The following is a 72,089-nucleotide window of genomic DNA, read 5'->3' as shown; positions in this document are numbered from 1 at the left end:
GATCCGTAATTGTCACGAATAGTGGTACAAGTAGCAATTAGGTTAATATCTTTCTGGGTCAATTGTTCGTGACAGCCTTTGACCAATGTATTGACATGGTTTAACCTAAAGGGAATCGATGGAACAAGGTTCAATAATTGCAGCTATCTCAATTATTGTTGTTTTGGTTTAACTGTTTTCACAAATCTTAATGCTCTCACTGTTTAACATGGAACGCTATCGTACCCAGTTGAGTGGTGATAAGTGTTGATCGAATGCTGGGTTTGGTCAACTGAATTAGGAAAACACAAGGTTTATTATGGCTATCCTAATAAATCTAAGGTTAAATGCTTGAATTGCGAGAATACTGAAGTGTACCTAGGATCGATGGCCAATCGATTCAACCCGAACCCTTGAACCAGAATTCGGTAAGACTGATTTTCTCTTGTTTGTTTAGTTTGTTATTCTTTTATTTTTAGTAATTAAATTTTCCCACACAATTAGTTTATCCATTCGGCTAAGAGATTATTGATTTGCTCCCTGTGGGATTCGACCTAGTACCACTTTTACTACAAATGTTTTATTGTGGGACTAGTATTAATTTTGATGGCTTCGACAAACCCGTCAAAATTTTGGCACCGTTGCCGGGGAGCAACGTTAATTTCTTAGCTATTGCCTTCTTTTGTTAACCTTCTTGTTTATGACTCATGCTTCTCAACGAGGTGAACTTCAGTACAACCCCGAAATTGAGAGGACCACCCGTCGTTTAAGGAAGGAGGCAAAGCAAAGGAAGGATCGTTCACCTAAAATGGTGAACTCAGATTTCAATCTACCCACTTGTGATTTTCCCATATTCGAAGAAGTAGAAAGAATGGATGACAGAGAGAGGACATTAAGGGAGTTGGCTGCACCAATTATGAACCAACAACCCTTATGCATCACGTACCCCACTCTTGAGGTAGCCTTTGAACTCAAATCTGGTTTGATTCAATTATTGCCTCTGTTTCATGGTTTCCCAGGTGAGGGCCCTCACAAACATCTAAAGGAATTTCATGTCGTCTGTTCAAGAATGAAACCCCACGGTATGACCGAGGACCAGGTAAAACTCATAGCCTTTCCATTTACTTTAAGAGATAAAGCAAAGGATTGGTTGTATATTCTTCCTCTTGGTTCAGTACACACATGGAATGAAATGAATAGGATATTTTTAGATAAATATTTTCCTGCGTCCCGGGCTGCAAATATAAGAAAAGAAATATGTGGAGTTCGGCAGTTTGGTGGTGAAACATTATATGAATATTGGGAAAGGTTTAAGCAACTTGTTGCTAGTTGTTCCCACCACCAAATTCCTGAACAATTGTTAATCCAATACTTCTATGAAGGGCTGCAGCCCATGGATAGAAGTATGGTCGATGCAACCAGTGGAGGAGCCTTGGTGAACAAGACACCCAAAGCGGCCAGGGAGTTAATCTCCAACATGGCCGAAAATTCACAGCAGTTCGGTGCAAGGACAGACGGTACCATTAGACGGGTTAATGAGGTAAGCCATGCAAATTTAGAAAACCAGATTTCTTATTTAACTGCTTTGGTTAAGCAGCTCGCGGCAGGACAGTTACAAACAGCCAGGGTGTGTGGTATCTGTTCGACCCCTGGTCATCCTACGGACATGTGTCCATCATTACAGAATGGATCGATGCAGCAAGTAAATGCCGTAGGAGGATTCCCGGGGCAGCCCCAATGAAAGTATGATCCCTACTCCAATTATTACAATCCGGGGTGGAGAGATCATCCAAATCTAAGCTACGGGAACCAAGGAGGACAGCAGAAATATCAGCCCCATTTTTTCTGTCGACAGCCCCAGTTTTCAACATCCATCATAGCGCAAGGCCAACCCCCGAATTCAGGTACGTCACTAGAAGATATAGTTAAGGCACTACCTACTAATACTCAGCAATTTCAGCAGGAAACAAGAGCCAGCATTCAGAATTTGGGGAATCAAATCAGCCAACTTGCCACTTCCATTAGCAATTTGGAGGTGCAGAGCTCCGGGAAACTACCATCACAAATGGTAGTCAACCCCAAGGAGAATGTAAGTGCAGTGGTGCTGAGAAGCGAGAAGGAACTGCAGCTAGAACCTACCTCACCAAGGAAGGCGGATAAAAGACAAGAAGAAGAGGAGATACAGGACTCAAACGAAAGCCCCATTAAGGTAGGAGTTGGAGAGAACGTTTCAGCCGTAATCAAGAGGACCTTACTAGAAAAACATGCTGATCCAAGTATGTTCACCCTATCTTGTGCGATTGGCAATAAGCAAATCGAGCATGCCATGCTAGACTTAGGTGCATCTATCAATGTCATGCCATACTCGATTCACTATGCTTTGAGATTAGGTCCTCTAAGGGAAACTAAAGCTGTTATCCAATTAGCTGATCGTTCTAACGCCTACCTAGAAGGGATTGTTGAGAATGTAATGGTGCAGGTTAACGATTTAATTTTCCTAGCTGATTTTTACATTCTGAAGATGGAGGAGAACACGATCGAAGGTTCAGCCCCACTTCTATTAGGCAGGCCATTCATGAAAATGGCCAAGACCAAAATAGATGTGGATGAGGGTACCCTGTCCGTCGAATGTGACGGAGAGACTGTTAAATTTAATATTTTTGAACCTATGAAGTACCCAATTGAAGACCATTCGATCTATTCGGTTGACACTTTTGACCCAACTGTGCAGGAAATTTTTGAAAAAGATATGAATGAGGAACTAGAATCGAGTGCACAATTGGATATGAAGGCCCCTATTCCAGATTTGAACCCAACCATGATGGATGGAAGGGGAGCACACCGGAAGCTGCAACCACGAGAGTTAGGGTAGCAAGGGAGAACGTCGAGCATAACGACGTTAAACAATTGCGTTTGTGGGAGGCAACCCATTGTGTTTAGTTAATTTTGTTATTTTGTTTGGTTTTGATTTTTGTGTTTAGCAAGAACCTCACAAGGCGAACAGGGAATTACTACCAAATCCTTTTACTTTATGCATAATCACATACATTGGGGACAATGTATAACTTAAGTGTGGGGGGATTAGGGAAATCTGATGGAAATTTGGGATACCTTACCTTCTTGAAATTTCTGCTCCCGGAAACTTATCCTTGAACAATTTCAACTTATCAGGAATCATGTGCTTAGGCTGAATAGATAAGATAGGATGCAAGCATGACTAACTGAATCTTTCTTGGCTGCATATAGTACCTCATGATTTTCCTTGTGATGGCAATTTCCCAGAATTATGCGCCTCCAACTTGCTAATGGAAGTAGCAAGTTGGCTGATTTGGTTTCCCAAGTTCTGGATGCTGGCTCTTGTTTCTTGTTGAAATTGCTGAGTGTTAGTAGCTAGAGCCTTAATGATTTCATCTAATGACATACCTGAACTTGAGGGTTGGCCTTGCGCTGTGATAGGTGTTGAAATTGGGGCATGTCTATTGAAAGCTTGGGGCTGATATCTCTGTGGTCCTCCTTGGTTTCCGTAGCTCAGATTTGGATGATCCCTCCACCCCGGATTGTAGTAATTGGAATTGGGATCATACTTGCATTGAGGCTGTCCGGGAAATCCTCCTACGACACTAACTTGCTGCATCGAGCCATCCTGCAATGATGGACACATATCCGTAGGATGCCCAGGAATCGAACAAACACCACATACCCTAGTTGTTTGCAATTGCCTTGCAGCCAATTGTCTAACCAAAGCTGTATGATCAAAAATTTGATTTTCTAAAAAAACAGGACTTACCTCATTAACACGCCTAGTAGTGCCATTTGCTCCAAACTGTTGTGAATTTTCGGCCATGCTGGAAATCAATTACCTAGCCGCTTCGGGTGTTTTATTTACCATGGCTCCTCCACTAGCTGGATCTACCATACTTCTGAAAGAATGGTAGGATCCATCTAATGGACACCACAAAGGTTGCGGAATGGGTGGGCGAGTTTCAAAAATTTTCCTACCTTCTCCCAACTAGGAATCACATTCCCTAAATTTAGAATACAATATTCAAGGGTCCTACTTGAACCATAATCAAACCAGATCTATACCAAAAGACAAATGGGAGGAATATACCTGATCCGGAGAAACACTATCTCCCAAAGTTGGTGTTCACGCCCAAAGAATGCTCCAAGATCCGTTCCTGCTGAAGATGACACAACTGTGGATGGAACAGAACCAGCAGGGTGCGTCCTACACACTGGATCCTTCGCAAGTATCCTCTGGAAGCACTAAACACTGAATCTATTTCAGTCTTTCTTGCAAGACTGATGTCAAGAACAGATTTCTTGACTTTCTTTTCTGCAAAGATCTAATCTTGCAAAGGAGATGGCGGCGACAGGAGGAGAACTCTAAAGGCCAAAAGGTTGAACTGCCTTTTTTCTTTTTCTGGAGTATGAGATCTGATCTCAATTCGCAGGAACCTTTCTTGCGATTTTTCTTGATTCAAAAACTATTGTATTTCTCTCCTTTTTTGTTAGGGTTTCTCCTCCTTTCTTCTTAATTAAGAAACCTCCTAATTAGGAGTTATCCCAATCCAAATCAGTATTTGGATAGGGGATAATCTTAATCCTATCTGCAGATAAAGTTAGCTTACTCCTGATCTTATTATGAGGTTACCAGATTCAAATCTAATTTGAATTTGTTCTCCAAGATGGATAAGACTAAAGGTCCAATCCTTTTACTAACATTAATCTCAGATTCGCCCCAAGGATGGGTGATCATATCAGCCCACCTCGAAATGGGCTTTTGGCCCATTAAGTGTTCAGTGTCTAATTACTTTCCAATCTACTACCCAGTTGGGCTTCTTTGTATGGCGTGGGACCCAAGCATTGATCTACACACCAGCCACATGGGTTCGGCCCAGCCTTTAATACAAGGCCCAGCCGAATTCACTGAAAAACTCAATGAACCCCTTGAGTCCATCATATGGACCCTATGGGCCCAACACTTACATTAAGTGGTCCCTGGGCCAAGCCATCTTATAAAAACACAGGGACTATGGGCAGGTGCAAGATTAGCTCATCAGGTATTATCCTCAATGGTCTTACACTTAACCTCTCAGCCCTTAATGATCAAGCACTTTCCGACAAGAGAGGACCTCTCCCTCGGCTACAAGGAACAGTGCCGCACTCTCCTCTCACATGGATCCCGGGAATTAAAACCATTTGCAAACAATTTGAAACCGTACATATATATATATATAAATATATTAATTTTGCAAAACAAAATTCCAACGATTGAAATCAACTGCCGGAAGTTTGGTTTTCATCAGAGAGAGTGTATTCCCGATCATTACCCTTTGTCCGACAAAGTGGCTGATTCTGTCACTATGATCACCCACTCAGATGAATTCTCAAACTGCCCCAACATACCCAGGTTTTGATCCCCGCTAAGGATCTCACTGATTGGCATATCAAAGGCAGCCTGATCCAACACCTAGTGAAGTGTCATAATCGAGTCTAGGGGTCAGGTGTAACTTTCCAGTTTTGCCCATCTATCTCCAAGGTCCAGGGCAAGACTGGAAATCTGGTCCGGTTCAAGGATTCAAGTAATCCCATACTGCATGTGCCTCGGGTCTTACCCTGATGGCTGAGACAGGCCATCCCAACACTTGGTGGCACACCAGTATCAGCCTTGGCAGGATAAATCTCCCCAGACTTATCCAACGGCTGTGAACATTTAAAACTAACACGAGTCTCTATAAATGTCCAGTTTTAGGGTTTTACACAGAATTAAACCAAACAACATGAATCAAACATGCACTTTATTTATTTCCACTAAATAACAAAAGTACATCAAATCAGATTGAAGCTAAGGGCATACAAAAACTATCTAACAACTTCTATCCATAGGTTGGAGTCCTTAATAGAAGTATTGGATCAAGAGTTGTTCGGGTATTTGGTGGTGTGGACAGCTAGCAACAAGTTGTTTAAATCTTTCCCAATATTCGTATAGTGTCTCACCACGAAACTGCCAAACTCCACAGATTTCTTTCCTAATGTTTGTAGCTCGGGATGCAGGAAAATATTTATCTAAAAATATTCTGTTCATCTCATCCCATGTACATATCGAACCGGGAGGAAGAATATATAACCAATCCTTTTCTTTATCTCGTAAAGTAAATGGAAAAGCTATTAATTTTACCTGGTCCTCGGTCATACCCTGTGGTTTCATGCTTGAACAGACAACATGGAATTCCTTGAGATGTTTATGAGGGTCCTCACCTGGAAAGCCATGAAAAATAGGAAGTAATTGAATCAAACCAAATTTTAGTTCGAAGGCTACCTCAAGAGTGGGATATATTATGCATATGGGCTATTGGTTCATGATCAGTGCAGCTAACTCCCTTAGTGTTCTCTCTCTATCAGCCATCCTTTCTTCCTCTTCGAAGATGGGTTGATCACAAGTTGGTAGGTCGAATTCATAATTCACCCTTTTAGGTGAATGGCCCTTCCTTTGCTTCGCCTCCTCCCTTAAACGACGGGTAGTCTTCTCAATTTCGGGGTTGTACTCTAGTTCACCTTGTTGAGAAGCACGAGTCATAAAACAGAAGAGGTTAACACAATAGAAGGTAATAAGCTAAGAAATTAAAATAGTTCCCCGGCAACGGCACCAAAATTCTGACGGGTTGTTGAAGCCCTCAAAATTAATGCTAGTCCCACAATAATTTTTTTGTAGTAATAGTGGTACTAGGTCGAATCCCATAGGGAGCTAGGGAATAATTTCTTAGCCGAATGCGCAATATAATAGAGTGGGAAAATTAAATAATTAAAAATTCTAAAAGAGCAAGAAAACAATAGCAATATCAAACAAGAGAAGTCAGTCTTACCGAATTCTGATTCAAGGGTTCGGATAGATCAATTGGTCATCGATCATAGGTAGACCTTGGCAGTCTTGCAATTCAAGCATTTAACCTTAGATTTATTATGATAGCCATAATAAACCTTGTTTTTTCCTAAATCAACTGACCAAACCCATCATTCGATCAACACTTATCACTAATCGACTAGGTACGATAGAGCTCCATATCAATTAGTGATAGCATTAAGCTTTGTGAAAACAGTTAAACCAAAATAACAATAATTGAGATAGCTACAATTATCGAATCTTGTTCCATCGATTCCCTTTAGGTTAAAACATGTCAATACATTGGTCAAATCAATATTAACCTAATTGCTACTTGTACCATTATTCGTGACAATTACAGATCACCGAACCATGGATAGCAGTAGGAAAATCAATATTAATTAATTTGTCAAACTAATTAACATTAACATCCATTGAGAATATGCACAAGAACCAATGAATACTTGAATTAAAAAGCAAGAACTTGAATTAAATACAGAACCTCACAATGACACAATCGAACCTCCCCCCTTGAACCAGAAAGGAAAGCTTAGTTGCTCATGAATTTTGAAACCTCCATGCTCTGCTTCTCAGTAGGCCGAATTGATCTTCTTGGTAGCTTGAGTTGCTGATGCTTGCTTGATGAATTCTTTGATGATTGAGTGATGCCTAAAGCTGGTCCACCCCCCTCTTTAGTCCTGATCTGTTTTGAACTAATCCTATCCTATCTCTTATCTAATGATCTAGTCTCAATCTTCTTATCTCTCTAGGATTACATTCAAAACTTTAGATCTGATAAGACTCTCTCTCAGGAGATTACATTCGAAATTGGGACTCTTGGCTCTTGGATTCGAGTTGGGCTGCTTTAAAAACTTGGGCTGTTACAAGGCTCTTCTGCGAGTTGGGCTTCAGCTGTGAAATGGGCCTGGCTGCGAACTTGCTCCGACTTCGGGCCCAGTTTCGTATTTGATGCGGACCAAATCTGTCAAAACCCAAAACATAAAAGTTGTGGGCCTTTCTTTCATCTTTCTGATTCCTCTTGAATTATCCAAATCAGAGTCTGGAATTTAGAGTTATGCCCAGATTACTGAATAGTGCCGAAACTGTGCAAAATCATCCGATTTGCCTTGGTTTCTTCCAATTGCCTTCTTGCTTGCCCTAAATCGAAATACAAGAGTAACGAGTCCAATTAAGTGCTAAAAGAATGAAAAAGAGTGAACAATTGGGGATAAAAATAGGGTACTTTTTAGTCTCATCACCAAGCTCCAGTCCTCTTCTTCTTCTTCTTGCGTTCCAGGCTCGGAATATGAACGATGTTGACTCGTTGTCGAGTTTTGTTGGCCACCTACATCTTCCTACACTGCACTGCATTTTCAAGTTAAATAATTTCGGTTTAAACCAAAATATCCGAAATAACCAAAAAAAATTCAGTTCAGTTTATTTGGTTTTCACATATTTTGGTTCGGTTTGGTCTATTATATAATTAAATTGGTTTTTCAAATTTCGGTTTTGATCCGAAAAAATCAAAAAAACATTGAATGCTGGAGTAAGTTCATGAACTACATGTGATAGTCCACAAAATTCAATCCCTTGATATCATCCTTCTTGAATCTTTCCAAGTGGGAGAAATTATTGCCAAACTACCACCCTCTTGGAAGGATTACAGGAAGAAGCTTCTGTATAAAGCTGAAGAACTTACATTGGAGAAAATTCAGCAACACCTTCGTATTGAAGAAGAGTCTCGAATTAGAAGACTAATCCTACATTACAAGTAAAGAAGAAGGATGAGAACTTCAAGAAGAGAAACAATAAGAAGGGATCCTGCTATGTTTGTGGAAAGAAGGGGCATGATGCCCGAGTTTTCCGAACATCGGAAAGGTGGAACCAAGTCTGCAAACATGGTGGAAAACAATCTGGTGGCTATTATTACTGAAATAAATATGGTATAATCGTCTTCTGGATGGTGGTTTGATTCAGGCGCCAAAGTCCATGTTTGCAAGGACAAGTCCTTGTTCAAGACATATGAAGAAGTGACTGATGGCCAGGAGGTATAGATGGGAAACCAAACATGTGCCACAGTTGGTAAAAGAGGTAGTGCGGAATTGAACTTCACCTCCAAAAAGATACTAAATCTCCTGAATGTTCTCCATGTTCCTGGCATTGGAAAGAACTTGGTCTCAATAAACCTTGTCTATAAGAGGGGATTCAAAGTTGTTTTTGAACTTGACAAATTAATCCTATCTAAGAGTGAGATGTTTATTGTAAAAGGGATATGGTTGTAATGGTATGTTCAAATTAAATATTAATGAAGGAAAAGTTTTTGCTTACTTTGTTGATTCTTTCTCCTTATGGCATTATAGATTAGCACACTTGAATTTTAAACCCATAAAGAACATGAGCAAACTTGGTATAATTGCTTATAGTAATGAATCAACTGAAAAATGTGAGATATGTGTAAAATCTAAAATGGCTAAGAAACCTTTCCCTAGTGTTGAGAGAAATTCTCAACTTTTAGAACTAATTCATTTTGGCATCTGTGAACTCAATGATGTATTAACTAGTGGAGGTAAGAGATACTTCATAACATTTATAGATGACTTTTTTAGATACACCTATGTCTACCTTATGAGAACTAAGGATGAAGCCTTTGACATGTTTAAATTGTACAACACTGAAGTTGAAAATCAACTAGAAAAGAAAATTAAAATCCTTAGAAGTGATAGGGGTGCTAAATACTTTAAAAATGAGTTTAACTCCTTCTGTGAAGAATTTGGAATAATACATCAGTATTCTGCTCCCTATACCCCCCAAAAGAATGGCTTGGGCGAAAGGAAAAATAAAACACTTACAAAAATGATAAACAACATGTTGTTAAAAGCTTATGCACCCTTAAACTTGTAGGGGCAAGCACTCCTAACAGCCTGCCATTTACATAACAGAATTGTTTCTAGAGTTAATAACAAATGCCCATATGAATTATGGATAGTAAGAAAGTCTAATTTAGCATATCTAAAAGTGTGGGGGTGCATTGCATATTATAGAGTTTCAGATCCTAAAAGAACCAAGTTAGGACTTAGAGCTTCTCCTCCAAAGTTTCACTGACCCCATTCTCTAACAGATCCAACATCTATAGAGCCACTTTTCAGCATCAAAGGCTCAACCAACAATGTTGATACTCTAAAACTACAAGAAATATGATTTCTAGCAACAACTTTGAGGGGACAGATATACGATTGCCGCTAGAAATATTGGCCTTTTAGCGGTAGTCTATTAAAACTGCCACTAAAGAAGAACCGACTGCATGGGTGGGGTTTTTTCTCATGCCTATTCCTCTTCACATTTTTCTTCTCACCCTCTCTATCCCTCCTCCCCTAGTCGCCTCGATCCCTCAATTGCCATCTCTATCTCTCTCCTCCCTCAGTCACCTATATCCCTAAGTCACCCTCTCTTCCTCTTTCCTATCTCAATCGTCTCTCTCTTAGTATCTTCTTTGTGTCTCTCTTCTCTCAGTCACTCTCAATTGCCCTCTCCATTTCTCTCCTCTCTTAATCAAACATTGCACAACCACCACTGTCTCTCTCCTTCAGCTTCACACCATCGGGAGGCATCCAAGCACAGGTAAATCTCAATCTCAACCTCTCTCTTTCTCTCTCAATTCAATCTCACAATTTTTTAATTTTCTCTTTGTTCTCCACCAGACAACACTAACCGGTGATGGCGACCATAGATAAATCAGAACTCGGATTGATTTAGCATTTTACCAGTGTTGGCATTTTAAAGGAAATAATTAGAGGCTAACCAATTTCGATACTATTGTCTTTAATCTGTGTCTCTATTTCATAATTAGGTCACATAATATGTTTGAGATAGTTTTACTGCAGAATGACATTGTACATGTATCTATTCGTAAATGGTGATTTGTGAAGGATCTTGGGGAATTAATTTATAACTTCCAAATTTGATACTCTGAATTCTCATAGATGTAGAACCATACTCTAAATTCTCATAGATGCTCTGAATATTAAAAAAAGGCACGTGTCCATGTTATTGAGGTGGAGAATGAGAATTAAATTTCTTTTTCTTCTTTTAGGCCAATCCAAAATAGCCCATAAGTACAGAAATTTCAAAATGGGTACGTGGCCAAGTGAAGGATTTAATAGAATTAGAGATGTGCTCTCTGCAATGCCTTGCATGTGTCCATATAAGTTGGTATTTGATGGAGCACAATCCGGCTGCTCCCAGCTGGAGGTGATCTGGCTTCTAGCAACGACGGGCTTGATGAATCTGCAAGAGATGAACCAGAGGACCCGGGGTAGCTTACCCGACGAGGTCGCTCTGATGCTTAAGTTAGCACTTGGTTGCAAGCTGAAAATAATCTTAGATTGTAAGAGAGCTAGAGAGCAGAGATTACGCCTCTCACCCCCAGGGGGTGGAGCCTTTATATACTGGAGTCCCTGTGGGTTTCTTGGAGTAATTCTGGGATTATCGTTGCAACAGGATCCATTTTCGTGTTAATTTGGGGATAACGCTACCAACTAGTAAGGCTGACCATTTTCGTAAGACGCGGAGTATGGTGACGAGATCCTCGAGGTTGCCATGCAGTGGTCGGTCAGCATTGCCTGAGCTCGTGCTCTTTAGACTTGGCCCATGATGAATCGATAGTGGCTCTTGCTCACATCATTGCCATGGTGTCCCTTATGGTCATTGAATGACTCCTCTCTTCGTGGTGGGCCCCGCAACCCTGAAAATGGGATGCGTATGGAAACCCTAGCTGATTTGGGCCACCAGAAATCTGACTTTATGAAATTCAGTGGGAGCCACTTTGGTATGACCTAAATTAACTAGGGCATAAAATTTTGTTCCCTCTAGCAAATATGGGTCCGTGTGATAGGGAGATTCATGTGATGAACTCTCTAAAGGCCTTCCGTCATTAGCACGATGATGGGTCCTTCAGTAATGAGGAAACGCACCATAAAATTGGGCTATCCAATTGCTGTTGAGTCTGTCACAGTGTTTCATAAGATGATAGGGGCATCATAGACCGATGTGGGAGGGGCTTCACCAAAAAATGGGAACTCTCTCACGGTACCTTGGCGTAACCTGAATATGATGGGTGAGCACTCACTAGATAGAAAGGTTTACCTGAAAATGGCTCTGAACCTTGTCTGACAGAGGCCAAAGGAAAACTCATACGATGAGTGGATGTGATCCTTCACAGAAAGGTGGTAGGGTTATGCAGCTGAAACAGTTGGCTCCATGCATCCTATGTGATTTCCAACATTTGCAGAGACATTTCACCATCTTCGTCACTGAGATCGAAGGGAAATCTCAGAGATGAACAAATGGAAATGAAACATAGACTAAAAATCACATCTATGTAGGCAACATGAATCAAACTAAGGTTGTGGACTAACGCTTTGTTGTTTTATCAGAAAATGGCAAACAGTCAATTTGCAATACTCCTAGACGACAATAAGCTTAAGGGCCCAAAATATGCCGACTGGTACAGAAACCTTATGATGGTCCAAACTTCTGAGAAGTTAGATAAGGTAGTTAAAAATCCTGCCCCGAAGCGTCCGGGTGATAGGGCTTCTGAGGCCCGAAGGAGGGAATTCCAAGATTGGGAGGATAAAAACTCCCTAGCCCGCTGCTATGTCATTGCCTCCCTGGACAATCCAATACAGAGGCAGTTCGATCAGATCGAACTAGCCAAGGACATATTGGATAATTTAAAGACGATGTACGAAGAGCAGAATCATTCTACTCGGCAGAAGGTCTTGAAGTTGTTCATGACCGCACAGATGTCCAAGGGGCAGAAAGTTTATGACCATTGTCTTCAGATGATGGGCTACATTAACGAACTCGAGGCTCTTGGATCCGGGCTAGATCTTGCCATGCAAGTGGATGCCATCCTTAATTCTCTGCCTCCTTCCTTTAATCCATTCATAATGAACTACAATATGAACAAGCTGAATGTCAGCATCCAGGAACTCAGCAATATGTTGCAGAGGGCCAAAGATTTGATCAAAAAGGATGAGCCTGTAGCGATGCTTGTTGAAGCTAGCAAATTGGGCAAGAAAAAGAGGAAGGCAAAGAAGCTCCAGAAGAAAGCTACCAAACCTAAGAACCAGAAGAGAAACAAGGCTTCCGATGCTTGTCACTTCTGCAAGCAGGCCGACCACTAGAAGAGGAACTGTCCCGCCTACCTGGAATCTAGGAAAGGTAACTTCGAAACTTGTGTCATAGAGACTAATTTGTTAGTCACTTCTGTGTCCTGGTGTGTTGACTCTGGACTTCAACTCATGCATGTAATTTAGTGCAGGGGTTCAAAGTTAGCAGAAGGCTGAGTGAAGGGGAAGTGACGCTTTTCTTGGGAACGACTGCAAGTGTTGCAGCTGCGGTAATAGGAACTGTAGAATTAGTTTTTAGAGAAGGAATTCTTCTACTTAAGGATTGTCTTTATGTACAGAACTTAAGAAGAAATTTGATTTCTGCTTCTAAACTGTGTGCTAATGGATATACTGTTTATTTTAGTAATATGATTACTATTAAACGGAACAATAAATTCATTGCATGCGGGGAACTGGAGAACGGTCTCTATGTACTACGTCCTTCTCTAGAAAATAACTTAATCAAAACTACGTTGGTCGAAAACCCCAAGAAAACAACTCATGATATAGTTAGTCCCACGTGCTTGTGGCATTACCGACTTGGCCATATCGGTATTGACCGAATCACAAGGCTGGTAAAGGATTGTCCTTTGGATTTTCTAACCGTAGAAGATCTTCCAACTTGTGAGCCTTGCCTCCAAGGCAAGATGACAAAACGACCATATAACGGTAAGCCTGAAAGATGTACAGACAGACTTGACCTTATACATACTGATGTATGTGGTCCCCTGAGTGTTAGGACTCGTAACCAGCACGTGTACTACAATACATTTACCGATGATTATTCTCGGTATGGTTACGTGTACCTAATGAGACATAAGTCCGAATCCTTTGAAAGGTTCAAAGAGTTCAGACAAGAAGTCGATAAACAGTTAGGGAGAGAAATTAAGGCCATTCGATCAAATCGAGGTGGCGAGTATCTCTCAGACGAATTCAGGGACTACTTGAAGGTCAATGGGATAGTGTCACATTTAGCTACTCCTGCTACACCACAACTTAACGGTGTTTCAGAGAGGAGGAAAAGGACCTTGTTAGACATGGTCCGTTTACTTCACATACACTCGAAATTACCCACATCCTTTTCAGGATATGCATTAGAGACTGCTATCTACGTGTTGAATCGGGTTCCAACCAAATCGGTTCCGAAAACTCCATTTGAACTCTGGACCAGAAAGAAACCAAGTGTTAGACACTTGAAGATTTGGGGTTGTCCTGCGCTCATTAAAAAAATGAGTGTGGACAAATTGGAATCCAATACCAGTCGTTGCCTATTTGTGGGTTACCCAAAGGATCCAGTGGGTTATCTTTTCTATGACCCAAGTCAGCAGAAAGTGTTCTGCAGTCGAAATGCCCAGTTCTTAGAGACCGATTACATCATGGACACCCATTTTCAAGAAATAGTTCTTGATGAGGAGAGCTCAGGAGTAGTGGGAGATGTCCTACAAGTTCCAGGTAGTGACCAGCCTAGAAGATCCACTTAGGCATCCAGGCCACCAGTCCGTTATGGTTATGACCAGGAAATTTACCTGGTGGAAACCTTGACTAGTGAGGAGGATCCCATGACTTACACGGAAGCTATGTTGGACATAGATTCCCAGAAGTGGGTGGAGGCCATGAGAGCTGAGATGGACTCGATGGGGACCAATGGAGTCTGAACTCTAGTAGATCTGCCCTCCGGGGTAAAAGCAATTGGTTGCAAATGGATCTATAGGAGGAAGAAGAGCCCTGGTGGCAAGATCAAGACTTACAAAGCTCGTTTTGTGGCGAAAAGGTATACTCAGAAAGAAGGCATCGACAATGAGGAAACTTTTTCTCTCGTGACCATGCTTAAATCCATTAGGATCCTGCTAGCTGTAGCAGCATACCATGACTACGAGATTTGGCAAATGGATGTCAAAACCGTGTTCCTGAATGGAGATCTTAGTGAAGATATCTACATGCAGTAGCCACAAGGCTTCATTGTTGCTGGTCAGCAACACAAGGTATGTAAACTTAATAGATCCATATATGGACTTAAGCAGGCTTCTAAGAGTTGGAACATCCGTTTTGACTCAGTCGTCAAATCGTTTGACTTTGAGCAGAATTCGGATGAGCCCTATGTTTACAAGAAGTCCAGTGGGGATAAAGTTGCCTTCTTGGTGTTGTATGTGGACGATATCCTACTCATTGGGAATGATGTATGAATGTTGACTTCGGTCAAAGTGTGGCTTTCGAAGTAATTCTCCATGAAAGATCTTAGAGAAGCCTCCCATATATTGGGTCTTTGACTCTATAGAGATAGATCGAAGCGAATAATTGGATTATCCCAGGCTTCTTACATTGACAAAATTGTCAAAAGGTACAGCATGGAGAACTCCGAGAAAAAAAACGTTCCTTTTAAGCATAGAGTCACTCTCTCCAAGAAGATGTCTCCCAAGACTTCTAAGGAGATTGAGGGCATGAATGGCATTCCCTATGCCTCAGTCGTACAAATCATCATATATGCCATGCTGTGCACTCGTCCTGGCATTGCTTAGGCAGTGAGTGTGGTATGCAGATTCCTGGCCAACCCAAGGCAGGAGCATTGGACTGCTGTGAAGAACATACTCAAATACCTCGAAGGACAAAAGAGTTTTGTCTGGTATTCGATGGTAGTTCACTACAAGTTCTAGGGTATACTGATGTCGATTTCCAGTCGGATCCAGATGATAGAAAATCTACATCTGGGCATGTTTTCACGATAGGATCGTGTGTTGTTGGCTGGAAAAGCAGCAAATAGGGGTCAACGGCACACTCCATAACCAAAGCAGAGTACATTTACGCAAGTGAAGCTGCTAAGGAAGCTGTGTGGATGAAGAAGTTCGTTCACGAATTAGGAATGGTTCTGTCCAACACATCACCCATCCCGTTGTTGTGTGACAACAATGGAGCGATCGCCCAGGCTAAGGAGCCTCGGGCCTAGTCGAAGTCAAAGCACATCGAGAGGAAGTACCATGTACTATGGGAGATCATTGGTAGAGGGGATGTCCTGATTCAAAAGGTAGCATTAGCGGATAATGTGGCAGACTCATTAACTAAGCCACTCACACGAAAGGTGTTTGAGAAACATGTGGAAAGTATGGGACTTTGGCTTGTACTAGATTGGACCTAAGTGCAAGTGCGATCTATGAGATAGTTTTGTATGCCCTTAGCTCCAATCAGTTTTGATGTACTTTTGACATTTAGTGTAAATAAATAAAGTACATGTTTGATTCATGTTGTGTGGTATGTTTCTGTGTAAGACCCTTAAACTGGACACTTAATGAGACTCGTGTTAGTTTAGAATGTTCACAACCGTTGGATAAGACTGGGGAGATTTATCCTACCAAGGTTGGCACTGGTATGCTACCAAATGTTGGGGTGGCTTGTCTCAGCTGCCAGGGTGAGACCCAAGGCACATGCAGTATAGGATTACTTGAATCTTTGAACTGGACAAGATTTCCAGTATTGCCCTGGACCTTAGAGATTGATGGGAAAAACTAAAAAGTTACACCTAACCCTTAGACTCGACTATGATACTGCACTAGGTGTCGAATTGGGCAGTCTTTGATATGCCAATCAGTGAGATCCTTAGCGGGGGTCAAAACCTGGGTATGTCGGGACAGTCTGAGAATTCATCTGAGTGGGTGATCATAGTGACAGGATCATCCCCTTTGTCAAACAAAGGTAATGATCGGGGATGCACTCTCTCTGATGGAAACCAAACTGCCGGCAGTTGAGTTCAATCGCTGGAATTTTGTTTTGCAAATTTTATATATATGATATATATATACATATACGGTTTCAAAATGTTTGCAAATGGTTTTAATTCCTGGGATCCATGTGAGTAGAGAGTGCAACATTGTTCTTTGCAACCGAAGGAGAGGTCCTCTCTTGTCAGGCAGTGTTTGATCATTATGGGCTGAGAGGTTAAGTGTAAGGCCATTTAGGGTTACACCTGATGGGCTAATCTTGCATCTGTCTATAGTCCCTGGGTTTTTATAAGATGGCTTGGCTCAATGACCACTTAGTGTAAGTGTTGGGCCCATAGAGTCCATGCGATTGGCTCAAGGGGTTCACTAGGCTTTCCAGTGAATTCGGCTAGGCCTTGTAACAAAGGTTGGGCCGAACCTATGTGGCTAATGTGTAGATCAATGCTTGGGTCCCACAACATACAAAGAAGCCCAATTGGGAAGCAATTTGGAAACTTATTGAGCACTGATTACTTATTGAGCTTAAAGCCCATTTCGAACTGGGATGATATGATCACCCACTTAAGGGGGCGGATCTGAGATTAAGGTTAGCTAAAAGGATTATGGTTTTAACCCTATCCACTCTTGGAAACCAAATTCAAATATGATTTGAATCTAGTAACCTCCTAATAAGATCAGGAGTAGGCTAACCTAATATGCAGATAAGATTAAGATTATCCCCTATCCAAATACAAATTTGGATTGGTATAACTCCTAAGAGGATTAGGAGGTTTTTTAGTCACTAAGAAAAGAGAAAAACCCTAATAAAGAATTACAAGAATTCGAACCAGGGTTTAAGCAGTGACTACTTCTGCAATCTGAGATACGATCTCACCTTCCCTAGAGTGAAATCAGCATTCACGCCACTTTCATCTCTAGGGTTCTCCTCTAGTCGCCACCACCTTACTGCATAGTTTGAATCTCTTTGAAGGGACGATCAAGAAATCAGTTCTTGATATCAGTCTTTATTGAAAGACTGATTTGGTTCGGTGTTCTAAGCCTCCAACAGATTCTTGTGAAGAGTTTGGTTCGTAGGATGAACACTATTGGTTCTGCTCCATCGTCGTTGTGTCATCTTCAGCGAGAGTGGATCTTGGATATTTCTTTGGGCGTGAACACTGACGTTGGGAGATCTTGATTCTCTATATCACGTATAACCCTTCCCTTTGTTCTTGGTTCAATTCTGATTTGGTTTGGTTTGAGTAGATCCTTGAATATTGTACTCTAAATTTAGGGAATACGATTCCCAGTTGGAAGAAAGGTAGGAAATTTTTTAAATTCGCCCACCCATTCCGCAACCTTTTTGGCGTCCATATGATGGATTCAACCATTCTTTCACCTTGTTGATTGGATGAGCCGTCTACATGGAGGATTCAGGGCTCCTCGTCCCAGGTTGGCCTTGCTCTAACTGGGACCGGTGCCACACTGGATGAAGCTTCCTCTCTATGATCGAGCTCTGTCAATTCGAGGACTGCGGTGCTGAAGGTGTATTCTGCAACGAAGTTGGCCAAGGCTTGGGCCTTAATCACCATCCGAGGCTTGTACCAGATGTCTTATTCGCTAAGTTCTTTGGCCCACTTTGTCAGTCTGCTAGATACCTTGGGCTTGAGTAAGATTTGCCTTAGAGGTTTGTTGGTGAGGATGACGACTGTGTGGGCTTGGAAGTACGAACTGCGATGACCAGCGTACGCCAGTTTCTCGATCTCTGGGTACCTTGTTTCTACATCCTGCAAAACTTTACTAACATAGTAGATAAGCCGTTGGACCCGATCTACTTCCTTTATTAGTACCGAGTTGACCACCTCATCACTCGCGGAGAGGTACATCTTCAAAACATCTGGTCGGGTTAGAACCGGGATGCTGGCTAAGTACCTTTTTAGCTGGTCAAAGGCGAGCTGGCATTCTTCGATCCATTTAAAATCCTTACTTTTCTTAATCGCCTTGAAAAAAGGCAGGTAGCGATCTGCCAATTTGGACATGAAGCGGCTTAGAGCAGCTATACGACCATTTATCTTCTGAACCTCCTTCAATTTACGGGGCGGTCTCATATCCAGGATGGCCTTTATATTTTTGGGGTTGGCTTTGATGCCACATCAATTAACCATGTAAGATAGGAACTTACCCAAGGTGACACCAAAGACACACTTGTTAGGATTTAGTTTCATATTGTACTTACGCAGAATTTCAAAAACACATTGTAAGTAACTTATTAAATAGTTTGAAAACTGGGTCTTAATGACCATATCGTCTACATAACATTCAACTTTATTGCCAATCAACGGCTCAAACAGTCTGTTTACAAGTCTTTGGAAGGTTGCCCCGGCATTTTTTAGCCCAAAGGGCATGACCTTGTAACAGTATAGTCCTAATTCGGTTATGAACGCTGTTTTTTCCTCGTCGATAGGGTCCATCCGGATCTGGTTGTATCCTGAATAAGCATCTAGGAAACTCAACAACTCGTGCCCTGAGGTCACATCCACTAGACAGTTGATCTTAGGGAGTGGGAAACAATCTTTTGAGCAAGCTCGATTCAGGTCGATATAATCGACACACATGCGCCATTTACCGCTGGACTTTTTCACCAAAACTGGGTTGGTCACCCGACTTGGGTAATGGACCTCCCTGATAAAATTGGCTGCAAGGAGTTTCCCAACCTTCTCGTCGATTATCCTCCAGCGCTCCAGGGCGAGGTTGCGTTTCTTCTATTTAACGGGCCTGACAAAAGGATCGGTATTTAACTTGTGAGTTATTATCTTTGCATCTATACCGGACATTTCTGTCGTAGACCATGCAAATATATCCAAATTCTTAATTAAAAAGCTTACCATTTGTGAGGGAAGAGGTTCCTTGACCGATGCACCAATCTAGAGAGTTCTGGCTGGATCTTCTATTGAAACAGGGACGTGGACCATCCCTTCCATTGGTGTAGCCCGCTCCTCGGTGTACCCTGTCGGTCGCTCTACCTCAATGTCACCCGCTAGCTTGGCTTTCCCTTTGAGGGTGGCAACGTAGCATTTGCAGAACTCAAGCTGGTCGCCTCGCACTACCCCTACTCCGAAGTCCGTAGGGAACTTCATAGCCAAGTAGTAGGTGGATACCACTGCGCGAAAAGCGTGGGTGATAGGCCAACCTATTATGGCATTGTACGGGGAGGGATTTGCGACTACCAGGAAAGTGTGCTAGAATCTTGATATACTAGGCCAGGTGCCGACCTCCATAGGTACTGAAATTCGCCCTAGGGGCCTAACTTCTTCTCCGCTGAAGCCTACCAGAGGAATACTTGTCAACTTGAGATCACCTTCCTAGAGCTGGAGCTTGTCGAATGCGTCTTTAAATAGAATGTCCGTTGAACTGCTGGAATCGACTAGGACTGTTATACAGTTTTGTATGCCCTTAGCTTCAATCAGAATGATGTACATTATGAGTTTAATGTAAATGAATAAAAATACATATTTGATTCATGTTCCCTTGGTATGTTTCTGTGTAATACCATTAAACTGGACACTTAATGAGACTCGTGCTAGGTTAGAATGTTCACAGCCAGTGGGTCGGTCTGGGGAGACCTATCATGATAAGGCTGACACTGATGTGCCACCAAGTCGGTTGGGGTGGCCTATCTCAGCTGCAAGGGTGAGACCCTAGGCACATGTAGTGTAGGATCAATTGAACCTTTGAACCGGACCAGATTTCCAATGTTGCCCTGGACCTTGGAGATTAATGGGCAAAACTGGAAAGTTACACCTGACCCCTAGACTCGATTATTATACAGCACTGGGTGTCGGATTGGGCTGTCTTTGATGTACCAATCAGTGAGATCCTTAGCGGGGGTCAAAACCTGGGAATGTTGTGACAGTCTGAGAATTCATCTGAGTGGGTGATCATAGTGATAGGATCAGCCCCTTTGTCGGACAAAGGTAATGATCGGGGATGCACTCTCACTGATGGAAACCAAGATTGCCGGCAACCGATTTCAATCGTTGAGATTTCTTTTTTGCAAGGTAGGTTTTATATGAGATATAAAAGTATATATATTATGGTTTCTAAAATGTTTGCAAATGGTTTTAATTCTCGGGATCCATATAAGCAGAGAGTGCAACACTGTTCCTGAAGGGATGAGAGATCCATCCCATGGACGCCCAAAGATTGCGGAATAAAGGGCGAATTTCAAAAAAAAATTTTTCTCTCCCTTCAACTGGGAATCATATTCCCTATTTAGAAAATCATATTTTCAAGGATCATTCTTGAACCATAAACTGAACCAGATCTGAACCAAAAGGAGTAGGAGAGAATTATACCTGATACGGAGAAGTAGAATCTCCCAACGAAGGTGTTTACGCCCAAAGAAGGATCCAAAAACTACTCCCACTGAAGATGGCGCAGTGCAGCTGGAGCAGAATCAACAGTGTTCTTCTCCAAGAACTCTATCCTTCGCAAGAATCAGCAAGATGGTACGTGAGCACAGTTTCCTTTCAATCCTTTCTCAAAGAACTGATGTCAAGATCCAATCTTGACTTCTCCCACAACTGGAGATCGAACTGGCAAACAGGGCAACAAGAACAGGGAGGCGGCAAGAGAGTATTCGCTGGGAGCAGAATTCTCTCTTCTTGATTTTCAGCACTAGAGAAAACCTGTTATGTATCTTTAAAGGCTGCCACCCCCTTCTTCTTTTATAATCTTAAAGGAATCAGCTCCTAATCAGATTAAGAGTTGCTAATCCAATTCATATTTGCGTTAGAAGTCCCTTTAAGTGATGAGGGATAATCCTTATCTTATCTGGAGATTAGATCAGCCATCTCCTAATCTAATTAGGAGGTTTCCAGATCTAAATCTCATTTAGATCTTGGACTCTCTAAGTGGATAGGGTCTAAGCCCAATCCTATTAGCTGATTCACTTCAGAATTTGCCCCTTTATTAACAAAATAAACAGCCCAGTTCGAAATGGGCTTTAGGCCCATTAAGCTTATGTGCTCATTTAACCTTCTTAACTGCTGCCCAGTTGGGCTTCCTTGTATGGCGCGGGACCCAAGCATTGATCTACACATCAGTCACATGGGTTCGGCCCAGCCTTTGTTACAAGGCGTGGCTGAATACAGTGTTAAAGACAGTGCACCCCCTGAAACCCATCAAATGGGCTCTATGGGCCCAACACTTACCCTAAGAGGTCCCTGGGCCAAGCCACCTTGTAACACCCAGGGACTATGGGCAGATGCAAGATTAGCCCATCAGGTATTATCCTCAATGGTCTTACACTTAACCTCTCAGCCCATAATGATCATACACTGTCCGACAAGAGAGGACTTCTCCCTCGGCTGCAAGGAACAGTGTTGCACTCTCCACTTTTATGGATCCCAGGAATTAAAACATTTTGCAAACATTTTAGAAACCATAATATATATATACTTTTATATCTCATATAAAATATACTTTGCAAAACAAATCTCAATGGTTGAAATCGGCTGCCGGCAGTCTTGGTTTCCATCAGTGAGAGTGCATCCCCGATCATTACCTTCGTCCGACAAAGGGGCTGATCCTTTCACTATGATCACCCACTCAGATGAATTTTCGGATTGTCCCAACATACCTATGTTTTGACCCTTGCTAAGGATCTCACTGATTGGTATATCAAAGACAGCCCAATCCGACACCTAGTGCAGTATCATAATCGAGTCTAGGGGTCGGGTGTAAATTTCCAATTTTGCCCATCAATCTCCAAGGTCCAGGGGAATACTGGAATTCTGGTCCAGTTCATAGATTCAATTAATCCTACACTGTATGTGCCTAGGGTCTCACCCTGGCAGCTGAGACGGGCCACCCCAACCGACTTGGTGGCACCACAGTGTCAGCCTTGTCAGGATAGGTCTCCCAAGACCGACCCACTGGCTGTGAACACTCTAAACAAACACGAGTCTCATTAAGTGTCCAGTTTAAGGGTGTTACACAGAAACATACCAAGGGAACATGAATCAAATATGCATCTTTATTCATTTACAATAAGCTCATAAAGTACATCATTCTGATTGAAGCTAAGGGCATACAAAACTGTCTAACAGTTCCTTGCAGCCGAGGGAGAGGTCCTCTTTTGTCGAGCAGTGTATGATCATTATGGGTTGAGAGGTTGAGTGTAAGACCATTGAGGATAATACCTGATGGGCTAATCTTGCATCTGCCCATAGTCCCTGGGTGTTACAAGGTGGCTTGGCCCAGGGACAACTTAGGGTAAGTGTTGGGCCCATAGAGCCCATTTGATGGGTTTCAGGGGGTGCACTGTCCATAACAGTGTATTCGGCCAAGCCTTGTAACAAAGGCTGGGCCAAACTCATGTGGCTGATGTGTAGATCAATGCTTGAGTCCCATGCCATACAAGGAAGCCCAACTGGGCAGTAAATAGGAAGACTAAGTGAGCACTTAACCTTAATGGGCCTAAAGCCCATTTCGAACTGGGCTATTTAATTAGTTAAATATGGGGTGAATTCTGAGATGGATTAGCAGTTAGGATAGGGTTAAGACCCTATCCACTCAGAGAGTCCAGATCTGAATGTGATTCAGATCTAGAAACCTCCTAATGAGATTAGGAGAAGGTTGGTCTAATCTGATGATAAGATAAGGGTTTATCCTTATCACCTAAAGGGATGTCTGATCCAAATATGATTTGGATAAGCAACTCCTAATTGGATTAGGAGTTGATCCTTTAGAGTTACAAAAGAAGGAAGGGGTGACAACCTTTAGAAGACACATATTCACATCCTCTTTAGTGCTGAAAATCACAAAAGAAAGATTCAAGCAACCTGCAGAATTCTTTCTTGCCGCCTCCTTCTTCTTGCCGCCTACCTTGCCAGTTCGATCTTCTGTTGTGGGAGAAGTCAAGATTTGATCTTGATATCAGTTCTTTGTGAAAGGACTGATAGGAAGTTGTGCTCACGTGCCATCCTACTGTTTCTTGCGAAGGAATAGGTTCTTGGAAAAGAACACTACTGATTCTGCTCCATCCTGCACTACGCCATCTTCAGTGGGAGAAGTCTTTGGATCCTTCCTTGGGTGTCAACACCTCCATTGGGAGATATTGCTTCTCCATATCAAGTATAATTCTCTCCTACTTTTTTTGTTCAGATCTGGTTCAGTTTATGGTCCAAGATTGATCCTTGAAAATATGATTTTCTAATTAGGGAATTTGATTCCCAGTTGAATGGGAGAGAAATTTTTTTTTTGAAATTCGCCCACCTTATTCCGCAAGATTTGGGTGTCCATACGATGGATCTCTCATCCCTTCAAGGACACACTTCACCTCGAAGTCATTGACCCTCATCTTTATAACTAGTGCATCATCATGGTGGTACTAGACCCTGCATGCATCGTCTTCTATGAAGAATATTGGGTCTTCGAGCTTAAGTCGCTTTGGTGGAATCTATTCTTCTTGTTCCAATTCGCGAACCGAGGCCTTCCTTGCTGCTGAGGTGCATCCTGCAACTATGGATCCACCAGTAATCATGTTGATCATTCCGCAGATCGGTCTATCCTCGGGCAACTGCTTTTGCGGCTGCTCATTATGTCAGCTACTGGACTAAAGAGCATTTCTCCTTTGCTCCCCCTGTCGATCTGTCTGGTTCTTATTATCTTTTTGTACAAAATTTTTAAGTATCCGCGACGGATGATTTCTTCTATCTCATCGCAGAGGTTTCTACAATTTTCGGTACTGTGACTGTGGTCTCTATGGAAATGACAGTATACACTTTATTCCTTGTGGCTGGGTCTCCCTTCATCCGAGGTGGCCACTTTACATAAGGGGCATCTTTGATCGTCATGAGGATTTTTCCCCGCTTCGCATTGAGGGGTGTGAAGTTCGTCCTTTCAACCAGGGGAGTTCGGGAACGCTAACCTGTCTTGTTCCCTCCCCTGGTTGGGGACTTGCTTTTTCTCCTTTTACTACCACCATTGATCGAACTGTTGCCTTTCCTTTTTCTTTTCTTCGCCGGGGCTTCAGTCTTTTGATTCATTTCCTCTTTGGTCCCGATGAACTGGTCGGCGAGCTTGAGGAATTCGGTGATGTCTTTAGGTTTGTTTGCCACCACGTGTCACTTGAATTTCCTATGGGTGATACCCTTCTTCGCTGCCGCGAATCTTACAACGGGATCTAAGTCTGGGATTAGCAAACAGGTGTCGTTTAAGCATTTGATGTAGCTTCGAATCGACTCTCTTTCCCTCTGGACTATGTTGAGGAGGCTTTCTTGTGACCTCGGACACTTCTTGCTGGTGATGAAGTGCGAGGTGAACATTTGCACGAACTGCGCCCAACTCTTAATTGTCCCGAGCGCGAGGTTTCTATACCATGTGCGTGCTACCCCTTTGAAGGTCGTAGAGAAGGCAACCCACATGCAAAATTCGTCAGCCCCAGCGAGGTGCATCCGAGACTGGAAAGAGTCTACATGATCATTTGGGTCAAACGACCCGTCATACTTGTCCAGCGGAAGCACTTTGAAGTCCTTCGGCATCGGAGTGGCCAGGAGCTCGGAGGACAAAGGAGATGGCACAGAGAGGAGGGTAGTGGTTTTTGTGACTTCCAAGCTCACCTCCGCCTTGCCTTTAGGCTGCCCAGGTCGGCTAGGTCCCGCAAGCTGGCTTTGAGCTACTGCTCGATGTTCCTTAGAACATCGCCTTCGATGCTTCTTAACTGGCTCCGCATTGGAACTGCTGAATTCCGTGCTGTTAGGCATTGTCTTGGCTTAAAGTGATTCGGAATGCTGATGCTGGCTACTATGGACAGAAGGGCCTCGTCTAGAGTCCGCGGCCAGGACCTCGAACCAGTTCCTTGTAAGCGAACCTTCTAGTTGCAAGGGCCGGGGTGGACTAACTCTGGTGGGCCGAGTATCTCCCAACCTGTTCACTTGCTGCGAGGCGGGAGGAGCAACTTGCATTTTCCCTCCTGCTGTGGGACAAGACCTGGGAAGTCTCTCCCCGGCGAGGAGGATGATTGTTCTGACGGCGAGACTTGTTTTGTGGTGTGATCAGACACTGAGGTGGAGCTGGCTGTTGATCCTGCTGCAGCGGTTGATGAGAGTAGAATTTATCATATTTTTATCCCAAATTATTCTGTCTTTTATACTAAATTAGCATCTAATTGGACTCATATCTCTTGTATTTTGGTCCAGGTTATGAAAGAAGTCATCAAGAGCGAAGAAAGGCAAATCGGATGATTTTTCACAGTTTTGACATCGTTCAGTTATCTGGGCCTAATTCGCGTCTCCAAACTCCGAATGATCTGATTCAAGATCCACTAGAAAGATAAGAGAAAAATCCACAACTTTCATGTTTTGGGATTTCGCAGATTCAGCCTGCATCGAAGTCAAATCCGAGCCCAAAGTCGGGGCAATTTCGTAGAAAGGCCCAATCCGCTGCTGAAGACCAACTCGCAGTAAAGCATGGCCGAAGCCCAATTCGCAGAGGAGTCTATTACGAATCCAAGAACAAGAAACTAAGAAGAATCCTTCTAGATCTAAATTCTTGATGTAATCTTAGAGTGAAAAAGTGATTGAGTTCAAGAGATAAAGAGATAGGATTAGAATTAAGATAGGACTTTCTATTTCTTGTAAAGATCAACTTCAAGAGAAAGTAGGAAACCACCCTCTCCTCTTTAATCTATAAGAAGGAGGGGGCGGACCAGCTTGAGGATCATTTGATCACTGAATCAGTCAATTTCTGATTTGAATCAAGAAGCAAGGAGCAATCAGTCAAGAAGGGTTCAAGAAAGGTTCAAGAATTCAAGAAATTTCAAGAAGAAGGTGGCGGCAAGAAGAGGAGATCTCAGCACCATGGGCGAATTCAAGAGTTCTTTCTTCCCCTTTGTTTGCTTTAATTCTTCCATCATGAACTGATTTGTTTTCTTGCTAGGGCTATGGAAAGCCTAACTATATTAATGAATATATTTTTATCCAAGATTGTGATTTCCATATAGTCTATGAATTATTGTGCTTATTGCAATTAAGAGCTTGGCCACCTCTTAATTGATTTGGGTTATGTGAATGAATTGAGAGAGGAATTCACATAATTGATAGAATAATCCATAGTGTGAATTGAATGGTATATAGAGATATATATACATGATTCATCTGAATTTAATAGTTTTCTTGGACTTAATGCACTTCCATCCTGAGAGCTCTACTCGAGAGATCGAAGGGTTACCTGATGGGCGTAGGTTTAGTATATCTCGAGAGAGAATATTAAATAAATTTGGGAAAATCTCAGCTTATGAGAATGACAATTAGTCTTGGTTAATCGAACCCATCAATATTCATTACATTGGTTAGGTGGATCAAAGGTCCTAGCGATTTCATCATTTGCATATTCGATTAGTGATCACCCTTGTTTTTATTTTCTTTGTTCTAGTTTAATTTTTAGTAGTTCTTGCTCAATCCTAAATTTTGATTGTCCAAATAATTAGGGAAAATTGTGATTTTAATATTATTTTGTTAAATCCCCATGGGAACGATATTTTTTATACTACTTGATAGCTAGTGCACTTGCTAGGGTTATATATTTATAACTATCAGCGGTGGGAACTGCTGCTGGTAGATGTGGTGCAGAACCTGCTGCTGGTAATGTTGAAATTGTTGGACCTATTGCATTTGGGATTGGATATCCTGCACGCAGTGTACCAGGTCATCCAGTTGGCTCTGTCTGAATGCAGGGGGAACCACAGAGGGTTTAGCAATGGTTACGCCCACCACAGGAGGGAGTGGGGCGTTTACTGGAGCTATGACTCAAGGTACGTTCAATGTTGGAACCCCATTTGCAGTGAGAGGCATGGTGAACTGACTGATGCACAGGGCCAGGACCTGAGGCTGCCCCCCGGGGACGTTCATTTCACCGTTCTTCCCAGCATTGCAAGAGGATGCCATGGAATTAGAGCTTGAGGTTTTTGAGTGGAAAAAGGTCTTTTAGTAGCGTTCACACAAACGACGCCAAATGTTGGAGCACAGTCTGGCTGCTCCTAGCTGGAGGTGATTTGGCTTCCAGCAACGACGGGCTTGATGAATCTGCAAGAGATGAACCAGAGGACCCGGGGTAGCTTACCCGGCGAGGTCGCTCCGATGCTTAAGTTAGCACTTGGTTGCGAGCTGAAAATAATCTTATATTGTAAGAGAGCTAGAGAGCAGAGATTACGCCTCTCTCACCCCCAAGGGCTAGAGCCTTTATATTCTGGAGTCCCTGCAAGTTCCGTGGAGTAGTTCCTGGATTATCACTGCAACAGGATCTGTTTCTGTGTTAATTTGGGGATAACGCTACCAACCGGTAAGGCTGACCATTTCCGCCTGAATCGGGGAGTGGGTAGATAATATTAGCCATTACAAGGTATGATCCCGTAAGACGCGGAGTATGGTGACGAGATCCTCGGGCCTGCCATGCAGTGGTCGGTCAGCATTACCTAAGCTCGTGCTCCTTAGATCCGACCTGATATGAGTGCCGAAGTGCCTTGGGACCGAGGTGGTCCTGATGTGACCTTGCACTGAGGTAGACTTGTCCCGTTGTAGACTTGTTCCGATGTGGTCTTGTCTCGAGGTAAACTTGTCCTGAGGTAGACTTGTCCTGAGGTGATCTTGTCCCGAGGTAGACTCGTGCCGAGGTAGACTTGTCCCGAGGTAGACTCATCCCTAGGTAGACTTGTCCCGAGGTGGTCTTGCCCTGAGGTAGACTTGTCCTGAGGTGGTCTTGTCCCGAGATGGTCTAGTTATTTGAGCTCGATCCATTATGGACTTAGCATATCAAGCTGAGCTATTGTCCTATTAGTCAGATCGTGTCCACGTGTCCCCCTATTAGTAGGTCGGGCCAACTCACATTACATATAGAAAACAACACAAAAAGCCCTTGACATGTACTTGTGTACAAAAAATGGTGATTGTTAGACTGCATCTCTTATCCTACTTGCAAGAGTATGATTAAAAAATTTGAATTCCTCTAGTCAACAATGACTAGTCTTTCTGAGCTTTCTTAGTGCACCTGTGCGGTTTGCTCAACATTATTTTTACAAATAAAGTGCACATATTAAAATTACCTTTCTCCTTCTTTCTTCAATAGAGATAATCCAAAAAAATTAACCAGATAAACTAATACCTGAACCATCCAATATACAAATTTTGAAGTGATATAGGGCTGCAAATATATCAGATTGAATCAGATAAACTAATACCCAAATCAGGTATCAAGAAATGGAATTGTAATCAATTATGGGGTTAAGCTCTTGAAAAAATGGCATAAATTTTGAACTCAGATCCAAACACTACAAGAAATCCCTAAAACTGCCGCTAGAGATTTTACCGGTAGTTGGCAAAGTGCCGCTAAAAATGGTGTCCCTATAAGTTATAGCTGCCGATATAAATGCAAAACTGCCGCTAAAAATCGCAACTACCGTTAATACTGATGCAATTGCCGCTAAAACTAATTTAGCTGCCGCTATAAGTTTAGCATACGACTGCCGCTAAAAGTATATATATATATATATATATATTTTCAAACAACCTTTTTTTTCTAACTTTTTTTGAATTACCTGCATGTGTTCTCTACATTCATTTAAACTGAAATAAAATACAAAAAAATAAAAAACACCAATTACAATAAAATTTAAACAACCATTCTCCATTCAAAATGTTTGAATCACAAATACAATTTACTTCATAACATTATTGTACAATTATAGGAAATGGCCCATTGCTTCTGAAAGATTCAAAATCTTTGATCCTCCTGCTAAACTAACCAAAGTTCACTTGTCCATGTCTAAAGCTTGTCCACACTTACAGATCTTTGGTATAGAGCCAGATCCTCTCTGTTGAACTCCCGAAGGCCATGCTCGTTTTTCGTGAAGTGAAGGGGGAAAGTTTGGCGAATACCATTGACCAATTTACCTGTCTTCAAATTCTAAAATTATATGGGACCCATGGTAAGTTTAATTTTCTCGGGTATGGGCTCCCTGGGTAAACGCAAAAAAGGAAAATCTCAAAATTGTCCCCCTCACAACATATAAGGTTGAGAGCGTCTCTTCGACCTTTTTCCCAGAAATCACCTCTCGGCTCTGTGTTTCTCCTCTCACCTCTTGGCTCTGCGTTTCTCCTCTTCCACTCAATCATCTCGCTGCCGTTGGTTCTTAAGTTACTGCTCTGCTTGATCTATTCCACGGCTCCGTCATTGATTCTCCTCCATTGCTGCTGCTTCATCCTCCTCCACTCTGTTGTCAACACCATTGAGCTGCTGCTGCTTCGCTTGTCGTCTCTGCTCACTGTTTTTTTCTCCATTGAAACGATAAGAATCACTGTTCCTCTTCCTGTTGATCAGTTGTTCCAATTTCATCTAACCAGATGTTTTTTCCTCCATTAATTTTTCGGTTTACGATTTAAAATTTCCATCCAGATGTTGTGCAGGCAGAAACTCTGAGAATGAGAATCAATAATCGTAATGTGCCATTCGATGCTATATAAATAGAGTTTTTACCTCGAGATAACTTGGATGCTTTCTCTAACCATAATCGATCAGGAACCAAATAAAGTTCAAAAATACGGACATGACCATTTCTCTGAAAAATTTTGGCCTCTTCATCAGACGATTTAGGATCTACTGACCACAAAATATTGATATTCAGATTTATCTAACCGCACATTGCGAATATCGGTAATCCTTTACATTACTAAGATGTCTAATGTGCAGTTGTGTGAACATAACCAGCAATGTGTTGTAGTCAGTGTTCCGACTTCAAACTACATAATACAGCCTTGTAAACTGTTGTTTAACCTGATTATGTGACCATTCTCAAATAGTGTAATACCTGTTTTTTCAATAAATTTAAGACATTACATCAACTAATTTTTATTTAAACAATGATGTATTCTTATTTCATTGGGGTTGCATGCAACCAATGCTGCAGTAGAATGTGTTAGACAGTTTTGTATGCCCTTAGCTTCAATCAGAATGATGTACATTATGAGTTTAATGTAAATGAATAAATATACATATTTTATTCATGTTCCCTTGGTTTGTTTCTATACAATACCCTTAAACTGGACGCTTAATGAGACTCGTGTTAGTTTAGAATGTTCATAGCCAGTGGGTCGGTCTGGGGAGACCTATCCGGATAAGCCTGACACTGATGTGCCACCAAATCGGTTGGGGTGGCCTGTCTCAGTTTCCAGTGTGAGACTCTAGGCACATGCAGTGTAGGATCAATTGAAACTTTGAATCGGACCAGATTTCCAGTGTTGCCCTGGACCTTGGAGATTAATGGGCAAAACTAAAAACTTACACCCGACCCCTAGACTCGATTATGATACTGCACTAGGTGTCAGATTGGGCTGTCTTTGATGTACCAATCAGTGAGATCCTTAGCGGGGGTCAAAACCTGGGTATGTTGGGACAGTCTGAAAATTCATCTGAGTGGGTGATCATAGTGACAGGATCAGCCCCTTTGTCGGACAAAGGTAATGATCGGGGATGCACTCTCACTGATGGAAACCAAGATTGCCGGCAGCCGATTTCAATCGTTGAGATTTATTTTTTGCATGTTTTATATGAGATATAAAAGTATATATATTATGGTTTCTAAAATGTTTGCAAAATGTTTTAATTCCCGGGATCCATATAAGTAGAGAGTGCAACACTGTTCCTTGAAGCCGAGGGAGAGGTCCTCTCTTGTCGAGCAGTGTATGATCATTATGGGCTGAGAGGTTGAGTGTAAGACCATTGAGGATAATACCTGATGAGCTAATCTTGCATCTGCCCACAGTCCCTAGGTGTTACAAGGTGGCTTGGCCCAGGGACCACTTAGGGTAAGTGTTGGGCCCATAAAGCCCATTTGATGGGTTTCAGGGGGTGCACTATCGATAACAGTGTATTCGGCCACGCCTTGTAACAAAGGCTGGGCCGAACCCATGTGGCTGATGTGTAGATCAATGCTTGGGTCCCACGCCATACAAGGAAGCCCAACTGGGCTACAAATAGGAAGACTAAGTGAGCACTTAACCTTAATGGGCATAAAGCCCATTTCGAACTGGGCTATTTAATTAGTTAAATATGGGGCAAATTCTGAGATGGATTAGCAGATAGGATAGGGTCTTAACCCTATCCACTCAGAGAGTCCAAATCTGAATGTGATTCAGATCTAGAAACCTTCTAATAAGATTAGGAGAAGGCTGGTCTAATCTGGAGATAAGATAAGGGTTTATCCTTATCACCTAAAGGGATGTCTGATCCAAATATGATTTGGATCAGCAACTCCTAATTGGATTAGGAGCTGATCCTTTAGAGTTACAAAAGAAGGAAGGGGCGGCAGCCTTTAGAAGACACATATTCACATCCTCTTTAGTGCTGAAAATCACAAAAGAAAGATTCAAGCAACCTGCATAATTCTTTCTTGCCGCCTCCTTCTTCTTGCCACCTACCTTGCCAGTTCGATCTCCTATTGTGGGAGAAGTCAAGATTTGATCTTGATATCAGTTCTTTGTGAAAGGACTGATAGGAAGCTGTGCTCACGTGCCATCCTACTGTTTCTTGTGAAGGAATAGGTTCTTGGAGAAGAACACTGTTGATTCTACTCCATCCTGCATTGCGCCATCTTCAGTGGGAGCAGTCTTTGAATCCTTCCTTGGGCGTGAACACCTCCATTGGGAGGTATTGCTTCTCCGTATCAGGTATAATTCTCTCCTACTATTTTTGTTCAGATCTAGTTCTGTTTATGGTCCAAAATTGATCTTTGAAAATATGATTTTCTAAATAGGGAATTCGATTCCCAGTTAAAAGGGAGAGAAAATTTATTTGAAATTCGCCCACCTTATTCCGCAAGATTTGGGCATCCATACGATGGATCTCTCATCCCTTCAGAATGTTCACTAGTTTTAAATTCTAAACACTAGAGAATCTGATTTTTTTTGTTTGATCACCGGAGTATGCATATTTTATAAGGTTCCTGGATCCTTCGACTACAAAAAAGTTGTGTGAATATATTCCTTTTTTTTAGATTTTGAAAGAAGGGAAAGTTGGTCAATAAGATTTTAGTTTCCATTGAATTTCTGTTTTTTTTAATGCAATATTTTTATTTTTAATAAATTTCTCTATTTTTTTCCAAGGTTCTATTTTTTGTCTGAAACATATTTTGTGATTTTTTATCAATTCCTTTATTTTCTACAATTTCCGCTATTTTTTTGTCTGAAATATTTTTTTTGGCTCAAACATACATTCTTTTTATTTCATCAATTTCTGTACTCTTTGCAATTTTTGCTATTTCAGGCTGAAATATACATGTATTATTTTTTATTAATTTCTGTATCTTTCTGTAATTGTATACCAGGCTATAATCTTGGAGTGAATGCCGTCTTGTTCCAGTCCTTTTCACATAAATTTTTATTAATGAAAATGCTGCTACTTATAAGGAAAATATAAAAATATCATAAATCTCATCCTAGAAATTCAAAAAGAAAGTCAATGTGTTGATTTTGTTACTGCTAAAAGTTTGAAGAAATTTCTATAGATGAAAACTGGGTGAATTAGAATATTAGTTAGAAATTGTGTATTTTCTCTTGCCTGGAAAGCATCGAGGGATAGGCTTCTTATTTGGAAGAGAAAACAGTAAAAACTCTAAAAGAACCATGATTCATGTTCAGAGAGAATTGAGGGGGAAGCAGAGTTCTATACCACCTATAGTGTAAAGAACGTGTTAGTTGATTAAGTTTGAGACGGTTCTATTTAGACAGGAACCTCAATTTTTTAAATGAGTTGAAGAGAATTTTGGAGTTTGGCTTTTGAAATCTATTATGGGAGATAGGGAGGGATCCAATGGCTTCTTACCAGTTATCCTTTATTTTCCTGGTTGTCTGTATTACTTACAAGTTACAAATTATAACAGGGAGGTCACATTAATAACCCCATTACCCCATACACTACTATCTTATATGATATATGGTTCCAACACCAAACAACAATATTGATTATATGGGTGTTGAGGGGTAAAAAGTATTTCTTTATTTACTTTCTTTGTTTCAAGACTTTTGTTTAAAGGAGTTTGAAAATGTTCTTGACCGTCAAGTCAACAGCCTTGGTCTTACTTCTGAACAAGAAGTAGGGGAAGTAGTCTTTGAAGCTAGGAAGGCAATTGAGGATAACACTGGTCAGGCTCTTGGGGTAAAGGACACTTCAAAACCTTTTGAAGGCATTAAAGAAAGGGATGATTTGGGTTCAGATTGTTTGCTTCTAGAGAAGGAGGTGGAAATTGACAAAACTTACATTGTTCAGAGAAGGGAAGACTTGGGATAGGTGGACCTGATTAAAATCTTGGGGTTACAAACATAACATACAAATTTATGAGGTTCTAGTACCTAGGGAGCCTTTTGAAATGGGATTTGTATGACCCTGTAGGCACTGTTCTCTTCAATGTTGTTGCTAATCAAGTTCCTTTATCTTCTTATGGTGTGATCCTTGCCGAAGTAGCAGAATTGATCATCAAACTTGTCTGCATTTTCAAGTCTTAATTTTATTTAGAGGGTGTTTGCCAATATAGGTGATTTTGTTTTTCAAAAAAAAAAAAAGAATTGTTTGTACTAATGTGATAGTTGTTTTTGTTTTGAAAATAGAATCATACATATTGGTGAACACGCCCTTAGACAATCAAAAGCTTTGCTGTGTCACCAGAACTCTAGATTCTACTCACACTTTTAGCAGAAGTTAGTGTAATCATAGCTTTCATGTACAGAACTTGAAAATGCCTGTTGTTTCAACTGGATTGTCCTGTGTCACCAGAACTCTAATGGTCTGTTGCATAATCCATTTTTTCAGTTCTGCTCAATTTTTTGCTACTTGCACTAGAAGAAGAGACTGGAAGGCCATTCTCAATGGGAAGGGGTTGTTACTCATTATATGAATCCCCTTGGTTTTCAGATTGATCTTTAGGGTTCTCGCCTTATTTTTATTGTTGAAAATATTGCAAGTCAAGCAGAATCATAGCCACTCTTTTAATTATATATGATGACTCATCTGCTCTTTTGTATGTATGTTGAAACAGAAATGACCTTTGGGCACTTGGATGCACCTTGTATCAGGTGCTTTCGGGAATTTCTCCCTTCAAAGATGCAAGTGAATGGCTCATTTTTCAAAGAATCATAGCTAGAGATATCAGATTTCCAGACTACTTTGCTGAAGCTAAAGACCTTATTGATAAGTTATTAGTAAGTTAAAAGCACTTGCAGGTTAGATTTAGTTTAGTTTGAGTTGTTAAGACACACTTTATGTTTGTCCGAAATACTACTTATCTTCTCTATCTTTTGTTCTTTTTGGATCGTAACAACATCATTCATATTGAGCGTTGCTTTGCCCGCCCACTTTCTCTCTCACACACACACGCACATAGCTCTAGATGCCATATTTGTTCAATCTATTGTTTGCAATTTAGACTTAAAGAGTAGTGGCAGAAGTTCCTTTCCATCTTTAGTTTTATTGCAATTCAGACTTGAAGGATGAGCAACATTGCTTGGAATTTTTTTTTTCTTATTTACCAATTAGTGGTGGGCTCTGGTGGGTGTCGAATCCAACAAAGATAAAAGTCTTGCTCGAAATAAATACTTTTGTATATAGCGAGCGATGAGCAAAGTCGTATCCATAGGGATTGGGTTGATTTATTTCTAAGAAAATCAGTAAAACGAAATAGGGGGTTGTTGTAAAGATAAGGAAAATAAAATAAAATAAGGATTAAATCAATAGGAGGCAGCTTCTGGTTGAAGGGATAAGTTCAGCTTTGGTTCTTACAATTGATCATCGATGCAATGATGAATTCATGTGCTTATGAGTAAATTGATTATAGCTATTAACAAGCTCTAATAGCCAATCTCTCCTTGAATTTTCGGCAACCAAAACAAGCTCTTTGATTACCTTTCTTATTGATAGAAAACCTTAAACAAGCTCTTAGGATTAATCTGTCAATAGCATTAAGAGTTAGAGAGAGCCAATTCTGATCGATGAACACGCAAGCTCGGTTCATCTAAATCAGATTATATACTTTCATAACATGAATCGAAAACTTGTCCATAATCGATTTATGTTATTCGCTACAAAGATTAAATCTAACAAACATATACGAATTTGATGATCTAATCGGCAATAGATTATTTCATCGATTGAACAATTGATCCTTTTTGCTCAATCAATAAAAATAATCATCATAGGAAATTACAGAAAATATATAAATACTCAAGAAACAATGAATTGAAATAAAACCAATTAGATCTCACAATTTTTGTAGAACCAAAGCTTCCTTAACCTTCAACCAGAAAATAAAAGCTTAATCGCACTTCATGGAGAGATCGCAGCTTCCAGACAAGAAGTATGTATTTTGCTTCCCAAGGATGACGTCCTAGCTATTTTATCCCTCCTTATATAGCCCTAGAGAGGTTGTTTCCAACATCTCTTAGGAGTTCTTCCTCAAATAGTAGTCTATCCTCATTAAGGGATAATGATCTTCCCCTTATCTATTCTTATCTAATCTATTCTTATCCCTAAATAGGAATAAGAATTCTAATTAAAATGGAACTCTGACTCTTTTCAGAAGTACAGTATAAAATAAACTCTACTAAGTTCTAGTGATTCATGCCTCCAATTTAGCTGAGTTGCTCCAAGTGTGAGATTGATAGAGCGGCCCCATGTCTTGCATGCTCAAGTCCTCTGCTGAAATCGTGCTAATCTCCTTCCAAGGTGATGGAAATCCAATCGATGTGCTTCAAGCTCCTTTCAGCTCCGTTTTCCAATTTTCTAAAATAAAACACAATTAAATCTATCAACTAAGTGCAAAAATAAGAAATAAAAATATAATTAATATGGAAATTATGCACTCTATCAAGCTCATATCCCTTGAGCCTCAATTTAAACCCATCCTTAGTTTTTGTCAGACCCAAGTTTTTACACTAGAGACTCAAAATCTAAGCCCATCTCATGCAAAACTTCTGGTAAATTGGGTTGGGCTCAAGGGGCTGTAAATGTGTTAGGTTCAGATTAGACCTTTGGTACAAAAAAACTTCAAATTAATTTCTTTGGGACAAAAAAAACTTTAATTTACTTCTACCTATATAGAAATTTGTACAATTCAAGAGACATAGGAGTTTTTGCTTTCTTGAACATGCATTTCCATTTTCCTTTTCAATGCAGAGATGCATTTCTACATTAGATTTGTAGATTATCTCCATAATAGATAGATATGCACTAATTCATGTCCTGAATTGTGGGTTATATATCTGCCATTATTTGCAATAATGTCTCTGAGCTTTGAATCACAAAAAGCTGGATAGACCAAGTATGTTTCAAATGCACGCTCACGTGATGTGAGCACTGGACCACAGTCCCACCAACTGCTTCTAACTTTGTTGGAGCTGCATCCCAAGGATCAAACATATACTTAGTGAGTGCCTTTATCCTCTTGTCAAGAAACATAAGGTAAGATTAAGTTGTTAGATAGTGTATGCCCTTAAATCCAATCAGAATGATGTACATTATGACATTTATTGTAAATGAATAAAGTACATATTTGATTCATGTTCTTGTGGTGTGTTTCTGTGTAATACCCTTAAACTGGATACATATAAGACTCAAGTTAGTTTAGAATATTCACAACCGTTGGATAAGTCTAGGGAGATTTATCCTACCAAGGCTGACACTGGAGTATCGCCAAGTTGGTTGGGGTGGCTTGTCTCAGCTACCAGGGTGAGACCCGAGGCACATGCAGTGTATGTTTACTTGAAACCCTAAATCGGACTAGATTTTCAATATTGCCCTGTACCTTGGAGATTGATGGGCAAAACTGAAAAGTTACACCTGACCCCTAGACTCGATTATGATACTGCACTAGGTGTCGGATTGGGCTATCTTTGACATGCCAACCAGTGAGATCCTTAGAGGGGGTCAAAACCTGGGTATGTTGGGACAGTCTGAGAATTCATCTGAATGGGTGATCATAGTGACAAGATCAGCCCCTTTGTCGGACAAAAGTAATAATCAGGGATGCACTCTCTCTGATGGAAACCAAGACTATGGGCTGAGAAGTTAAGTATAAGACCATTGAGGGTAATACCTGATGGGCTAATCTTGCATTTGCCCACAGTCCCTGGGTTTTTATAAGGTGACTTGGCCCAGGGACCACTTATTGTAAGTGTTGGGCCCATTAGGAGCCCATGTGATGGGCTCAGGGGGTACACTGTCCATAACAGTGTATTCGGCCAGGCCTTATAACAGAGTCTGGGCTGAACCCATGTGGCTGATGTGTAGATCAATGTTTGGGTCCCACGCCATACAAAGAAGCCCAACTGGGCAGCAATTTGGAAGCATACTGAGCACATAAGACTTATTGGGCCTAAAGCCCATTTCGAACTGGTTTAGTAAGACTAATTAAATAAGGGCGGATCTAGGATTTGGATTAGCAGATAGGATAGGGAGTTATCCCTATCCACTCAGAGAGTTCATATCCAAATATAGATTTGGATCTGGAAACCTCCTAATGAGATTAGGAGAGAGCTGATCTAATATGCAGATAAGATAAGGGTCTATCTTTATCACTTAAAAAGAGTCCAGATTCAAATAAGGATTTGAATCAGGAAACTCCTAATGGGATTAGGAGTTGATCTCTTTAAGTCTATAAAAGATGGAGGGGGCGAACCATTCAGTTCACTCTAACCCACCCAGGGATATGAGATCTCAGATAACAGAGAGAGAAGACAACTACAGTGTGACTGCGCTGACTTCTCCCTGCGTTCTCCTCCTGTTTTCCGCCAATTGCCAGTTCGATCTCCATTCTTGTAGGAGTGATCAAGAACAATTCTTGATATCAGTCTTTGGAGAAAGGCTGATCTGAAGTCATGCTCACTGCCTCCATCGAATTCTTGCTGAAGGGTTCGGTTCTTGGGAAGAACACTGCTGATTCTACTCCACCCTACACTGTGTCACCTACAGTGAGAGCAGTCTTTGGAGATTTTCTTTGGGCGTGAACACCTCCATTGGGAGATACTATTTCTCTATATCAGGTATATCCCTCTCCTACCTTTGGTTTCAGATCTGGTTCGATTTAAGGTTCAAGATTGATCCTTAAAAATACAGATTTTCTAAAACAGGGAATGCGATTCCTAGATGAGGGGAGAGGAAATTTTTGAAATTTCGCCCAACCTACCTGCAAGGTTCGGCCATCCATATGATGGATCTCTCATCCCTTCATAGGTGTATAAACATATTCTTGTTTATCATACAAAATATAGTATAGATTCAATAAAATGTATATATCTTCTGTTTGCAACTTGATATTGCTGCAAAAATAACTGGAATGCTTTGGGAAATGGATAACTCAGAACTGCTTCTTTTGTTGGAGTCACCTGAATCATTGGCTGACAAGGTAGAAGCAGTGCAATTGCTAAAACTCTCCAAGACCAGAGTTTCTAAATAGGATTCTATTCATCCAAATTATTTATTGACTGAGGTTGCAATCAACTAAATATATCTTATTTGAGGTTGTGCTCCAAGTAGTGCTAGGATCCACCCAATTGTTTTTTATTGGATCATCAATTAATGTCTTGTTTTGTGAAGTGGTTGTTAACTTGTTATTAGTGGTATGATGTTTAACTTGCTATATCAGATGTCTTAATGATGTTTTTGAGTGATTCGCCTTGTAGTGAGATCTGAACAAGTTATTCCATGTTCTTGTTGATCTTTCCTCCACAAGTTATTGAATGAGTTACTGTTTGGATAGGTTATAGTTAAACAAGTTATTGAACTTGTTACTTGGATGGAATATAGTTGAACAGGTTATTCAACCTATTATTTTGGACAGGTTATGTGTTGATGAGACAAAATGTCCAAAAAAACATGGATTTGGGCCAAAGGGTAAAATTGGAAAGAGATGAAAAAATAACAATTTACCTAGGAAAGTGGGTGTTGCAAAAGAACATGGGAAAATAAGGAACTTCATTTACCTGGATAAATCAAACAAAAAAAGAACATTGGCAAATGTATTTCTGAAAAAAGAACATGGCCCAAGTGTTAACCCAAGTCCATTCTCAATATCAAAGATCTTCTATCTAATCAAACTTTCCATTGTGCTCATTTGGGACTTTTCCTGCCATGAAATTACATTCTACCAGACAAGATTATTAAGAGCCTTGAGGGCTTACAGAAACCCTTTCAGGGTCATTGAAAGGCTAATGAATATTAACTTCTTTCACTCATACACCGGCATGTTCATTCATGATTGGTTTCGTAGCTCGTTAAGTTGTTATTTGCAGATCCAGTAAGAGCCAGTACGTTGAACTGTTCTTAGATAAACGAATTTTTTATTATTTTTAATCCTTTTTGGAAGCATTCATCCATGAATGTTAACTTCTTTCTATCATACATTGGTGACCCTTGTTATGCTTCACATGAGAGCGTATCACAGTTGGAAAAGATAGAAAGCAAAACATATTTATGACACTAATTAGATGACCAGGTTCTTCAATTCAGAAGTACATTCATAGAATAAAAGGACCAACACTAAATAAAATTCAGAATTACATAGGGTTTAGTCTCACCGTCTCCTTATTTATGTACAAAATGGTGATATTTAACCTCCGAAACTATTGTTTTCTCACTTTCCATGGCCACTTCCATAGCCGGACCCATGCCCATAACCTTCACCATGCCCAATTCCAGATCCTTCACCATGGCCTTCACCATATCCATAACCACTTCCAGAGCCATGCCCATGTCCAGAACCCTCGCCATAGCCCTCACCATGCCCAGAACCAGATCCAGAACCTTGGCCTTGGCCATGGCCCGAACCTGATCCAGCAACCCAGCAGATGAGCCTGCTTCTGAACCAGCACCTGACCAAGCAGATGACCCAGTTCCAGACCCAGAGCCACAGTCACCACCCCCTAAGCCAATACCTCCAAGATCTTCTATCTGATTAAACTTTCCATTGTCCTCTCTGTTGAACTCCCGAAGGGTTTCTAAGTTCATATGCCATCAGGAAAGCTACATTTTTCAAAACTTTGACTTCACTAAGAGCAATGATAGCCATGAGGGAGGGCTTACAGATTCCTTCATCACCAAGCACATGAAATGTACCGTACATGATACAACTTGCAAGGAAAGCTGTTCTCATGTAGGTGATAGCCTTGTGGGCTAGCATTAAGCAATTGCAAATATTGAAGAAACAACAATTTTTTTTCCTTTGGTATATTTAAATGAAATTGAAGTTTGTGCTATAGTCAAACCCTGGCCAACCTAGTTGACATAATGGAATTATCAGCCAACTTGTATTTTTGTCCTTTTTTTCTCAAATACAAATACGTAGGGTGAAAAACCTTGTATTTTGTATTATTTTATATATATCTGTACTGTACATATTTGTATTTGTACCCTTTCCAAACTAAGCCTTAGGAAATATCAATAATGCTGGAAAAGTATGATACTAGAAAAGCTTTAACAAATCAGAACCCCCACATGAATATCAGCTGATTGGTTACCACTTTTGATTGGTTATAAATTTTTTAAGATATCAAGCCTTTCCAACATAGTCAGACTTTTTTTGTTGTTGTTGTTGGGGGGGGGGGGGGGGGGGGTTTGTAAAAGACCATGGGTTCAGGTGCCCCCCACCCCCACCCCACAACAAAAAGAAAGGGTTCAAATTAGACTTGCCACTTCATGCTAAAAATGCCAAATAGCTGGATCTAGTATTAGGTAATGGATTGGGGTTTCAACAAATTCAAGATTCTTACTTTAGGTCTCCACTTATCATCTAGAAGAATGTTGGTTGATTTGATATCTCGATGCAATATCGTTGGAGCAGCAGCTTCATGCAGATACTCCAAGCCCCTTGCAGCCCCAAGAGCAATATTAACAGAGTTCCCCAGTTCATGGGTTCTTTCCCCGGAGCCCCGCATAATTAATTAATTACATGTGTTTAAAAGGAACTGCATCTACAAGGCAAAAGAGCAAACCACATAATTAATTAATTACATGTGTTTAAAACAAACGAGTATCTTTCAACAATATAGGCAATATCTAACAAAAAGACGCGTGAAAACCAACAACTATATATGGAGGCAGTTCTACTAGAATGCAAATGCATTTTCCTTACCATTAGTTACTTTGCCAAAGAGAAAATAAAAACTTATAATGCTTAATAGTCATGATCAAAGATCATGTATTTGTCATTTTTTCTTGATATTGTTTGTGTCAACCTGCATAGCAAACACATGAAATTAGCTTCTCAATACATGTGCGCTTGAATGAATCAAAATTAATAAAGATAGTAACATCTATGAAACCAATGTACAATTTACCTTTCATGGATGTCAGAAAATACAATACAAACAACCTTTGCCTCCATCCCCACCCCAAACAAAAACGCTAAAGAAGAAGAAAACAAAACAATGATCAATGGTGCAGTGGTACCAGCATGGACCCCTGCACCAATGCTTGGATACCAACAGTAACTTTGGGCAGATGGCAGACCTTGATGTTCCTGTCAAACCATAATATGTTCTCGTGAAAATCTAAGGCTTCTCCACTATTATTTCATGAGGCACACTACCTACTTACATTTCCTCCATATAATATGTTCCCGTGCCAATCTAAGGCTTCTCGAATTGGATTACCAGAGGTGACGAATATATATGTGGACAAGAGAAGACTATTATTTCATGAATGCACACTACCTACATACATTTCCTCCATTCTTAAAAGGTATTCCAAGAATAATTATATCAGCATAGCTTGATTTAGTAGTAGAAGAATCCCATTCTTCACCCAAAGAAAAAGATTCCCATTTCAGAAGTTAATAACAGAGAAAATCTTATCAGAGTTTACAGAACTCCAAACCATGGATCCAAAATTTATCTTTTTCATGACTTTATTTTCAACAAAAATGGATTCCCAGTAGTCTTTTCAGAAGAAGCCAACCCCTTTCTGAAGCTCCTTGATGCATCATATATGGTGTTCTTCATATTAAGGAAAGCTCTCCAGAAGGTAACTCCACAAGGCTGGTAATTACCAATGGAGGCTCTCAGTCCAAAATAGCAGCTACTAATAAAGGATCTTTAGCAGCTGCCAATGAGAGATCTCCTCCAGTTACCAATGAAGGCTCTCACACAGATTTGGCAACCACTAAATTAATAGCAGCTGCTAATAAATGATCTTTAGCAGCTGCCAATGAGAGATCTCCTTCAGTTACCAATAAAGGCTCTCACACAGATCTGGCAACCACTAAATTAGAAAGAAGAATTAAATAGCAAGAATTTATTAGAAATCTTTGTACATAGGCAACTGCCTATTCTATTCTTAGTTTCTCTATTTATTCTTTGATCTTTGTGTATATATACTATACCCATCTCAGCCTGGTTGACAGGTCAAGCAATACAACAATTCTTTTATTTTCTCTCTTCTACAATTTTATCTTGGTATCAGAGCCTATGGCATCTCACCGTGCTGATTCATTTGAAGCTATGAGCTCCAAGTCTTCCGGTCTTCAGAACATGACTACTACAGTAGCCATGAATTCCATTCCCAACATTTCATCGTATCTCACCATTAAACTGAATGGAGAAAATTTTCTTCTATGGAGGGCTCAACTTCTACCAGTTCTCAGGGCCTACAAACTGATGGGCTTGATTGATGGCTCGGCCAAGGCACCACCAGAGGAAATTCCAGATCCCAATGATAGTAGTAAGAAAATTCTTAACCCAAACTATTCTTCATGGGTACAGTTGGACCAACTTGTTTTAAGTTGGCTTGTTGCATCTCTAACAGAGGGCGTATTATCCCAAGTTGTTGGACTGTCTATTGTAGCCGAAGTTTGGAGTGCCCTAGAAAGATCGTGCTCTTCTCACTCACGATCTAGGGTGCTACAACTAAGGCGACAGCTACAAAATCTTAAGAAAGCCAATCTATCCATAAGTGAATATGTTTAGAAAGCAAAAACTATTGCAGACAATCTGTCTGCTATTTCTGAACTGATAACTAAGGAAAACCTTGTTCTTTACGTCCTATATGGACTAAGAAGCGAATATGAATCTCTCATCACTGCTATTACAAATAGAATTGATGCTGCTCAGTTAGGCATCAATGATGTTCTTGGTCCACTACTTAGCCATGAATCTTGGCTTGTTCAGCACAATGTTTCCAGTGAAGCTCCCAATGCCAACATAGCTACAAATAATAATAATAATAATGGAAAGAATAGCAATAATAATTCTCAATTTCAGAACAGCAAAGGGAACTGATGAAAGATGGTTTGACCCGACCTATGAAACGGCAACATGTGGACGCTGACTCAGCGTAAGCGACAGCTCAGCATTGTGGTCCGGTACGGCTAAGTGATAGGCCCATAAAGCAGCTCGCTACATGGTAGCGGGGTAAAGGAGGGGCTCGCCACAATGCGAGCTCCGAGTTCCCCGAGCTACCTCAAGGGATATTCCGAGGCAAACTTTAACTTGCAATCTAAGAAAGCCAGCTCGGGCGAGCTGGCTTTCAAGGCAAATCATCCGAGGACCAATTCTACTAAGGGTATTTCTGAAGTATTCGAAGCTCGTTGCAAAGTAGCTCGCGAATGGGCCGCACGAGCATTCCTCAGGAAGCTTCTATTTAATAAGCCGTACCTGTCAGACTGGGCCACGTCCCTAACTGACGGCGCAGTCCCTGTCCTTTCGACAGTCTGCGCCCACGTCTCTCAGTAGGCGGAGGTGTGCCTGTCACTTTGGGGACGTGTGACTCGCCTGAGTAAGGAGTACGTCCCAACGGTCACCTGCGCAGCCCTGGCAGGTAACGGGTGTGGCAGGGACCTAGTGGCGGTTATGCCCGATCTCGCAAGAGCGCTCCTATAAAAGCCCTCAGGGCAGAGGAGAAACTTCCTCTTGAGACCTCTAACCTCTCGAATATAGTGATAAAGCGCGACCTCCACTCTTAGCTTTCGTCTCTCTCTTTACTCCCCATACACAGTACTAACTTAAGCATCGGAGTATTCCCACCGGGCAAATCCCCGGGAATCCTTCCTTTCATCTTCTCAGGTGCCGCTCGTTGCCAACAAGGAGCCAGCCAGCCGCCAGCTAGGAGTGTCCGGATCGCACCACATCAAGAACTATGGCTACGACAGAGGCAGGGGGCGTGGCAATTAGTCTGGGCGAGGACAAGGTCAAGGTAGAGGTAATACAATTATCTACCAGGTATGTAACAAACCTGGCCTCGGTGCACTCAAGTGCTACAAACGGTACAACCTCTCGTACCAAGGAGAAAAAAACCACACTTCTCTAGATCCTACGGTTGTGTTTCATAGTGGTATGTCTTCCAACAATGGCTCAACAACTAATTTCAATCCTGCTTGGTACCCTGATAGCGGAGCAACTCATCACATGACTCTAGATGTTGATAACTTACAGAACAAGTCTAAATTTTTTGGTATGAACCAAGTGAAAGTTGGTAATGGTGAAGGTTTGACAATTAAGAGTATTGGTTCTTCTTCATTAAATTATGATCTTTATCAGTTTAATTTGAAAAATATTTATCATGTTCCTGCCCTAATGAAGAATTTGATCTTTGTTAGCAAATTTACAAGAAATAACAATTTAGTATTTAAATTTCACTCGGATTTCTTTTTATTGAAGGATCATATGGGGAGATTTTTACTTAGAGGACCCAGTAGAGATGGACTCTATCAGTTCTCGGGAGCCATTGATGACAGAGAAAAATCAGCTGAAGCACTTGTTGGAGAAAGAGCCTCTTTCCAGGATTGGCATCATCGCTTAGGACATGCATCATTGAAAACAATTAAATTAGTTATTTCTAAATTTGGTTTTCCTTATTCAGGACATGTAGATTATCAATTTGTTTGTGAGGCTTGCCAATTAAGCAAAACACATCGTTTAAATTTGCCAATTTCTTCTAGTAATGTCTCTCAGCCTCTAGAGTTAATTTATTCAGATGTGTGGGGACCTGCCCCAGTTTTGTCTACAAAAGGCTATAAATATTATGTTTTGTTTATGGATGCATATTCAAAGTTTTCTTGGATTTATCCACTTGAAAGCAAATCAAATGTGTTTGATGCTTTTTTAAATTAAGAAACATACTGCAAATTTATCTTCCACTAAAATTAAGACATTTCAAAGTAATTTGGGAGGAGAGTTTCAAAAATTATCCCCCTTCTTGGATAGTAAAGGAATTTCACACAGCGTAAGTCGTTCTCATACTCATGAACAAAACGAAAATGCTGAAAGAAAACACCGGCATATTATTAAGTCCACTCTCTCTACTGGCGTCCTCTCTCCCCAAATCCTTCTAGGTCGAAGCAGCAGAAACTGCAATATTTCTCATTAATCGGTTGCCTACTCCAACACTTGGTAATCTCTCTCCTTATGAAAAGTTGTTTGGTCAAAAACCTGATTATTATATATTACGGAGTTTTGTTTTGTCTACCATCCTTTCATTTGGCCATATTGTTAGACAGTGTATGCCCTTAGCTCCAATCAGAATGATGTACATTATGACATTTAATGTAAATGAATAAAGTACATATTTGATTCATGCTATTATGGTGTGTTTTTGTGTAATACCCTTAAACTGAACACATGAGACTCGTGTTAGTTTAGAATCTTCATATCCATTGGATAGATCTGGGGAGATTTATCCTGGCAAAGTTGACACTGATGTGCCGCCAAGTTGGTTGGGGTGGCCTGTCTCAACTGCTAGGGTGAGACCTGAGGTACATGCAGTGTGGGTTTTCTTGAAACCCTGAACCGGACCAGAATTCCAATATTGCCCTGGACCTTGGAGATAGATGGGCAAAACTGGAATGTTACACCTGACCCCTAGACTCGATTATGATACTACACTAGGTGTTGGATTGGGCTGTCTTTGATATGCCAATCAGTGAGATCCTTAGAGGGGGTCAAAACCTGGGTATGTTGGGACAGTCCGAGAATTCATCTGAGTGGGTGATCATAGTAACAGGATCAGCCCCTTTGTCGGACAAAGTGAATGATCGGGGATGCACTCTCTGATGGAAACCTAAACTGCCGGTAGTTGATTTCAACCGTTGAAATTTGTTTTGCAAAATATATTTATATATATATATATATATATATATATATATATATATATATATATATATATATATATATATATACGGACAAAGTGAATGATCGGGGATGCACTCTCTGATGGAAACCTAAACTGCCGGTAGTTGATTTCAACCGTTGAAATTTGTTTTGCAAAATATATTTATATATATATATATATATATATATATATATATATATATATATATATATATATATATATATATATATATATATATATATATATATATATATATATATATATATATATATATATTTAAGGTTTCAAAATGTTTGCAAAAGGTTTTAATTCCTGGGATCCATGTGAGTAGAGAGTGCAGCACTATACCTTACAGCCGAGGGAGAGGTCCTCTCTTGTCGGGCAGTGTTTGATCATTATGGGCTGAGAGGTTAAGTGTAAGACCATTGAGGGTAATACCTGATGAGCTAATCTTGCATCTGCCCACAGTCCTTGGGTTTTTATAAGGTGGCTTGACCCAAGGTCCATTTAGTGTAAATGTTGGGCCCATTAAGAGCCCATGGTGATGGACTCAAGGGTTCACTGTTTCCTATAGTGAATTCGGCCAAGCCTTGTAACAGAGGCTGGGCTAAACCCATGTGATTGATGTGTAGTTCAATGTTTGGGTCCCACGCCATACAAGGATAACCAACTGGGCAGCAAATTGAAGGGCTAGTGAGCAGATAGACTTAATGGGTCTAAAGCCCAATTCGAACTGGCTTAATGAGATTAATTAAAAGATGGCGATTCTGGGATTTAGATCAATAGATAGGATAAGGGATTATCCCTATCCACTCAAAGAGTCTAGATCCAAATAAAGATTTGGATCAGGAAACTCCTAATTAGATTAGGAAGGCTGATCTTTATCTGCAGATAATATAAGGGATTATCCTTATCTCTTAAAGAGAGTCCAGATCCAAATAAAAGATTTGGATTAGGAAACTCCTAGTGGGATTAGGAGAACCTCTCTTTAAGGCTATAAATAGAAGAGTAGGGCGAACCTCCAGATCATCTAACAGACTGTTGAATACCAGAGAGAGACAACACAGTTTGATTGCACTGTCTTCTTCTCTCCTGCTCTTGCTGCCCATACCAGTTCAATCTCCAACTGTGGGAGCGATCAAGAAAGGTTCTTGATATTACCTTTTGGTAGAAAAAGAAATCCGAAATCGTGCTCACTAGCCCTCCATCACATTCTTGCTGAAGAATTCGGTTCTTGCTGAAGAACCGTCCTGTTGATTCTGCTTCATCTTGCACCGTGTCATCTTCTGTGGAAGCAGTCTTTGGATTTTTCCTTGGGCATGAGCACCTTCATTGGAGATTATTACTTCGTATCAGGTATATCCCTCCACTCCCTTTTGGTTTCAGATCTGGCCTGGTTTGGTTTCAAGATTGATCATTGAAAATGCAGTTTTCTAAAATAGGGAATGTAATTCCCACATGGGAGAGAGAAATTTTTGAAATTTCGCCCAACCTTCCTGTAGGGTTCGGCCATCCATATGATGGATCTCTCATCCCTTCACATATAACAGCACAAGATGGACTATAAATCTATTAGATGCATTTTTGTTGGACATAGTTACTCTCATAAAGGGTACAAGACCTATAATCCAGTTACTTCACAAGAAATTATTGCAAGACATGTGGTTTTTTATGAGAAACAATTTTCATGACTCGCTTAAGAGAAATTTTTCTGAACCTCTGAATTTGGCACCAGTCACCCTGCTACCTGTTCCTTCAGTCACTGATGCGCAGGAGAATGATATCACCTCTCATGACCTTCCGTCTCTTGAAAAAGGTATAACTACAAGTTCATCTTCCACTAATACTAATGAGTCTTTGTCTCATGATGATAATCAAATAGCTTAGCCACGACAGAGAACGCGGTTAATTCAAGATATTCTTAACACCACACCTATTGTCCTTTCTCTGGCTATACGAACTCATTCTATGACTACCCATTCCATGAGTTCCCACCATGCGCAGACTGTCACAAGGTATCCCTTACCTGAAGGGCTACTTAGATGGTAGTCCGAATGATGCAAAACCAAATTCCTACTCTCAGGCATCCAAGTTTGCACACTGGCACACTGGCACACTGCTATGGCATCTGAATTTCATGCTCTCATACAAAATGGTACGTGGCAGCTTGTTCCTTATGGCTCTTCCATGAATGTTGTTGGCTCTAAGTGGGTGTACAAAATTAAGAGAAAACCTGATGGTTCTGTGGAACGATACAATGCCAGACTAGTAGCTCAGGGGTTTCTCTCAAGTTCCTGGTGTCAACTCCACTGATACTTTCAGCCCTGTTGTTAAACCAACCACTATCCGTACAGTTTTATCTTTGTCCACCTCACAAGGGTGGGACATTAAGCAACTAGATGTTCACAATGCCTTCTTGAATGGATTTATTCAAGAAAATATTTATATGAAACAGCCCCGGGGTTTTGAGGATCAGACATTCCAAATTATGTACGCAAGCTTAAAAAGGCTCTCTATGGTCTTCGTCAAGCCCCTCAGGCTTGGTTCTCTCGACTCAATAGCAGACTTCATGATCTTGGCTTCAGAAGCTCTCAATGTGATCCCTTTCTCTTCATCTACACCAAAAATAATATTTCTCTATATGTTTTGGTTTATATTGATGATATTATTGTTACTGGTTCTTCTGCTGCTCATGTTTCTCAACTCATTTTGGATTTGTCTCGAAGTTTCTCTCTTAAGGATCTCGGATCTCTACACTATTTTCTTAGAGTAGAAGCTCATCGTGACAAGATTGGACTGCTTCTTTCTCAAAGGCGTTACATTTTGGACCTCCTATAGAAAACTAATTTGGCAGGCTTTAAACCCTTGACCACGCCTATGGCACCCACATCTAGATTGTCTAAATTTTAGGGAGACCCACTCCCTGATCCTACTTAGTATCGCAGCATTGTCGGGGCCTTACAGTATGTTACACTTACACGTCCAGATGTGGGATTTGCAGTGAACGAAGCCTGTCAATTCCTTCAGAACCCGACCAATGATCATTGGATGGCAATTAAACGCATTCTACGTTATCTCAAAGGCACAATTGAGCATGGACTATTTTTTGCATCTAATTCTCCTAGTTATTTAGTTGCTTTTTCGGATGCTGATTGGGCCAATTGCCCTGATGACCACCAGTCTACCGGTGGTCCGACGGTTATGGTATTTTTCTTGGATTTCATTTAGTCTACTGGAGTGCAAAGAAACAGCCCACCATTGCCCGTTCTAGCACTGAAGCCGAATTTCGCAAATTAGCTAACTCCGCAACAAAATTACTGTGGCTTCAATCTCTACTACGGGACTTGGGTGTTCGTTAGTCTGTTCCGCCTATTCTTTAGTGTGATAATATTGGTGCCACGTACCTAGTAGCGCATCCAGTGTTTCACACTCGTACCAAGCACAACGAAGTGGATTTTCATTTTTTGCGTGATCATATTCTTTGTAAAAATCTGGATGTTCGATATATCTTTACTGATGATTAGCTAGCCAAATCTTTACCAAACCTCATGCTCCAGTTTGGCTTGATTTTCTCTGGTCCAAGTTTCACATGCTTCCCGCCTCGTTTCGCTTGAGGGGGCGTATTAAGGAAAGCTCTCCAGAAGGTAAACAAGACTGGCAGTCACCAATGGAGGTTCCCAATCCAAAATAGCAACTGCTAATAAAGGATCTTTAGCAACTGCCAATGAGAGATCTCCTCCAGTTACCAATGAAGGCTCTCACATAGATTTGGCTGTTAGACAGTTTTGTATGCCCTTAGCTTCAATCAGAATGATGTACTTTATGAGTTTATTGTAAATGAATAAAGGTGCATATTTGATTCATGTTCCCTTGGTATGTTTCTGTGTAATACCCTTAAAATGGACACTTAATGAGACTCGTGTTAGTTTAGAATGTTCACAGCCAGTGGGTCGGTCTGGGGAGACCTATCCTGACAAGGCTGACACTGTGGTGCCACCAAGTCGGATGGGGTGGCCTGTCTCAGCTGCCAGGGTGAGACCCTAGGCACATACAGTGTAGGATTAATTGAATCTTTGAACTGGACCAAATTTCCAGTATTGCCCTGGACCTTAGAGATTGATGGGCAAAACTAGAAAGTTACACCCGACCCCTAGACTCGATTATGATACTACACTAGGTGTCAGATTGGGCTATCTTTGATGTACCAATCAGTGAGATCCTTAGCGGGGGTCAAAACCTGGGTATGTTGGGACAGTCCGAGAATTCATCTGAGTGGGTGATCATAGTGACAGGATCAGCCCTTTTGTCGGACAAAGGTAATGATCGGGGATGCACTCTCATTGATGGAAACCAAGACTGCCATCAGCCGATTTCAACCGTTGAGATTTGTTTTGCAAAATATATTTTATATAAGATATAAAAGTATATATATTATGGTTTCTAAAATGTTTGCAATAAAGTTTTAATTCCCAGGATCCATATGAGTGGAGAGTGCAACACTGTTCCTTGCAGTCGAGGGAGAGGTCCTCTCTTGTCGGGCAGTGTATGACCATTATGGGCTGAGAGGTTAAGTGTAAGACCATTGAGGATAATACCTGATGGGCTAATCTTGCATCTACCCACAGTCCCTGGTGTTACAAGGTGACTTGGCCCAGGGACCTCTTAGGGTAAGTGTTGGGCCCATAGAGCCCATTTGATGGGTTTCAAGGGGTGCACTGTCTTTAACAGTGTATTCGGCCAGGCCCTGTAAAAAAGGCTGGGCCGAACCCATGTGGCTGATGTGTAGATCAATGCTTGGGTCCCACGCCATACAAAGAAGCCCAACTGGGCAGCAATTAAGAGGGTTAAGTGAGCACATAAGCTTAATGGGCATAAAGCCCATTTCGAACTGGGCTGTTTATTTAGTTAATAAAGGGGCGAATTCTGAAATGGATCAGCTAATAGGATTGGGCTTAGACCCTATCCACTTAGAGAGTCCAAGATCTGAATAAGATTTAGATCTGGAAACCTCCTAATTAGATTAGGAGATGACTGATCTGATCTCCAAATAAGATAACGATTATCCCTTATCACTTAAAGGGACTTCTAACCCAAATGTGATTTGGATTAGCAACTCCTAATCTGATTAGGAGCTGATCCCTTTAAGATTATAAAAGAAGAAGGGGGCGGCAGCCTTTAGAGACAGATTATCAGGTTTTCTTTAGTGCTGAAAAGAAGAGAGAATTTTGCTCCCTGCAAATACTCTCTTGCCGCCTCCCTGTTCTTGCTGCCCTGTTTGCCAGTTCGATCTCCAACTGTGGGAGAAGTCAAGATTGGATCTTGACATCAGTTCTTTGAGAAAGGATTGAAAGGAAGCTGTGCTCACGTACCATCTTGCTGATTCTTGCGAATGACAGAGTTCTTGGAGAAGAACACTGCTGATTCTGCTCCACCTGCACTGCGCCATCTTCAGTGGGAGCAGTCTTTGGATCCTTCCTTGGGCGTGAACACCTTCGTTGGGAGATTCTACTTCTCCGTATCAGGTATAATTTTCTCCTACTCCTTTTTTCAGATCTGGTTCAGTTTAAGGTTCAAGAATGATCCTTGAAAATATGATTTTTCTAAATAGGGAATATGAATCCCAGTTGAAGGGAGAGAAAAATTTTTGAAATTCGCCCCTTATTCCGCAATCTTTGGGCGTCCATGGGATGGATCTCTCATCCCTTCAGTAGTATCAGAGCCATGGTTCAAATCTTGAACCATCTTGTTTCAAATCTGAACCTGCGCAAATGGGCAGAAGGTGTACTACCCGATTTGCGCAGATATGGGTTTTGGGAAATTTGTTCCCAAAATTAATGGGCGAATAATCTGAAATTAATTTTATATAAATCTGATTATTATTTAGAATTGTTCTTTATGATTTTCTTGATTTATGGGCTGTTCGTACAAGAGGAGATCGAAATCTTGGTTTGCGCAGGGAACCTGCAAGATTTGCAGTTTCTTGATTTATTTATTACATTTGGTCTGTAAATAATTTTTTTTTCTAAACTCAATGTATAGGTATTCGATCTGATGTAATTATTAATAGAAATAGGATTTCTATTTATTTTAATTTTGGATCGAAGATGGCGGCGCAGAAAGAGAGATTTCGCAGAGAAGAAGATTTCGTTGATGGGAGAATCGCTATCTGCGATTTGCAGTTTGTGAAACTGCATTCTGTGATCTAACCTCTGTTTTGCAGGATGGATTGTGCGAACAGCCCTGTTTGACTGATTCTTGATTTTCTTTTATCAGTAATTAATTTCAGATTATTTTCTTGAATTAAAGATTTAATTAAAGATCAAACCCTAGACCCATTCGAACTAAGATTGGTTCAAACTGTTTGGACCGAATCTAGGGTTTAAATCAAGGCTGAAAGTCAGCCCTAATTTTCCCACTAATGGGCCTAAGGATTGATATTTAATTAAATGGTTAATTCGGCCCAACCTGTAAAGGCCCAGTTTTAAATAGTTAAAACTGCCAAAAACCCACTTAACACATAAAACTATATGGGTTGAACCGTTCGGCTCATATACCTGAATAATATTAATGGTTAATATTATGGATTTAAAATGGGCTGCAAATGGGCTTTACAGATAATTAATTGATTGGATCAATTTATCCCTACATAAGATGTGTGGATGTGTGATGTGCTACGTACATGGGCCATAAGTGCTTGGCCCATGCTCAATTGATAGTGGCTCTTGCGCACACCATGGCTGAATGCACATCATTGCCATGGTGTCCCTTTTGGTCATTGGATGACCTCCCTCAGTGGTGAGCCCCACACCTCATCATGAGGTCTCGTGCGGAACCCTAGCCGGTTTAGGCCCACCAAAATCTGGCTTTATGAAAGTCAGTGGGAGCCACTTTGGTTTGACCTAAAATAAGAACTAGGGCGTAATTATCTGTTCCCTCCAGCTAATATGAGTGTATGTGATAGGGAGATTCATATGATGAACTCTCTAAAGGCCATCCATCATTAGCACGAAGATGGGTCCTTCAGTAATGAGGAAACGGACCAGAAAATGGGCTTATCCATTTGCTGTTGGGCTTGTCTAAGTGTTTCATAAGATGATAGGGGCGTCATAGACCGATGTGGGAGGGGCTTCACCAGAAAATGGGAACTCTCTCACGGTACCTTGGCGTTCACGAATATGATGGGTAAGCACTCACTGGACAGAAAGGTTTACCTGAAAACGGCTCTGAACCTTGTCTGATAGAGGCCAAAGGGAAAACTCATATGATGAGTGGATATGATCCTTCACAGAAAGGTGGTGGGGTTATGCAGCCGAAACAGTTGGCCTCATGCACCTTATGTGATTTCCCACATTTCCAGAGACAACCCATAGTCTCCGTCACTGAGAAAGGAGGGAAATCTCAGAGATGAGTAAATGGAAATGGATCGTAGATTAAAATCCATATCTATGAGATGAACATGAATCAAATTAGGTTGTGGTCTGATGTTTGCTCTTTTATCAGAAAATGGCAAACGGATCATTTGCAAAGCTACTTGATGACAACAAGTTGAAAGGCCCAAACTATGCTGACTGGTACAGGAACCTTATGTTGGTCTTAACCTCTGAGAAATTGGACAAAGTAGCCAAGAATCCTACCCCGGATCGTCCGGGAGATAGGGTTTCTGAGGCCTGAAGGAGAGAATACCAAGAATGGTAGGAGAAAAACTCCCTTGCCCGCTGCTATATCATTGCTTCCTTAGACAATCCGATTCAGAGGCAGTTCGATCAGATCAAACTTGCTAAGGACGTATTGGACAGTCTTAGGACAATGTACGAAGAGCAGAATCGTTCTACTCGGCAGAAGGTCTTGAAACAGTTCATGACCGCGCAAATGACCAAGGGCCAACAAGTTCACGACCATTGTCTCCGGATGATGGGCTATATCAACGAACTAGAGGCTCTTGGATCCGGGCTGGATCTGGTAACTCAAATTGATGCTATTCTCAACTCTCTGCCTCCATCCTTTAATCCATTCATCATGAACAAGCTGAACGTCAGCTTGTAGAAACTCAACAATATGTTGCAGAGGGCCGAAGAATTGATTAGAAAGGATGAGCCCATTGCCATGCTTGTTGAAACTGGCAAATCGGGCAAGAAAATGAAGGCAAAGAGAAAGCCCCAGAAAAAAGCTACCAAACCCAAGAAACAGAGAAAGGGCAATGCATCAGATGCCTGTCATTTTTGCAAAAGACCGGCCACAGGAAAAGGAATTGTCCTGCCTACCTGGAATCCAAGAAAGGTAACTTCGAAACTTGTGTTATAGAAACCAATTTGTTGGTCGCTTCTGCGTCCTGGTATATTGACTCCGGGGCTTCAACTCATGCGTGTAACTCACTGCAGGGGTTCAAGGTAAGCAGAAGGCTGAGTGAAGGAGAAGTAACACTCTACTTGGGGACTACTGCAACTGTTGCAGCCGCGGCCATAGGAACCGTGGAATTATGTTTTAGAGAAGAAATAATTGTACTGAAAGATTGTCTTTATGTACAAAATTTAAGAAGAATTTTGATTTCTGTCTCAAAACTGTGTGCAGATGGTTATTCTGTCTTCTTTAGTAATACGATTACTATTAAAAGAAATAACAGATTCATCGCATACGGGGAACTGGAGAACAGTCTCTATGTTCTACATCCTCCTCTAGAAACTAACATAACCGAAACTACGTCAGCTGAAATCCCCAAAAAGAGAGCCCGTGATACAGTTAATCCCACATGTATGTGGCATTACCGACTTGGCCACATCGGTGTTGACCGAATCATAAGGTTGGTAAAGGATGGTCCTTTGGATTTTCTAACTGTAGAAAATCTTCCCACCTGTGAGCCTTGCCTACAAGGCAAAATGACGAAATGGCCATTTAACGGTAAGCCTGAAAGATGTACAGGCACACTTGACCTAATACATACTGATGTATGTGGTCCCCTGAGTGTTACGACACGAAATCAACACGTGTATTTCATCACCTTCACAGATGATTTTTCACGATATGGTAACGTGTACCTAATGAGACACAAGTCTGAATCCTTTGAAAAGTTCAAAGAGTTTAGACAAGAGGTCGAGAAACAGTTAAGGAGAGAAATTAAAGCCCTTCGATCAGATCGAGGTGGCGAGTATCTCTCTGACGAATTCAGGGACTACTTAAGGCAAAATGGGATAGTATCACAATTGGCTCCTCCTGCTACACCACAACTTAACGGTGTTTCAGAGAGGAGGAATAGGACCTTATTAGATATGGTCCGGTCGCTTCTCATACACTCAGAGTTACCCACATCCTTTTGGGGTTACGCATTAGAGACTGCGATTTATGTGCTGAATAGGGTTCCAACCAAATCCGTTCCGAATACTCCATATGAACTTTGGACCGAAAAGAAACCAAGTGTCAGACACTTGAAGATTTGGGGTTGTCCAACACACGTTAAAAGAACGAGTGCAAACAAGTTGGAATCCAAGACCAGTCGTTGCCTATTTGTAGGCTACCCAAAAGGCTCTGTGGGTTACCTATTCTATTACCCAGGTGAGCAGAAAGTGTTCTGCAGTCGAAATGCACAATTCTTGGAAATTGATTACATCCTTGACACCCATCGTCAGGAAGTTGTTCTAGATGAGGAGAGCTCAGGAGCAGTGGGAGATGTCCCACAAGTTCCAAGTAGTGACCAACTTAGAAGATCAACTCGGGTATCCAGGCCACCAGTCCGTTATGGTTATGACCAGGATAGTTACCTGGTGGAAACCTTGACTAGTGAGGAGGATCCCGTGACTTACGCGGAAGCTATGTTGGACATAGATTCCCAGAAGTGGGTGGAGGCCATGAGAGCAGAGATGGACTCAATGGAGACCAATGGAGTTTTGACTCTAGTAGATCCGCCCTCCGAGGTAAAAGCAATCGGTTGCAAATGGATTTACAAGAGGAAGAAGGGCCCCGATGGTAAGGTTGAGACCTTCAAGGCTCGTTTGGTGGCGAAAGAGTACACTCAGAAAGAGGGCATCGATTATGAGGAAACCTTTTCGCATGTGGCCATGCTTAAATCCATTAGGATCCTGCTAGCTGTAGCAGCATACCATGATTATGAGATTTGGCAGATGGATGTCAAAACTGCATTCCTGAATGGAGATCTTACTAAACATATCTAGATGCAGCAGCCGCAAGGCTTCATAGCTGCTGGTCAGGAACACATGATATGTAAATTTAATAGATCCATTTGTGGACTTAAGCAAGCTTCTAGAAGTTGGAACATCTGTTTTAACTCTACTGTCAAATCGTTTGACTTCGAGCAAAATCCGGATGAACCCTGTGTCTATAGGAAGTACAGTGGGGATAAGGTTACCTTCTTGGTTCTGTATGTAGATGACATTCTACTCATTGGGAATGATGTAGGAATGTTAACTACGGTGAAAGTATGGCTTTCACAGCAATTCTCCATGAAAGATCTTGGAGAAGCCTCCTATATACTAGGTCTTCGACTCTATAGAGATAGATCGAAGCGGATAATAGGATTATCCCAATCTGCTTACATTGATAAAATAGTCAAGAGATACAGCATGGAAAACTCCAAAAAAGGAAATGTTCCTTTCAGGCACGGAGTCACTCTCTCCAAGAAGATGTCTCCCAAGACTTCTGAAGAGATTAATGGCATGAAAGACATTCCTTATGCCTCAGCCGTAGGGAGCATCATGTATGCCATGCTGTGCACTCGTCCTGACATAGCTCAGGCAGTGAGTGTAGTAAGCAGATTTCAAGCCAACCCATGGCAGGAGCATTAGACTGCTGTGAAAAACATACTTAAGTACCTTCGAAGGACAAAAGAGTTTTGTCTAGTATTCGACGGTAGCTCACTACAGATCCAAAGGTATACAGATGCCGATTTCCAGTCAGACCCAGATGATAGAAAGTCTACATCTGGATATGTTTTCACGATAGGATCGTGTGCTGTTTGCTGGAAAAGCAACAAACAGGGGTCCACTGCAGACTCCACGACCGAGGCCGAGTACATTGCCGCAAGTGAGGCTGCCAAAGAAGCCGTGTGGATGAAGAAGTTCGTTCACGAGTTGGGAGTAGTTCCGTCCAGCACATTACCAATCCCATTGTTGTGTGACAACAATGGAGCCATTGCTCAGGCTAAGGAGCCACAAGCCCACTCGAAGTCAAAACACATCGAGAGGAAGTACCACGTACTGCGGAAGATTGTTGGTAGAGGGGACGTCCTAATTCAGAAGGTAGCGTCAGCGGAAAATGTAGCAGACCCATTGACAAAGCCACTATCACAGAAAGTGTTTGAGAAACACGTGGAAAGCATGGGACTCGAGTAGTGTATGATCATTATGGGCTGAGAGGTTAAGTGTAAGACCATTGAGGATAATACCTGATGGGCTAATCTTGCATCTGCCCACAGTCCCTTGGTGTTACAAGGTGGCTTGGCCCAGGGACCACTTAAAGTAAGTGTCGGGCCCATAGAGCCCATTTGATGGGTTTCAAGGGATGCACTGTCCATAACAGTGTATTCGGCCAGGCCTTGTAACAAAGGCTGAGCCGAAACCATGTGGCTGATGTGTAGATCAATGCTTGGGTCCCACGCCATACAAAGAAGCCCAACTGGGCAGCAGTTAGGAAGACTAAGTGAGCACTTAACCTTAATGGGCATAAAGCCCATTTCGAACTGGGCTGTTTATTTAGTTAATAAAGGGGCAAATTCTGAAATGGATCAGCTAATAGGATTGGGCTTAGACCCTATCCACTTAGAAAGTCCAAGATCTGAATAAGATTTAGATCTGGAAACCTCCTAATTAGATTAGGAGATGACTGATCTGATCTCCAGATAAGATAAGGATTATCCCTTATCACTTAAAGGGACTTCTAACCCAAATGTGATTTGGATTAGCAACTCCTAATCTGATTAGGAGTTGATCCCTTTAAGATTATAGAAGAAGGGGGCGGCAGCCTTTAGAGACAGATTATCAAGTTTTCTTTAGTGCTGAAAAGAAGAGAGAATTCTGCTCCCTACAAATACTCTCTTGCCGCCTCCCTGTTCTTGCTGCCTTGTTTGCCAGTTCGATCTCCAGCTGTGGAAGAAGTCAAGATTGGATCTTGACATCAGTTCTTTGAGAAAGGATTGAAAGGAAGCTGTACTCACGTACCATCTTGCTAATTCTTGCGAATGACAGAGTTTTTGGAGAAGAACACTGCTGATTCTGCTCCACCTGCACTGCGCCATCTTCAATGGGAACAGTCTTTGGATCCTTCCTTGGGCGTGAACACCTTCGTTGGGAGATTCTACTTCTCCGTATCAGGTATAATTCTCTCCTACTCCTTTTTTCAGATCTAATTCAGTTTAATGTTCAAGAATAATCCTTGAAAATATGATTTTCTAAATAGGGAATATGATTCCCAATTGAAGGGAGAGAACAATTTTTGAAATTCGCCCCTTATTCCGCAACGTTTGGGCGTCTATGGGATGGATCTCTCATCCCTTCATTGGCAACCACTAAATTAATAGCAGCTGCTAATAAAGGATCTTTAGCAGCTACCAATGAGAGATCTCCTCCAATTACCAATAAAGGCTCTCACACAAATTTGGCAACCACTAAATCAGAAAGAAGAATTAATTAGAAATCTTTGTACATAGGCAACTGCCTATTCTATTCTTAGTTTCTCTATTTATTCTTTGATCTTTGTGTATATATACTATACCCATCTCAGCCTACTTGACAAGTCAAGCAATACAACAATTCTTTTTATTTTTCTATTTGCTCTCTTCTACAATTTTATCTCTTCACAAGCTTTCAGCTATAAAAGGAACAGATAAAGTGTCTATGGTTTTCTTCACAAGCATATAGATTGATCAACCTTTGCCATGTCTGCAACATGAAAGTAAAAACATCTCAAATACTTACTATAAAATCTAGGTAAGAAACATAAAATTTTTAATGGTAACAATCAAAGGCATTGGATTAATAGTATGAGAAAGAATACAAAATAACAAATGTACAAGAATGATATCAATATAAAAAGTGTGAACCCATCCCAAAGCTGCACAATGTAAAGAACTTTTTCACAACTCATAAAGACAAAAAGATAAAGGTCGTAAAACAAAAAGAAACAAAATATAAGATGTATGATATAGACATCAATAAAAAAGTGAGAAACCATCCCAAAGCTGTACAAGGAAGAACTTATTCACAGTTCATAAAGACAAAAAGATAAAAGAAACAACAAGAGCTGAACATCTCTCTTGCATGCTAACATGGGAGGCCAACAAAGTTGCATGCTGAATATTCATTCTGTCGCTCTTGAATTGCCTCAGCGACCTGCATTTTTGGGATACGGCAGAATGGAACCAACTCAATCTACAAGTAGATCAATACCAAGGTCTTGAATGATGTGACAATGCAATACAGAATTAGCTCCCAGGTAGTGACTAGTGAGGCCTGCGAAGAGCTTCTAGTGATCTGGTCAGCCCCCAGAGCTGGCTTTTTGAAGGTAAATCTGGATGGCTATTTCTTGAATTGCTCCTGTTATTATTTCAGACCTTTAAGTTTATTTCTTTTTTTTTTTTTTTGATCAATACCTTTAAGTTTATTTCTCTTTTTCTTTCCCTTGCTTGTTTCTTTCTTTCTTTGTGTGTTTGTTATGTTTGGTGTTGCTCTGTCTAGTATTTTTCTGCTTGGTATTGCTCTGTTTATATATCAGCTTGTAAGATGTTAAATGCATCTTTAGCTACAGTTGTGTTTTTAGTGGCTGTCGGTTTAAAGTGGTTTTTTTTAGTCCCTGACATTTCTGGCATCAATGCAGGGGCTTTGTTGCAAAAGTTAAGTTATTCTTAGGTACTAAAAAATGATAACCAACAAAAGAGGATGCTTTCAACTGAGAAGTATATATAGCTTCAATTGGCCCCAACCTGGCTGGGGCCTCCGTGGAGACTAGAGTTGCCTTCTTTTAGAAAGTAGGCTGGGCTAGGTGAGGGTGGGTGACGGCCTGGAGAAGCCATCCATAGCATACAATGTGTCTCTGGTCGGCTGATAGTTCTTGGCTTCACACCAGGTTTTAGAGCTTTTGGTCATATTGAATGTTGAAATTAATAGATGGACTGCTATCAATTCCCCGCTTCACTTTTATGCTTTAATCCTTGTATAGTGAATATGGTCTCTTGCTCAGACGACAAAGGCTACCTCCAAATCCCATATTCGATCCTTAGATCCTAGAAAACAGTAGGGCTAACTGTTCATTGTATGTGCGATTGGGTTTTGTGATACCAATAGCTAGCAGCTAATCATCTATGGAATCATATCAAGACAAGAGAAATATTCAGTAGTAACCCTTGTCCTAGTTTACTATTAGTATGATAGCTAGTACTGTTTTATTTTTTATAACAGTTGAAAATCTTACTAACTGAATTTTATACATTAGTAGATTCCATGCAGGAGATTCATCAGACAGGGAAATTAGAAAACAGTTCATTTTAATATCATTAATTATGTGAGTGCCTATTCTTACTATCTCAAAAAAAGGCATAATAAGCCGCCACACCATCATAAACAACTTTCTGTTAAATGGCAGCAAAAGATGAGTGCAACTAAGTAGCTAGGTTCTCCAATTGTTGTACTGAATGTGCTAGCAAAAATTGATCATGCCACGCATTTTAACTGTTAGACAGTTTTGTATGCCCTTAGCTTCAATCAGAATGATGTACTTTATGAGCTTATTGTAAATGAATAAAAGTGCATATTTGATTCATATTCCCTTGGTATGTTTCTGTGTAATACCCTTAAACTGGACACTTAATGAGACTCGTGTTAGTTTAGAATGTTCACAGCCAGTGGATCGGTCTGGGGAGACCTATCCTGACAAGGCTAACACTGTGGTGCCACCAAGTCGGTTGGGGTGGCCTGTCTCAGCTGCTAGGGTGAGACCCTAGGCACATACAGTGTAGGATTAATTGAATCTATGAACTAGACCAAATTTCCAGTATTGCCCTGGACCTTGGAGATTGATGGGCAAAACTGGAAAGTTACACCCGACCCCTAAACTCGATTATGATACTGCACTAGGTGTCGGATTGGGCTGTCTTTGATGTACCATTCAGTGAGATCCTTAGCGGGGGTCAAAACCTGGGTATGTTGGGACAGTCCGAGAATTCATCTAAGTGGGTGATCATAGTGACAGGATCAGCACTTTTGTCGGACAAAGGTAATGATCGGGGATGCACGCTCACTGATGGAAACCAAGACTGTCGGCAGCCGATTTCTACCGTTGAGATTTGTTTTGCAAAATATATTTTATATGAGATATAAAAGTATATATATATTATGATTTCTAAAATGTTTGCAAGAAGGTTTTAATTCCCGGGATCCATATAAGTAGAGAGTGCAACACTGTTCCTTGCAGCCGAGGGAGAGGTCATCTCTTGTCGGGCAGTGTATGATCATTATGGGCTGAGAGGTTAAGTGTAAGACCATTGAGGATAATACCTGATGGGCTAATCTTGCATCTGCCCACAGTCCCTTGGTGTTACAAGGTGGCTTGGCCCAGGGACCACTTAGAGTAAGTGTTGGGCCCATAGAGCCCATTTGATGGGTTTCAAGGGGTGCACTGTCCATAACAGTGTATTCGGCCAGGCCTTGTAACAAAGGCTGGGCCGAACCCATGTGGCTGATGTGTAGATCAATGCTTAGGTCCCACGCCATACAAAGAAGCCCAACTGGGCAGTAGTTAGGAAGACTAAGTGAGCACTTAACCTTAATGGGCATAAAGTCCATTTCGAACTGGGCTGTTTATTTAGTTAATAAAGGGGCGAATTCTGAAATGGATCAGCTAATAGGATTGGGCTTAGACCCTATCCACTTAGAAAGTCCAAGATCTAAATAAGATTTAGATCTGGAAACCTCCTAATTAGATTAGGAGAAAGCTAATCTAATCTGCAGATAAGATAAGGGTTTATCCCTATCACCTAAAAAGAGGTATTATCCAAATATGATTTGGATAAGCAGCTCCTAATTGGATTAGGAGCTGATCTTTTAGGTTAACAAAAGAAGAAAGGGGCGGCAGTTTTGAGAAGACACACATCAGATCCTCTTGAGAGCTGAAATCACAAGAAGAAAGTTTTTTCTGCAATCCTTGCAAAAGATTTTTCTTGCCGCCTCCTTCCTGCAGCCATCCTGTTTGCTAGTTCGATCTCCAGTTGTGAGAGAAGTCAAGATTCGATCTTGACATCAGTTCTTTGAGAAAGAATTGATAGAAAGTTGTGCTCACGTGCTATCCTGCTGATTCTTGCGAATGGCAGAGTTCTTGGAAAAGAACACTGCTGATTCTGCTCCATCCTGCACTGCAACATCTTCAATGGGAGCAGTCTTTGGATCCTTCCTTGGGTGTGAACACCTCCATTGGGAGATATTACTTCTCCGTATCAGGTATAATCCTCTCCTACTCTTTTGGTTCAGATCTGGTTCAGTTTATGGTTCAAGAATGATCCTTGAAAATATGATTTTCTAAATAGGGAATGCGATTCCTAGTTGAAGGGAGAGAAAAATTTTTGAAATTCGCCCCCCCTTATTCCGCAATCTTTGGGCGTCCATATGATGGATCCCTCATCCCTTCATTAATTGAGGCCTAGAAATGAGGCCAACATTTACCATGCAAGCCCAGAAGAGCTTAAAGTTTCATTTTATAAGAATCTACAAGTAGAAGACCTTGAGATTGAAAAACAGTGAGTTGATGCTTTGTACCTCTTCAGCCATTCTATATTACGTCAAAGATGAAGTCCCTTTACTTAGAAGGATATAGCTACTGCGTTTTCTATCTAACTAGACTGTATAGAGTCCAGATAAAGGTAATTTTTGGAAGTTAATATATCTTATCATGTTCTCTAGGGAATTCTAGTCCAGATAAAGGGAATTCTACAGGATTCAACATGTCAAGGTGATGTCCAGAATTTTTCAATGCCCATTTCTGTTTCGCTTCAAAGCCAAATTTGTGTCAAAGCTAATATAATCCCAGCATTATCCTTACTGGAGGATCTGACATACCCTCTGTTATTGGGTTCTCTTTTTCTTTTTTTTTTCAACTCAGGAAGGACTGCCTGTTTGCCGTCATCCGTTCCTCCACTTTGCAAAGGATGAACGTGTTCATAGTTTGACTTATCAGCAATTCTTAGTTGGTACTGAGATCCTAGTGGTGCCTGTTCTCGACAAAGGCAAGAAGGTGGTTAAGGTCTATTTCCCATTAGGAGAAAGTTGCTCCTGGCAACACATTTGGACAGGAAAACAATTTGACAGACAAGGATCTGATATCTCAGTAGAGGCTCCAGTCGGCTACCCTGCCATATTTGTGAAGTCAGGTTCTCCTTTAGGAAAAACCTTTCTGAAAAATTTGAGTGACCTCGGTGTTCTTTAACAGCAGTTCAATGAAATCCCTGATCTGGGGTATTTGGGAGTCACAAACCCTTCTCTTCAAATATTCTCCTATTTCTTTCTTTCCAAAGTTCCCAACAAACAGCAAAAGGGATGCAGTCCCACGTGATCTTTGCCTTGACATTTCCCCTTTGGCCACTTGGAGAAAATCTCCTCTACAAAATTAGGAGACCACCAACTAGTCTTGAAGATCCCATAGAAGAAACCCCAAATGAACTTAGAGTGAAGGCATTCAACAAACAAATGAAAGACATTCTCATCTGCATTCTCACAAAGGTAGCATCTGCTAGCTAAGTGAAAACCTCTGTTTTGAAGATGATTCAATGACAAAATGCTATCTAATGCTACTAGCCATGCAAAAGCTTCCACCCCTGGAGGGACAGGGTTTCCCCAGATTCGTTTCAATTCTGAACTTTCTCCATTTGACCTTGACAATCCTTGTAGAATGATTTGACTGAGAACAGTCAATTTCTAGATTCTCATTGCATAGGCCAAAACTATTAATTGATCTTTGTACCCAATTGAAGGTAGCTTCAATTACCTATCCAGATATCATTATTTCCTTCATAATACATTGCTATTTCCATAAGCCCTGTTATTATTCTTTAACCAACCCACTACTACCCAAGAATCCTTTTCCACCATTACATTTCTATGGTAGAGGAACCTACCCAACCTCAACTCTATATTTTAGCATTTTAAGTATACAAACAATAAAAGCAAGTAAATGCATTTGTTATGGATCTGTAGTACCTACTTTATAAGATTTTATGGTAGGATAACAACATGATGGGGTCCCGAATATTCTTCTTGGTATTATGGGAACTAGGAAGTTGAGTCCATTAAATTAAACCCATATGATCCCTATAAAATTAAAATTCCAACTTCAGTATTTTGACAATATAAAAAATAAAATTAAGTAGAATATTATTTATACCTGTTCCACGTGAGTCTGTGATGAGACTATAACAGGATGATAGGCCTGAAGATTCTCATTTATATTAAAAGAAGCCAAAGAGAAACTCCATGGCCAGGCAGTAATGGCAGGAGAAAGGAGTTTTTGGATCCTGCATCCTGATTCTAGATTCTCATCACATTCTTATTCTTTATTCATAAAAAATGTCCATCCCCAATAAAAGGACTTATTTGGGCTTTGAACTAATTTTTACATGGTGGCATTTCTTTCTAGAACTTGTCCCGTTGCTTGCATTATGAAATGTTCTGATAGTCACCATGCAAATGTATGGCATTGTGCAGAGTTCTTGTTTGTACTTATTTACCATATTCCATGATTATGATGCAAATTTGTTTTGAAAACTAAAGCTTGAAATTAACTTCTGATGGGTTTTCTGAATGTCTTAGAAATAGATTCTAATGTTTTTGATCAGTAACGGTTAAGGAGATTCGGATGAGCCACAAATTAAAGGCAAAATACAAACAGAAACAGGTGTTTGGATAATACTAAAAAGACAACATATATTCCAAATAAATTCAAGTGTTCTTGAACTGACAAGGTTGCATTAGATTGCAGCACTATAAATTGAACCAATACAGAATTAGATAGACTTATTACTTCAGAAGAGTTCTCACTTCTCACTTATTGAACCAATACAGTATTAGATATTAGAAGGCTGATCTCCAAATGGTGAACTCATAGTTTGCAAACTCATCAAATTCACTATAAGAGCATACAAGTCAAGCTCATCATCATATCCAAACCCAAATACCAAAATCCAAATATTAACAACCAAGTAAACAACAGAACCAGCCATCTAAGTCAAGCTCATCATCATCTCAGCCAGAAAATGTCCTCATCCCATTCATAACTAATAAAAATAAGTTAGGGTTGAGGACTATCTCATAAGAAACCCAATAATATGTATATTATAAATTATAAATTAAAATGATATTCATGCAGTGACTATGCAAAACCACAAATATAATTGTGAAAAATAAATTAAAATGATATTCTAAAGAGAAAGGCCAAGTATAGTGTCAAACTCTTAAAAATGATTCCAAGCAATTTTACAAAGTTATAACCTAGGTTTTCTATTTATTGATGAGGTTTCAGCAAAATTTAAACATTTAAAAATACTTACGAACTATATTAGGATCAAATGCCAATGTGAGAAAGAGAGATTTACCTGTCGATCTTCCTTTACAGGTTTGAGTTTCAGTTTTTTCCTCTTTCTTAAATCAAAGAGAGAGAGATATGACTGAGAAAGAGCCAACGCAATATTAAAATTAATACTAACGCAATTTTAGTATTAAACTAAACCAACGAAAGGAGGATAGCTATCCTAGGTCATGTAGGCTTTCAATCTTACCTTCTATCGGTGATGAACGAACAATGCTGCGTCAGGAAATTAACCCGAGCTTCAGATCCATCTCCCTCTTCTTACTGCACTCTAAGTTAGCGGAGGATCAAATCAAAGCTGGTGGAGAGATCAGATCAGAGAGAGAGTGAGGGACGACTGAGTGAGAGAGGCAGATAGATGACTGAGAGAGAGAGAAGCAGATCGATGACTGAGTAAGAGAGAGAGAGCGTGAGTCGCGAGAGAGGCTGAGAGAGAGAGAGGGCGGACTAAGCGAGAGAGAGAGAGAGGCAGAGAGACGACTGAGAGAGAGAGAGAAGCAGACGAGTGAGTAAGAGAGAGAGAGAGAGCGAGTCGCGAGAGAGGCTGAGAGAGAGGGCGGACTGAGTGAGAGAGAGAGGCAGAGAGACGAGCGGACTGAGCGAGAGAGAGAAGCAGAGAGACGACTGAGAGAGAGAATCAGATGACTAACTAAGAGAGAGAGAGAGAGAGAGCGCGAGTCGCGAGAGAGACTGAGAGAGAGGGGGCGGGAGAGGCATGAATGTTTTTAGCAGGCGAGAAAAGGCGGGAGGTAGCGTTTGGCCTCTAGTGGCAGTTTTAAACGACTGCCGCTACAAATCTATATCATCTAGATGTGAAGCTGCCTCTCACATATGTTGGTGTAGCAATATGTTGCTCATGTAGCTTATGTATCCTTGTAAACATAGCTCGGGAGCAAACCTTCCCACTTATTGGCATCCCCAGTTTAGTAGAGAATAAGTACATACCAAAGAAAAAGAATGATTAAATATCATTTAAAAAGGTTGAAAGTTATGGTTTGGTGAGTGAAAAGTGAATATGTCTTTATGGTCTGGTGCATCCATTGGCAACCTAGATACACTTATAACAATGATATAGCCTTTAGAACAGTTTTGAATAAAAAAACAAAAGGAGAAAGAGTAAGCTAAGGAAATTTGGGTGTTTCACCCAAGATCAAAAGCCAAGGTGGAAAAAACTCTGGGTTTCTGGCAAACAGAGAGAGCATCCTCCTTATGGCAATTTAGTTTTTGGTGCATTATGTTCAAGTTCATCTTTTGACAATTTAGTTTTTTTTTTTTTTTTTGATACGACTTTTTTTGATGGACAGATTGAGTAATCTGAATTTTTTAATGTGATTTTACTTTGTCTGCTGTTGCAAATAAAAGTAATATTGAGAGTATAAACACTCCATAGAAAACTTAGAAATGTGCATGTGCGGTACTTAAAATGCATTGGGGAGTCAACATATTACAATATATGGAAAACTAATAAAATTTGATATATAGAGTATTCTGGAAACCATTGTGGAATTTACATGCTTAAGAAAGCTTCTGGCATCTTAAGATTGTAATGTCACATTGCTTGGGGTAGAAGAATTCTTCCTCTAGATATGGTTATCTTTGTAGGAAAATAAGAAGGGAAATTTTGATAGATACTTGTTTTTGATATTGAACTTTGGTCCTATTTGATGTGACTTGAGTTGCTATAGAAGTTTATCTTGGGTAGCTTGATGACAAGGTAAAACCATTTTACTAGAATTGTTGGTGCTTAGACTACAAACTTCAGTACCATCATATTTTTCCCCAATACATATAGACCAGTCAACCACTTTGCTATGGTTGAGTGATTGTTATTATTATTATTATTTTTTTTTTTGTGAATCTTGAGTGTAACAACTTGAGTATTTGTTATATACATATATTCACCAGTGTTTTAAAACGTGGAGGCGTGAGACAAAGCATTCCACTACCGGAGGCATGAGGCATAGTTCAGAATACGGGAAGCGTAAGCCTCATGTATGTATTTTTTTTTATAATTATAGTGGGTATATTAATAAAAAGTAGATATTTTAAGCATAAAAACATATATAAAACTAAAATGACTTAATTTCAATCAATATTTGAGTTCTAAATCTCAAGCTTTCAACTCCAACTAACAATATAACGTAGTGAAAATGTGAAATACAATTCTTGATTCAAGTGTGTAACATACATCAAAAAATAAAATAAAACAAAAACAAAACTCTAAGGACTAAAACTCAATCAAAAGACTCTAAATCATCTTCTTCTAGAATAACAAAGGCATCATCATCTGCTTTAAGAGTTGCATCCACATCATATGGTTCATTTCTCCCTATTTCATTATCTTCATCCTCGTTAATCAAATATAGTTCAACACTCTTGCCTTTCCTTGTCCCTACAAACAAAATCCAATTGCAATTATCATCTTACTCAATAATCCTCAACTAGAAAATTAATTGGACCACTAGAAGAATAGAATTAATATACACTAATTATTACTTACTTTGAGATTCAATAGCTTGAGTCTTTTGATTTCTACGATCAAATGTCTTGTTGCCACTATCACTTGAGCTCCTCTTTCTTCCACTTGATCCTTCTTTGTTGGTAGGGGCTATTGGCTCTACTAAATTTTTATCTGCATCTTCAACCACCTTAACTATGGCAATTTCAAGGCCTAAAGAGTCATTATCCACTCAAGAAGGATTAATTGGAAGAATTGGATCCTCAATTTTAGTAATCCATTCATCATTCTTGTCCACATGCTGTGTCAAAATGGGATCACTACTTGCACTTGCCCTCCTCTTCATGTTTCTTCCCCTCAACTTCATATTATACATCACAAAAACTAAAGCATTTAACCTTTGTTGCTCCAATTTGTTTCTCTTTTTTGTGTGTATCTAGTACAAAGACAATATATATTATTAAAAACATTGACCAAACACAACTATTACATAAAAACCTAAAAAGTAAATAAGAAAATAAATAATAACCTGCTCAAATGGTGCTCCGATTTCTTTCACAATTGGAAGCATTACATGTAAGACTAAAAACTCGAATAGAAAATTTTGTAAACTCTGGTGTTTGGGTTCCAAACTGTGCCCACCAATCAGCTACAAAAATATCATTTAACAAGACATTAGTAAAGCTTTAAAATATCCAAAAAAATTATTATGCATAGTTGCATACTAATTATCAAACAAATAAACCACTTATCAAGAGATCACATCTTCCTCATATCAATTGCCATGTCACAACCAAAATCTCCTAGTGCTTTATCATACATATCCAACTGGCAATTTGCTAAGGCATGCTCATGCCTACCAGGAATCATCATTTTCATGCATTCAAATAATCCCTCTTACTTCACGATCATTCAAAAAATTTGGCACATAGTGTAGTTGTGAGTTTAAATAATAGCCTATTGCATGAAAAGGGACATGAAGTTAAGGGGTCCATCTTTTATCAATCTTATTCCTAATAGGCATATATTTTCTCTTTATCCCACCAAAAGCAAATGCAATTTGCTCCTTTGTAGAATTCATCATTTCATATAAATAAGGCATTGAGGGTCTTACTTCAAAATCAACTTCTCTCAACGCTGCAACAATTGGCAAAGTGGTCGTTACACAAAATGCCACTTGAGGCAAAAATCTGCTATCAAACATTATAGTTTGTTTTGCCTTGACACCCTCAGGATTCTTACTCCAATGGCTCCCATTCCACTTTTCAGAAGTAAACATTGATTGAAGAGGTTGCTTTTGTTTATAAATGCTTTGCAATGTCAAGTAAGTAATGGCAAACCGAGTAATTGTTGGATGTAAAATCTCCTAGTTTTTTGTGAAACTCCTCATCAAGTTTAAAACCCATCCATGGCAGTAAATAAATTTTGTGACCTGCTTTGCCTTCTCAATTGTTTCATTAAAAACTTTCATCTTCCCAATGGACTTTAACATTAAATCTATATTATGTGCAGCACAAGGATTCCAATACAACTTTGTCCTCTTTTCCACAACTTTTTCCAGCAAGTACATAACTTGAATGATTATCTATGATTACTTGAACCACGATATCCTCTCCTATTTCTTCAACAACATCATCAAGATATTTAAAAAGAAGCTAGCCATCTTTAATTGAATCGGACGCATTAATAGATTTCAAAAACATTGTCCCACTTGGACTATTAACAAGAAAATTGATAATGGACCTATTTTTTTCATTAAGTCCATCCATCAGACATAATCGTACAACTATAGTCATTCCATGATTTTCTATACTCCACCAATTTATCTATATTTTATACTTCTTCTTTCAGGATCTTAGTGCAAAGATCATGCATGGATGGAGACTTATAACCTAGACCGAAATTTGCAATTGCCTCACACATACTCTTGAAATAAGGACTATTTGCCAAATTAAAAGATAATGCATCGGCATAAAAGCATCTTCCAATAGCCCTATAAACATTTTTTTTTAATCTTTTTTCCATTGTGAATTTAAAGTTTGTTGTTGTGACTCAGATAAAACAAATTGATCCTTTGGGCCTGCTAGTCGTGGTGAAAATGATTATGGAGTGACTAGAGTCCCACTTTCACTCTGGCTACCACTTCCACTTCCCACAATAGACTCCTCAAATCTAGGATTAGGAGTCATACAACTCCCATGTTGAGAAGTCATAGGTGTACGATTAAACCTCCCAACACTAGCCACAAAATTAGACTTCTTTTTCTCCACTTCAAATTCGGTAAGTGCATTTCGACATCTTAATTTTACCTCTTCAGGGCATTGTTTGCACTCACTCATTCCATGTTTGGTACTAGACAAATGATTTTTTAATCGGTTTATGCCTCCTGTGCATAGTTTACTACAAAATGCACAATAAATATAACATTTTTCCCCTCCTCTTCTTTAACATATTCCCAAGCAAAATCCTTTCTAGACATTCTAGGTTCTTGATGAAATAGAGATCAAAGAAATGATCAAAATATCAAATTGTAGCACCTAATTAAATTAAAAAAAAAGAGTATTAATTTAAATTCACAAATTATAATTTCCATCATTCACTTCAAATTTCTACTTTCTATAAGCATTCGGTTTCTACAATTCACAAGAAAAATCAATAAATCATTTATCAAATTCAAAAGAAGCAAAATCAATAAATCATCTTGAAGTCTGAACTCTGAAGAGTTGAATTTGAAGGCTGAACTGATGAAGCTATAGCCAAAAGTTGGGGCTTGGTTCGGTCCATTTATTGTGTTCAAAAAAAAAGAAAAAAAATAGGAGGAACATAATCAACATATTACATAAAATGGCTATGTGGCATAATTTATTCATGCAGCTCTGTTCAAGAAGGCTAAAACAAAACTACTAAAATCAAGAAAAAAAAAGAAACAAAGAAACAAAAGAAATGAATAACATAACCACTAAGTACTAACTGTTGAAGCTTATTGATCCAAAAAAAAAAAACATTGCAGCTTTGTCATAGACTCACATGTTCACAGCTGCCCAGGTTGATCAGTTGGTCCAGTAGCAACCTCTCTTCAATTGCAATTGAAAATAGAATGAAAAAATAAGATCACCACATCTGACAAATTGCAAGTTGCTCGAAGAAGAAGAAAGAAGAAGAAGTTGCAGGTTGCAAAGTGCGAAAGAAGAAAGGAAAAGAAA

General features: G+C 40.4%; 2 long non-coding RNA genes across 3 annotated transcripts; one reads left to right on the top strand and one right to left on the bottom strand.

The window, feature by feature from the left end:
* Nucleotides 1-29,820: 29,820 nt before the first annotated feature.
* LOC148874574 (uncharacterized) lies at nucleotides 29,821-35,091 on the top strand. Its single transcript, XR_016101747.1, has 2 exons — nucleotides 29,821-32,443; nucleotides 34,807-35,091. It is a non-coding gene; the product is annotated as an uncharacterized LOC148874574 (long non-coding RNA).
* Nucleotides 35,092-35,978: 887 nt separating this feature from the next.
* LOC148874573 (uncharacterized) lies at nucleotides 35,979-67,264 on the bottom strand. Of its 2 annotated transcripts, XR_016098582.1 has the most exons (5): nucleotides 66,619-67,264; nucleotides 66,436-66,507; nucleotides 41,890-41,992; nucleotides 41,528-41,728; nucleotides 35,979-36,545 (listed from the first exon to the last, which is right to left on the bottom strand). It is a non-coding gene; the product is annotated as an uncharacterized LOC148874573 (long non-coding RNA). The 2 variants fall into 2 exon arrangements; XR_016098581.1 differs by lacking the exon at nucleotides 35,979-36,545 and having other exon boundaries at nucleotides 40,259-41,728.
* Between the last annotated feature and the right edge of the window lie 4,825 nt (nucleotides 67,265-72,089).

The sequence above is a fragment of the Nelumbo lutea genome, chromosome 1, assembly GCF_056320005.1.
Source record: "Nelumbo lutea isolate HS-2025 chromosome 1, American lotus-T2T, whole genome shotgun sequence".
Taxonomy (NCBI): Eukaryota; Viridiplantae; Streptophyta; class Magnoliopsida; order Proteales; family Nelumbonaceae; genus Nelumbo; species Nelumbo lutea.
The sequence above is the reverse complement of the archived record's forward strand: the minus strand, read 5'-3'. Positions and strand labels throughout refer to the sequence as shown.